General features: G+C 33.2%; 5 protein-coding genes and 1 pseudogene across 7 annotated transcripts; 1 reads left to right on the top strand and 5 right to left on the bottom strand.

The window, feature by feature from the left end:
* Positions 1-3,942: 3,942 nt before the first annotated feature.
* On the bottom strand, positions 3,943-8,614 carry LOC143565794 (protein indeterminate-domain 12-like). The gene is made up of 3 exons (XM_077052660.1): positions 8,351-8,614; positions 7,575-7,974; positions 3,943-4,672 (listed from the first exon to the last, which is right to left on the bottom strand). The coding sequence occupies exons 1-3, from the start codon at positions 8,574-8,576 to the stop codon at positions 3,943-3,945; spliced, it is 1,356 nt and encodes a 451-aa protein (XP_076908775.1). The 5' UTR covers positions 8,577-8,614.
* A 14,412-nt stretch (positions 8,615-23,026) lies between these two features.
* LOC143565778 (heat stress transcription factor A-7a-like) lies at positions 23,027-25,142 on the bottom strand. Its single transcript, XM_077052647.1, has 2 exons — positions 24,595-25,142; positions 23,027-23,755 (listed from the first exon to the last, which is right to left on the bottom strand). The coding sequence occupies exons 1-2, from the start codon at positions 24,895-24,897 to the stop codon at positions 23,027-23,029; spliced, it is 1,032 nt and encodes a 343-aa protein (XP_076908762.1). The 5' UTR covers positions 24,898-25,142.
* Positions 25,143-36,932: 11,790 nt separating this feature from the next.
* LOC143565792 (ETO1-like protein 1) lies at positions 36,933-42,357 on the bottom strand. Its single transcript, XM_077052658.1, has 5 exons — positions 42,072-42,357; positions 40,094-41,812; positions 39,282-39,573; positions 38,197-38,512; positions 36,933-37,302 (listed from the first exon to the last, which is right to left on the bottom strand). Exons 1-5 carry the CDS (start codon positions 42,194-42,196, stop codon positions 37,082-37,084), a joined length of 2,673 nt encoding a protein of 890 aa, XP_076908773.1. The 5' UTR covers positions 42,197-42,357; the 3' UTR covers positions 36,933-37,081.
* A 5,085-nt stretch (positions 42,358-47,442) lies between these two features.
* LOC143565777 (protein TIFY 4B-like) lies at positions 47,443-53,046 on the bottom strand. 2 transcript variants are annotated; one of them, XM_077052644.1, is made up of 9 exons: positions 52,917-53,046; positions 52,682-52,821; positions 52,340-52,461; positions 50,702-50,792; positions 50,480-50,618; positions 50,128-50,193; positions 48,876-48,936; positions 48,606-48,793; positions 47,443-47,746 (listed from the first exon to the last, which is right to left on the bottom strand). In XM_077052644.1, exons 1-8 carry the CDS (start codon positions 53,044-53,046, stop codon positions 48,661-48,663), a joined length of 882 nt encoding a protein of 293 aa, XP_076908759.1. In that variant the 3' UTR covers positions 47,443-47,746; positions 48,606-48,660. The 2 variants fall into 2 exon arrangements, with proteins under 2 accessions (XP_076908759.1, XP_076908760.1); XM_077052645.1 differs by lacking the exon at positions 47,443-47,746 and having other exon boundaries at positions 48,664-48,799.
* Positions 53,047-61,825: 8,779 nt separating this feature from the next.
* LOC143565776 (protein THYLAKOID ASSEMBLY 8, chloroplastic-like) lies at positions 61,826-63,406 on the top strand. The gene is made up of 3 exons (XM_077052643.1): positions 61,826-61,832; positions 62,252-62,568; positions 62,996-63,406. The coding sequence occupies exons 2-3, from the start codon at positions 62,254-62,256 to the stop codon at positions 63,395-63,397; spliced, it is 717 nt and encodes a 238-aa protein (XP_076908758.1). The 5' UTR covers positions 61,826-61,832; positions 62,252-62,253; the 3' UTR covers positions 63,398-63,406.
* Positions 63,407-67,902: 4,496 nt separating this feature from the next.
* Positions 67,903-70,536, bottom strand: LOC143565774 (chlorophyllase-1-like; annotated as a pseudogene). The gene is made up of 2 exons (XR_013141129.1): positions 70,261-70,536; positions 67,903-68,587 (listed from the first exon to the last, which is right to left on the bottom strand). The product of XR_013141129.1 is annotated as a chlorophyllase-1-like (transcript).
* Between the last annotated feature and the right edge of the window lie 1,553 nt (positions 70,537-72,089).

The following is a 72,089-nucleotide window of genomic DNA, read 5'->3' as shown; positions in this document are numbered from 1 at the left end:
TTTTTGAATTTTATATATAAGTTTGTACTGTGTGAGATATGATCAAGATATTTATATTTATCTTGAATATGCTTATATGCTGATCCTTTGTAACATTTTCTGAAAACGGGCCAGGTCGAGTTCGGATTACCAATACAATTTGTGCAAATTCTTTGATTTGTATTTATAAATTCTGTTAAGTAAGATATGATCACAAATGCTATAATATTCCACCCTCAATATGCTCAGCTCTTGCACCGTTTTCTGAAAATGGGCCGGGTCGGGCCCAAAACACTGCTTATACAAATTTTTTGATTTTATTTTCAAATTTGTATTGCGTGAGATATGATCAAGAAAGTTGTGTTTCGCTCTCAAAACGCTCGTCGTTTAGACCATTTTTTGAAAATGGGCTGGGTCGGGCTCTACAAAATTTTCGACTTTTATTTATAAATTTGTATCGGGTGAGATTTGATCAGGAAAGTTAAATTCCACCCTCAATATACTCATCTTTTACACCATTCTCTGGGCCGGGCTCGGCTCGGCTCGGCTGATCCAAAACACTGTTTGTACAACTTTGTCTAGCCATATTACAACACGTTGATGCACATGGAGAGCCGAAAACGAGAGTCTGGCGCGCTTACTCCACGTAACATGGACCGGCATTCGATTTGCGGGCCCACTGAGTGCACGGAATTTAAGAAAGAATTATCTTGGAAGAATGTTGAGTTGGCCGTTGACATTGTTGGATGGAGTGTTTTAATTAATTCATTTGTATCATTTTCCTGGTGGCACTCATGATTCATTCTCACAACCGGACGGACCACCACTTACTAGTTCCTTTACATACATGCTCATGCTCACGCTTACCTTAGTCTTTATAAAAGGAAGGGAGGCTATCTTACTTTGACATTGATTCCCTTTCTTTATTATTGTATTTTCAACTTCTAACTGCTTAATTATTCAAGGGAATATTTAGATGGGTTTTAATTAGGTCACTCATGTATATTTTTTTCAAATCGGGTCCCTAAATATTCAAATCGAGTCTCACCGATTTTTTTGTATGTCAAGAAAGAAATGAAGGATAAGATGTATGGGCCGGAATTTGCAATATATGTAGTTAAATTAAAAAAAAAACGTTAATTATATTAAAATTTCAATTAATCAATCATACCTAGTATTTCCTACAAATAGCCTAAGCTATCATAAGTAGGGCCTGAGGAGGGCGGGATGTAGGGAAACCTTACCTCTACCCCTAAGGATAGTGAGGTTGCTTCCGGTGAGACCCCTAACTCGAAAGTAAATAGATATACAGATAAAAAGGTATATAAATAATAAACTACAACTCTATGATATTAATCAGCTTAATTCAACATTTCATTATAGTTAAATTAAAAACAAAACTCGGGTAAAATTTAGCAAATAATAATAAGTAGAAAATAATTATTCTAATAGTAATAGTAATAAAGATAATAATACTAACAACAACAACAACAACAATAATAATAATAATAATAATAATAATCAAGGTTATAATAAGAAATAGCCCCTCATTCTAAAGGTATTTAACCTTAATTCTACGTATCCAGGAACTTCTATCCTCAATCATGTCCTCTGAGAGGTGCAAGTATAGCAAGTCACGCTTAATCCTCTCATCTCAAGTCAATTTTGGTATATCTCTACCCCTCCTCCTATCCTTTTAAAAATAAAAAATAAAACCCATGTCGCCGCTCAGCGTCCATTTAAAAAAAAAGACAAAAAAATTCCAAATGTGAAACAAAAAAGAAAAAAACTAAAAAAATATGTTAAAACCTTTAATTTAATAAAATATGAAAGTTGAGTGATTTAATTGGAACACTTTTTAAAGTTGGGTGACATAATTGTAACACTTTTGAAACTTGATTATTGTTATATGAAGTTGCCTCATTATTCACATTAGGGGTGATCATAATCTAGGTAAGACCCACGAGACCTGACTTAGATCAAACCGGCTTATTTACAACAGGGTCGATTCCCGGGTCCTTATAATACTATTAAATGGGTCCTGGTTAGGTCTTGTGGGTTTGACCATTTCCTCTTTACATAAACTGGGTAAGACCCGAACCAATCAGACCCGGCTTTTTACAATAGGGTTGATTCCCTTGGACTGACTTGATTGCACATCCCTAATTCAAACCGTCTTATTTTATTATTTACATGCGTTTGTGGGACCCTTGGATTGTTGGCTACATGATTTAAGGGTGTTTATGGTCCTGTTGGTACTAACTACAGTTTTGAAGGATGGCAAACCAATGACGGTGACATTATGTTTTTTTAAATCTCAATACATATGTAATTATTAAAATTTAAACTATAAGGTTTCAATCGGGACCAGACCACTAAATAGGCAAGCTAACAAAACCGAACCGAACCGTAAAACGAATCGCTTAGATCTTAAATTAGTTCACTTGGTTTGATATGGATAGTTCATTTATATCTTGAACGCTATAAGAATTAAGAAAAGTTGAAAACCCCTATCATGGAATATGGATCATGATCATGATTGTAAATCTTTTCTTCCATCAGGTCTTTTGATGTTATTGTACTAATCATATTTAAGTTTCTTACATGTAAGTATCTATCAGTTGTAAATTGTATACTCTTATTTTTTTTGACCAATTAATTTGAATCACTCACGGACCACTGGAGTATCATCGTGTCACCAGTGGTACCACACGATCATATCCACCACCAAGCCACCAATTTGGAGGAAATTCACCAGTGGTACCACGCGATCATATCCACCACCGAACACTTACTGTATGAATTTATTTGGTAGTACTGGTATAATTGAAAATATCAAAAATTACTGAAACCAAGGGTACCGATACTGAAAATTTGAAAAACGAGTATCGTTACCCATTGTGAAGAGTTACAAATCCTCAACTATTTCAACTAAATTAGTGAAGGGCATTTTCCTTTTTTTTCGGTTAACAAAAACAATTGCTCTCAGGACACCGAAAAACATAACCTTTTGTCAAAATAATTTTATGTATAACATTATTATCCTATAGCTAAAAAGCAAAATAAAAAGTTAAATTGGAGTTTAAATTCAAGAAAATTCACAAAAAAAAAAAAGATGAAAATTATGATACGATTGGGAACTCAACTGCAAACTCGGTGGCTTAAAAGGGTCTTTTCTTGGTCTGCAGGGGTACTTTCGGTATTACCAATGCTACTCATGAAAAACTTTTAACTAAAAAGGAGGCCGTTTTGCATTTACTTTTTTATGGTCTATCTAAAAATTACATAGCATAATCTCGTGAAATTTCTTTTGTTTTTTACTTTGGGTCCATGAGAAACTGAATATTTTTAATTTGTCGAAATTTGTTTGTATTTTATCAAACATATGCATAGAGAAAATACAAATACAAAAATCACTTTTGACTGGAATAGTGATGTTAATAAAATTTTAAGGTTTTAAAGTTTTTACATGCTATAATCTTCACATGAATCCGTTAATCTTTTTAATGACGACACACACATTTACTTCTATTCATAAATTACATTAATAATATATCTCATGTGAGGATTTAAATTTTGGTCTTCTCACCATGAGGCGATAGCTTCAACCACACAGACAAGGACGTGAATCTGTTAATTGGTTATACAATGATATGCCATCATCACATTTAGACATGCATATTTTTGTTTAACTGAATATAAGAATTGAAGTATTTTGAGAAACAATTCACAATATGAAAGCACAAACTAACATGATGTTTAAATTCAAGAAAATTTCCAACAAAAGAGAAAAATAATGAACATGAAAATCATATGAGAAAATTTGAAACAAGAGTTTGCACTTATAACTTGTAAGGGTTTTCCTGGTCTCCAGGGGGTAATTTCGTCATTTCATGCTTCTGTTTAATTACCATTTTACCCCTTATGACCAAAACCATGCTGTGAACGCTTGTACTTTAAGCTTCAACAGTTGCCCCATGCATCCGACGCGCTTGTACCGAACCCTCCATCGGCCGGGATCTCTATACCCCCGGTGTACGTTAGCATACCCCGCACGTTCACGTTAGCCTCGACCCCACCACCATGATGGTCAACCTCTTGATCCCCAGTCAACCCAAGAAAATCTCTGGTCAAACGGTCGGTCTTTTGCCACGTGGCAATATTCCCTGACGTCATACCCACGTGGTACGCCGGCATGGCGACTGTTGTCACGTGGGCCAACTCACCCATATCCAACCCGCCTATCGTGGACCCCACGTGGTCCGTCACTGCACCCACCGTCGCAGCCTTCTGCAGCAGCGCGGTGGCGGACAGGTGGCCGCCGCCGCCATGAAATACCGGCGGCGGCCTGGAAATGATCATCATTTCCTTATCATGTTCTTGATAATACGGTAAGGAAATGGTGGGAATTAATTGGTGGGGGTGGTGAATGGTTTCGGGTTTGATTCGGGTCGGGTTTGGGTCCTGAGTGGGGACCCAAGTAGGGTTTAGGGTGTGATTGAAATGAAAAAGTGAAGATGGAGGGTTTTGTGAAGCTAGTTGAATGTTGAAGGGGGTTTGTGTAACATTGGGGATAATAGAAGGGTGGTGATTGTTAGGCAGTGAAATTGCAGCTGCAGCTGCAGCTGAGAGCCTGGCAGTTTCTTCAGCCAAGGCATCACAGAAGGCTCTGTGAGTAATGAAGCTATCCTTCCTATAAACCATAAATGTAGTAAATAAATAAATTAGTAAAAAACTAAAATTAAGTAAAATATAATAAAAATAATAAACTAAGTTACATTTTGATGATGCGATATGTATTAATATTAATTAATTATAAAATAGAAATAAGTTATTATGAAAGTTCAATGAATAGGAATATAGGATTCAAGCTTAAAAGCAAAAGAAGGAAATATCATCATTGTAATGCAACTCATTTCTATAAATATCATGTAAATGTTTGTCCATTTCTATGATATTTAGGGACAATAATTCCATTTCCATGAGCAGAAACAGTAACACACTATTGGCTTATTTTTTTTATTAATATTTTTTAATTATTCTTTATGGATTTTATCGGGTCTTCTTTTTTATTTATTATGCTATAATTTTGTCACAAATTAATACAACTACTTGTTAAAATATGAGAAAAACCATTAAACTCTATCTATGATTATAAAATATTGAGTCATGCTACAATTTCTTATGGTATGCAACAAATTAACTATGAGATGCAGATTAATATTGCAATTGCTCATTTGCTCATGTTAACATACTTGTATAAGTTTATGGTACAATCATCATAAACCAAATATACTCGTTTTTAGTCCATGTGACTTTTAGAGTTTACTAGTAATGGTATACAATATAACCGACCCTCCGTTAACAACCCTCAGTTAACAAGAACACATCAAAATGTTAAAAAGTTCTAGGACATGACACATCAAAGAGTTAAAAATTGCTATTTAATTGAGAGGCGTATACCTCGACTCTCAGTTAAACGGACTTGTAATGTCCTAGCAATTTTTTTTAACTATATATGACTTGTTATTGTAATTAATAACTTATCTAACCATGACCTTGCAAGAGTAACATATAATTTGTACATAATCTTTACACGTCTAGCCCAAGCAGCTTCACGCATGTTACTTTCTTAAGAGTTACAATCGTCATAAGTATATAGTATTTTAAAGAGAATTCTTACAAATCATGAAAATTAAAAAATTAGTTACAAAGATCTTAAGAATTTTAATACAATATATATTTTATATATTTGTATTTCTTTATAAATATAGGTTTTAAAGATGACATAGATTTGTGATTATGTAATCTGCATGCATACAAGGGGTAAATGATGAAGTTTGCATTCAATGAATAATAATAATTCAAACATACGGAGTATAGTAGTAGGACTGGCTATATATATAAGCTTTCAGTATCAATATTATGCCATTAAAAGCAACAGAATAAACAGTGGGAGTAATAATCAACTCTGCAAATCTGTCTTTAATGCTATTTTGACACTTCTGCCCATCAATATATTCCATGCAAAACGTACACCATTTTGAGCCACATGAGCCACCCAAAATAGACTAGTATGACTATGAGTCTATGACTACCATTTTTACAACTTCGTGCACCTCATTCAATTTGAGTTGCAAAAGGTAGAAAAAATGAGTCAAATTAGAGCATTCCTGACCCATTCTCTATCCTATATCTATATATATCATATAATTACACTAAAAATTACTGTTTTTTTTCTCTCTTGTTTAATTAAATAATACTTTTTATACCATTATCATTATTTTTTTTCTTTCCTTCACTCACAACCACTTTTAGAAAATATTAAAAAATTATACGGTATGAATAGCGAATCCCCAAATTTAACTTTCCCCTATAACATTTTCTCTTTCATCTACTCACAACCACTCATAACCATACCATGTAATTTACAAATCCACAACACAAAAATATAGGGAATGGGCTGAGAATGCTCTTACCACCAAATTTAGATACATGGGTCAATCTTTAGGACAAGACTTAAAAAAATTTTAAACACTATTTTTTAAGTTGTTTTCCAAAAAGAAATTGAAAAAACAATTTTAAAAACTATTATTTTATAAGAAGAAATAATAGGACAAAATATGAGATCCGACAGTATATACCGTCTTCAAACATTATATACCGTCTTCCGATGGTTTAAAATAAGTGAGCATGACAAAGTTTGACGGAACCGGCAGTATTGTAGTGGACATTTATGGAATTACCTTGACCACCCTGGTTAAAATGGACATTTTGTGAATTTTCTCAATTTAAATACATTGGTCAATCTTTTAGACAAGACTTTTTTATAAGTTTAAAGACATTGGTCAATCTTTAGGACAAGATCTTTGAAAAATATATGAACAGTTTTTATAGAATGGAATGATACTTTGAACAAATTATGGAAATTTACAAGTGAAACCTGCATAAGTTATAGTTAAAAAACTGCTCAATTTCGCAAGATGTAGTTTAACAATCGCTAGTTTGAGAAAATAACAAATATAAGACATCACTATACGCTTAGGGCGGTTTTTGGACCATGTTGTTTCTTTGGGCGTTTTTAGGCGCTTCATCCGTGTACAAGGATGGAATCGGACGGATTTTATGTGACAATGGAGGACAGAGGAACGAGAGACGTTTTTGATAGTGAGAGGGACAACGTACACAGGAAGGTGGTGACGTGACAGAACGTTTTCACACTTCCTACTAGGTGTGCTGTATTGCTTTTAAAAAAAGACAAGAAAGTAGATTAAATATTGCATGGTGACAAAACAGGTGACAACCATAACAACTTATGAGAGAAAAGACTATGTACACACTTCAAAAGACTTGTTTTTGGAAGTTCTATAGACTTGTATACCTACTCATATTCAATTCAGCAGCTATACACTTCATGGAAACTTCAAAAAAGATATAAAATATGTAACTCACATGCAAATTAGAAGATATGAAAATTACATGAAAATCATAACTAATGAGTTAACCTTAACAATGCAGGTTTAACTGAGTTAACCATGTTTAGTTTAATAAATAAATAAATAAATGAATGTTAATGAGAAGATATGAACATTTACCTGGAGAATAGGGTTCCACAATCACATCTATACTCCCTAGTGCCACAAGTTTTAGAATGTGCTTTCCAATCAGATTGAACAGCATAGATCTTAGAACACTTGTCACACTTCCACTTCTTTTCACCATGTTTTCTGCAAAAGTGTTTCTTGATCCCAGTCAGATCCCCAAGAGCCCTAGAAGGATGGTGGTGCACACAACTTGGTTCAGGGCACACATAAGCTCTTTTCTTGATCTCATCTTTGTTGTTTCTTTGCTTCAGTTTCCATGGCAGGTTATGACCTCTTCTGTGAAGTTGCAGGTTTTGATCTCTTTGAAACCCTTTGTTGCAAATCTCACACACAAATCTGTTTGTTGCCATCAGTGTTGTTGGTGATAATGCTATCACTTCTGCATCTGGATCTTTTTAGTTTCCAAAGAAAAAGAGTTCATTAATAAAGATAAGCAAAAAGTCAATCAAGATCATAAATTTTGGTTGGAAACTGATTATAAATTTTCTATTGAAGACAAAGATTTTATATTTTATAAACTATTTGCTTACAAAAAGTTGATTGAGCACTTAAAATCACTAGGGGATGGTAGGTAAAGTCTTCAACTTTTGTAACAAGAATTTATTATGAAATCATTAATAACTTATGCAAGATATTGTAACAAGTTTGAAAATTTAGTCTTTTTCTTGTTGGCCCATGAAGCACTGTTCGGATAACGGGTTCTCATGGTTAAAAAAAATTATATACATAGATATATGTAGATCGTCAAGATTTAGCAAAATATATACCTGGATTTCCTGGGAGGTTTCTCTTTTTCTTGATCTTTTGAGGACTAGGGTAGAGGTGATCATGTTGATCTTGAGTATGATTTGAGATTGAAGAAAGTGTGATTGATGGAGTGAATTGATCTTGATGAATCTTGCTTGTAATCACAGTGCTGGTTGCAGCATCTTGATCAGATAAAGAAGTTGAGGTTTTATTGCTTGTAGAATAAACTGATGCTGAAAACATCATTTTTTCAGGGTTTTCTTGAGATTTCAAGAAAGGGAAAGAAGAAGAAGAAGAAGCCAAGGGATGAAGAATCAAACAGGAGAAATAAATAAAGTAAAGAAACAACTTCTGCTCTTTTAAATAAGTAGCTTTCTATTTACTCTCTCTACAAGAGACTAAATTTTGTAAATTTTTGTTGGAAAAAGCCAAAGGATAATGAAGAAATTATTCTTAGGTGAGAGGAGTCACTATCTATGCTCTTACTCCTTTTATTAGCTACCTCATGTGTCTTGCTTATTCTCTTTCTGTCTGTCTCTATATGCATGCAAATCTAAAGCATACATACTTCAAAACCCTAAAACTAAGATATTTGCATGTGTGTACACATACACATGTACATATATGTATGTTTATATGTAGGCTTGTGTGTAATTGTATATGTCATCAATGTACTCATGTGGGTTCATAACTTTCTATATATATCTTACCCTCATTTTGCAGCCATGAGTGTATTTACATGAATTAAGTCATTTCTTTTTAAATATATACAAAAGTTATTGACCGTATATTCTGGCGACCAACCTATACCCACGATATGTTGTCGGGATAGGCCGCCGAGTCAGATAAAAATTGTTGTTGTGAATGTTAAAATACCTTTATAAAATTTACATTAATTATACACGGGGAGAATCGATGTACAATAATCCCTTGTCGTTTTTCATAGTTATGCTCAAATCTATAGTTAGGCTCAAAAAAGTTTTTCATGAAGAACAAGTCAAAAATGATCGATTGACGATTCAAATCTGTTTCTTTGAACGAACTAATGATTAATTACATATAGATTAACGATTTCTAGATCATGTGATGTGATGTGATTTCGCTTATCAGTTTCATGAATACAGATTGTTTTATATATAATGCATGATAAGAAATTATTGTATTAATTGATCTGAACGTTACCAATCGTACACATGCATCATTTGTGGTTGGCTTTGCATTTGATCTGTTTTATAATCTGCATTTTTGATAAATGACTGTCCAAAAAGCTAGCTTAATTAATTGTTGGGAGACACTCTTTCTTTTCTATAATTATTTTTAACCACGTACCTGGATTAATTCTGTATCAAAATCCTTTTTACACTTTTTTTAGTAAAATCATTTTTGTAGACCCTATTTATATACACACAGATAAAATGTAGGACTACAAAAATTTAAGAACTAATTAATTACTTGTCGATCGTTTATCTTTAGATGCATTTAACTTGTTTTCCTCTACTTTCCTTGACCACATATATATGATTTGCTCTTTGTAATGTGTTCTTATCTTTTTATGAGTTCTCATTTTTCTTTTACTTTTTTTAATTATATATATGTATAATAATATAAATAATGAGAGAGAGAGAGGGATTGATATTGAGTGAGATACTGAGATGTGGGCAGAGAAGGTGATGATTGCATTACAGACTAAACATGTGAGGTTAGCAAAATTGTGTAGACAAACTCAAGAGAGAGAGAGAGAGAGAGTCTTTTTTAACTACTAATAAGAAAGTCCGGCTATACAAGGTAACGCTTGGTAAAATACGTCCGTGATATATCGTAGACAGTACTTAGTAGTCCTAGCCTAGCATCTTCTGTTCTAGCGAAATTCCAATGCCTTATTAATGCCCACTGCGATAAAAGTTGCAATCGGATTCGAACTTGAGATTTTGCAATCTCCGGTCCAAATCTTCACGCCCCCTTCAATGCTATTTGAGCTAAAACTCATTGGCAAGAGCGAGTTTTTCTAGGTTGCATGCTAAATATGACAAATGTTTTGTTGGTCTACAAAATTTTATGGATTTTTTAAGAGCCACATTACTTGAGAGTAAATGTTAAAATCTGACTACCACACATGAGCTCCATAAATAACTATGACAATAACTTCCAATATCATAATTAAGAAACAAAAAACAAAAATAAAAATAAAAAATAAAGAAAGATCTGTCATGTAACACTGTTCTTTTGTTGGTCTTTTAACCACATTGTGTTGTGTAGGTTTAAAGAATATTATGACTCAAGATTGAGACAAAATGAAGTCATAATATATTGGGAAGACTTTGGACACTTTTATAAAACACCCAAATTCTAAAAGTAGAGGATATTATATTTAACAAAGCAAGTAAGAATCAATGGAATGGTAGCTGAATGATGTGGTAGAAAGCGTAAAAGCTAAAGCGCCTATTCAATAGGCCCCATTCAAACCTTTCCTTTTACCCCACAAATCCAACTAAAATTTTCTTTCTCTTCATGTTAATTAAGCATTAGGGTTTTGTTTGATTACTATATTTGGAAAACTGATATAAGAAATACTGTTTTCTTTTTTAGATCAAACAATAAATAGTTTATTTTCTTAATAACACATATTATTTTTTTTATTTTCAATAAAATAAAAAAATATATAGCCTTTTTATAATAAAAATTGGACATTGTTTATAATCAAAGATGACCTAAAGTACATTGTTAATAATCAAAGATGACCTAAAGTACAATGCTATTGCTGTAGGGGTGTGTGCGATGTGGTTTTGGGTTGAAACCGAACCGAACCAAAACCAAAGTTTCAGTTTTTTGTTTTTTCAGAACTGTTCAGGTTTGGTTTTTTGGGTTCTAGATTCAGTTAGTTTTTTTTTCCAGATTTTCTAATCGGGCTATTAATTTTCGGGCCAAAGAAATTAACGAAAAGTAATTCAACAAATTGTTTTTTTTGTTCGGTTCCCTTTTTCGGTTTTTCACAAAACACAAAACCTATATTTCGCATTTCACTAAAAATTTAAACTGAAAAATCGGTTCGGGTTTTTGTTTTTGTTTCTTTTTAAGTTGATTTTCGTTTTCGTGCACATCCCTAATTGCTGGTGCCTTTTACTTCTTAGTTTACATTAAAGAATGCAAAAATAAAAAAAATGATAAATAAGGAAACACCCTTTTCATATTTTATAAATTAAGTTTAACCAAGCTAAGCCGGAGCTCAAGACTCGTGTAATACACACGTTAAGTGAAGAAAATTCTTAACAATGAAGATTGATTTGTTTGAGATTGGATATGATTGAAATTAACTGTAAATTAATAACTAACAGTTTAATATATTTAAAGTTAATTATCTCATGTAAGTTACTATATTTAATTTAAGGAATATTGGTTTTAAATAATCCCAACTATGCTCTTTGGTAAATATCAGTCTCAACTTTACACTTGTCTGTTGACAGTCTCAACTATTGATGCATTTGTTTCTGACGGTTCGTGACTAACGAAATGCTAACTCCGTTAGTTTGATGTTTACGTGGCATGCTTAGTTGTCAAAAAATGCTTATGTGGCGGCTTACATGGCATGTCTTTCTCCCACTCTCTCTTCTACAATTAACCCACCACCACCACCACCATCACCCACCACCACCGGCCGCCACCAGCCCCTTAGCATCGCCACCGTCAGACATGTTGCCGCATCCATAAATATTGTTGGTTTCCTAAATTTCAGTCACAAATATCGCCGGAACCATAGTTGGTTGTTGAAGCTCCATAACTTCAAATAGTTGAAGCCCAAAAAATTGAAGCCTAACTCCAATTGAAGCTCTGTAACTTCAAATAATCAAACCATAACATTGGAATAGCAACCTTCATCTCCGCCATCTTGCCATTTATGCGCACCAGCAATTCAACGATTCCTTCATGTTTACCAACACCGGTACTCGTCATTTCGGATGAATCATGCGTTTAATCAATGTTTTAGAGAGAGAAAGAGATAGACCCTACCATACTGGATGATATTATTAATCGGCCTTTTGAATTCCAGCAAGTGAGGACCGTACGACAGCTTTAGCTTTCAGAGGCGAAGATCCGGCTGTTTAAGGTTCCGAAGCTCTTTAGATAAAGTGGTGGTGGTCGTAGGTGCAATCAAAAGAAGAATAATTTTTGAGTGTGACGGCAGCAGTGTCCGGTTGCCAATGGTGGTGGTGGTCGGAAAAAATGGAGGTTATGTGGTGTGTGTTATTGTTATACGGGAGAGAGATAGAAAGAGATAGGAAGAGTGAGAGTGTGTGAGGATGGTGGGGCCCCTTATATTAATTTTTTTAAACTCTAATAATTATTTTTTAATAATAATGATAATATAATAATTAATTGGTTGAAAAATCTAGTCAATGCCACATAATAAGACAGATGCCACATAGTGCTGCCACATAAGCAAGTTTTTGACAACAAAGCGCGCCACGTAAGCATCAGACTAACGGAGTTACCATTTCGTTAGTCACGGATCGTCATAAACAAATACACCAATAGTTGGGACTGTCAGCAGGTAAGTGTAAAGTTGGGACTGATATTTACTAATAGGGCTTAGTTGGAATTATTTAAAACCTATATTCCTTAATTTAACTAGATTTAAAACATGTGTGATGCACATGATGTTTAAAGAGATACAATTAATCTATAAAAATTAAATGATTAAAATAACAAAACCTATATTTATCAAATTAAATGGTTTAATAAATTTAAATTATATTTTTTAATTTTTTCTTAATCACGAAAAAAATGCACCTAGTGATTTTATAAGTTGTAATTATATATATATTTTTTTAATAAAATAGCGAATTCTAAGAAAAGATGATAAGATGGTTCTATTAGGAATGGTATAAAAAAGACATCATATATAAACTTAGCATTAACAAAACACAATTTTGTACATATTATAGTTTCCACTGAGATGGAAGAAACTCTATGAATTCATGGAGGCTGAATGAATATGTGAAAATAAAATTGTTATTCATTCATAATTTTTTTTTGTCTTTATCATCTTAAATATATAAATATCGTTCATTGAATTTTACCACATTCATCTTCTACACTAAAAAATGTATATACATTGATTTAATAAAAAAGTAGATCTGATTTCATTAAAGATATAAATGTTTTGATTATATTGACATAAATACCTGCATTTTTGTAATCATATGAATTAGGTAATTATTTATTTAATTAAATGATGGATTGATATGTTTTGATTACACTGACATAAAAATCTTTTAATTAAAAATAGAAAATTATTTTGAGTAGGAAAGTTAGGCCAGGAATAAATCTTGAAACGATACGTGTCCCGGCTTTTTTTTTTTTAAGAATATGTAGATACATGCAATATACATGCAATATATCATGTTTTATTACTATAAATACAAAGAAATTACATATGAGAAGCGACAAAAAAGAATATTAAGCTCACAGAATTATAACATGTACCGCAACCAGTTACATAAGAATTGTAGAGGCAGACTCTGATAATGATAGTTTTTTAATGTGTTATATAATGTAAATTGTAGGTTTTGATTTTATATTTTATGGATAACCGCTGAATCGTGTAATGAGTTCATTTTCAAACTAAAGTATTTCGCGTAAACGAATTCAGTAACCGGATAAGACCGAAAGTAAACATTCAAAGAAGTTGACGTTCTTCTATGCGAGAATTCAAACCAATTAACTGTTTAAAAAAGACCAAATATTTCTTCTTTTTTAGGAGTCAAACTATCACAACGATTCTATTTAAGCGTACAACCCTACATGATTGGGGTATGATATGTGGGTATTATAGATCGATGGTGGCAAATGCTTTGCAATTATCATTTGTTTAAGTGAGAAATATCGATAGGAATACCATAGGTAGTAGCTCTGTTGTTGATGGCTTGTCCATTAACATCAACTTCACCGGTCACATTTGCTATCAGGTAGTTGTTGCAAAACACCATGTTCGCTAGTTTGCTACCAAATAGCAAGGTTGCTACAATCTTTGGCTACCTCATAAGCTATGTAGTCGATATCGTTAATATATCACCTATATATCATCGATATATTGGTCCATTGGTGAAATACCAGTCAAAATATCGGTCAGAATATCGGTACCAATAATATCAACGATATTGACCGATAGTTGAGCGATATTAGACTGATATTTGACCGATATATCACCGATATTCCCAATATCAAAGTTAAGTCTTAATTATCAACTTTTGGTGTTAAATGTTAGTGTTTTAGGTTTTATTCAATTCTTACTTGCTACAATTGTTAGTACTTTGCAAATTGCAAAAAGGTTAATTTGCTGATGGCAGGAGATTATACTGAATTATTAGTGTTAAATTGCTATATACATGGCCGGCCCTTGGGGAGGACAAACCGGGCGGCCGACTGAGGCACATAAATTTTGGGGGCCAACTTTTTTTATATATATACTATGTGTATATATTTAAAAAAATTATAAAATAAGTATGGATGTTAATCATATTAAATATTTTGGACCCAGACCTTTTTTTATCCATAATCCATCTAATTTATTTGGCCCAAGCCAAATTTAAAAACTAAATATATAATGGCAAATTGGAAACTAATAATCCCACATTTTGTCTATTGGCTGATAATAATCTCAAATTTAAAGTCACTACCAATAGTCCAACATTCCAATTATTTTTGTCTCAATGGACACCATTAAAAAGCACTTAACATCGTTAAGTTTTGTTTCCGCGTTTCAAACCAACGTTTTAGGACTTTTAATTTGAAGAAGGATACGAGTCGACTGATGTAAAAACTTATCTCGAAACAGTGATCTGAACGACGAAATAGTGTTTCAATTCGGGTGTTTAAATTTCCAATTAACAAAAATCAAATCATATGAATCACTGTTTCAAAATAAGTTTTACATCAGTTGACTCGTATCTTTCTTCCGATTAAAAGCCCTAAAACATTGGTTTGAAACTTAGAAAAAAATTGACGTTAAGTGTTTTTTTTAACAAAGGTCCATTGAGACAAAAATAGATGAAAAGTTGGACCGTTGGTAATGATTTTTAAAGGTGAGATTATTGGCCAATACACAAATGTTTGGATTATCTATTTCCAATTTTCCATAAATAGTTAACGTTAATCGTTGTTTGAAAAAAACTAGCTTGTATATTTCGTTACTTATTAGGGCCTGCGGGCCTTTTTATTTTGATTCGGTCGAGGTATTTAAATTCTCGGAGACGGCCCTGGCTATCTATATGAATTTTACATGATATTAAAATTACCGATATCTCACTGCGATAACTGATATCTCAGATATCAGTCATTAACCGATATCCGATATTTTTCCGCATTAACTAGTTAGCTCATAAGATCATTTAACTTTTAGCCACCACAGTCACAAAGGACCAATCCTCAGACCTCGTCAAAAGCCCTGGAAACCCCAAGGTCTAGGGGTTTCGTCCCTCAAACTTTAAAGGTTCCTTTGTGCTCAAAATCTTAATATTGGAACGAGTAAATCTCGATTACCCAAAATAATTTGAAGACACTAAAATCACCTAAAGTATAATATCAATACTTGTCAATATATGTTAGCAATTTAGCGATCAAGTGATGCAGATCAATCAAACATTTCTGAAAAATGATACATGTAAAAAAATTAGGGGATCAGTCACAAAGGAAGGCATGTAGTCATAGTCATGTGAGTAATATAATATGTATGTGTGAACAATAATCATTATTTGAAACAGAGAAAAACATTGATTGATAGGTTATAATAAGGAATCTGAACTGCTTTCTTGTTTACAATAATTTTCATCAAGATTTGTTTCATCTCTCTTGTTATTCTTTTGCAATAATTCCCATGCATGATATCCCCATTAAACAGTAAAAGTTGATCTTATACCTATCTCCCATTCCCCACCACACCAGAATTATATTTTGGAAGCTGTCTTCCTTGCCTCAGCTTTTCCTTATATTCCAAACAAAAACCAAAAGGCAAATATATAGCAACCGAAAAGCCTTAATTGCCTTTTGGTATCCAAACTCAACACATTATGTGCTCATATTGACATGATGCCGTTGAAATTTTCTTTTAACCTATAGAATGATACACAATTGTAACATGAGTATAGATGTGGATAAATGGATCTAAATTGTTAGTATCAATAATAATGAAATGGGTAAACTATATTAAGTGTATTAGGAAATCAATTTTAGAATGGTGTATATGGGGGTGAGCATAAATCTGGTAAGATCCGCGAGACCTGTCACACCCGAACTCGTGAAACCCGCTTATAGTTTAATAGGGTCGGCTCCTGGTATATAGCATATGGAGTTAATCGGGTCCCGGGTCTGGTCCCGTCTAGCAACGGGTTTGAAGGAAGATCTGTGAATCTGTTTGTATTTCGACTCAACTGTACACCCTAGTTGATTTATTGTTTCATTTTGTTATCTTCTTTATGACTTGATTTGTTTTAATAGTTGGATGTGAGACTGGTCGGTGAGGGACGCCCAATGATGATGTACACCATTTTTGTAGTTGAAGATACACTAATATTTACGGTCATTTTGTAACTTTAGATGTGTTAAAAGCCTTTAAATTATGAGTACTTTTGTTACTTTGGTTTTAAAAAAAATGAAATGGATCTTTTGACGGCGGAAATTGATAAGAATATGTTTTAAAAGTTTGTTGATTGGATCTTTAGGCATGATTATCTAACAATTTTCTTTTCGTATAAAGTAAGCAGTTGTAGAATTATTAAACCACCTAAAAACAAAAGCTAATAATCAATTGATATATTCGGTGTCTTGTATATTTTCAGACCCGTTACTATCTATGAGATATTTAGGCCTACATGCGTATTTAGGATATTCACATTTGATCTCTCGTTTACAAATAAGAATCCAATGTCCTTTCTTTCTTTTTCTTTTTTTTTTAATTTTATTTTCTACTCATTTTTTGAAGGTAGCTTTAGTAATATTCATTTATCCTTTTTAACTTTTTGTGGATAAGGTTGGTTTTATGCTTGAGTGATTCAACTTTAGGTACAAAATAAAAAGCATAGTTCTTGCCACTTGATAGATACTCTTCCTAAATACACCCTTTCTATTAAATGCTATTTATGTATCCAAACAAAATAATTTTAATTTGCTTTTAGTGCTTCTTATTTATCTCATAAGTTGTAATTATGAATGCTAATGCTTGTCACAAGCTTTAACGATTAATTGACGTCCGTCGATAAATAAAACATGCACGATAAGATTTCAGAAGAAAGTAGCTAGGATGTAGTCTAAGCTCCTAGTATACGTGTAGTATACAAAGTTACAAACACCATATAGAGTTTGAAGTTTGTGGTCTTGAGAATCACACTCAGACAATCAACTTAATATAAAATTAGATGAAGAATATGTGTATGCATATCTAGAGCCTAGAAAAAATAAATACGGATTTTGAGAGTTGTTATATGATTATTATCCGAGTATTGGATTTGCCAACAAAGTCAATAGCTGGGTCGGGTAGGAACTGGTTTTAACCAGTTTTTACGGGTTTTAGCCGGGTACGATCTGAAACTTGGTTTGTATCCATGGGACGGGTATACTAGAACCGGTTCAGGCCGGGTCTAGAACCGGGTTTGTGCCCACCTCTTTCATTGTCCTCCCTTGTATACGAAGGGATATGTTCAAGCCCAACAGACCAAATATGTTCTAAAATGATCACTTTTTGTAAGCCCAAACCAAAAACCCAACAAAACCCATATGCTTTATACCTTAATAGTTATCATGATTCAAACATAATTCACTGAATAGTTAGAAGAAGACAATAACAGTTGATAATGATGTCAAATCTAACATGCAAAGACTTGACAGTAACACCTAAAAATCAAAGCCATACCAACTTATATATAATTGCTTAATAAATCTAATGGACATCCATTTACCAAATATAACGAATTTCTTGTAATGATGTATGTTTAGATCATAAGGATTTGTCGTTCGAATACAGTAAGACGACAGCTGGCAAATTATATAATGATCCACCAAACATATCATTCGTCATAGGAATATGTTAACTGCAGTAGAAACTCTATAAAATAATACACTTTGGACCATCAAAATTTATTAATTAAAAGAGTTATTAATTAATCGATAAATTAATAATTATTAATTTATATATTAATTAATATTTTATTAATTTATAGTAGAATGTTCTGACTCACCCAGAAGAAAATGTAGTTGCACAGTTGTTGACTGATGAAGAAATTATTGAAAGCGTTATTGGAATTAATAAAGATGATATCGATGAAGAAGATTATGAAAGTTCTACAATGGAGCCCCCTTCGCGAAACGAAGCTATTAAAGAGGCAATCACATTGAACAATTTCTTGTTGAGCTATGAGAAAACAACACCAGAAGTTTTTACCATGGTAAGGAAAATTAGAGACGAGATTCAAGGGGAAATTGATTTCAACAAAAAACAAAAGACAATTGAGTCATTTTTCAAGAAACCTTCATAAATCATTCATGTAATATGCTATATATAAGGAATTATTAATTTATATTTTATATGGGGTCTAAAGAAATTATCAAAAATGTATTATCTTATAATTTTAGCGAATTATTAATTTAGCACCCTATCCCCTAGTCAGGACCGGCAAAAAATATTATTTTAGAGAGTTTATTAAATAATCGAGTATTAATTTATCGAGTTTCTACTGTATTAGACGAGATCGTTGTCCAACCACAACCTCAACCTCAACCACAAATAAAACATATTACTTTCTAATTTAAGTTTAGTCTACTAGATTTACCAAATATGTACATAAATCTTGGCCACCACGTAACATGATGCAGACTATAGCAATTTCTTATTTATGCAAATATACTTCTCCAAAAGGAAAAGATGAATCAAGAGGAGTGTACAACTGTTGTTAAATAAAGTACAAGTTGTTAAAGCTTGATAGAAACAAGTACTTGTTTATATTGTTGTAATCATTTCATTTGTCTCCAAACTCTAAAGAGAGACATAAGAGGTCCACACGCATAGTTAATTAGATTTATTATTGGATGCAAACGTTTTCAATTATGTGTTTACACCCAATTTTATACATATTTTTTAAAAATTATTTCATAGAGATTTTTTCTAGAATATGTACTTTTAATTTTATCTTATACAAAACAATTTATTTTTTATGTAACGAGAACATTTTAAAATGAGTATGTATAGGGCTAGCTATAGACGAATCAAACATTAAATATAATGTTCATAAACCGACAGGAAAAAAAAAGCTGGATTTTTGTATGTTTGTTATCAAATGAATGAGCACAAACATATGTAACTTTCATTCATATACATTTGTGTTCAATAATCTATTCACTAAGGTTTGTTTTATGCCCAAAAGCTATATACATACAAATATACAAATTATAATATTTCACAGATAAAATAGTTATGCATGTATGGAACTGAATATTATGTTTATTTTGAATTAGATATTTTTAGCAAGTTATATTTTAGATATCTTATGATAACATACAATTTTAATGAATGAATGTATATAAAAAAGGAAAGATAGTTTTTTAACAAAAGAAACACAGATAAGAAAATTTATTTGCTTACATTTTGTGTCTACTAATCTATTCGGTTAAACTTAAACAAACGAATATTAACAAACCATGTTTAATTGTTTATGTATTCTGTTTGAATCATGCAGGCAAATCAGAATGAGGAGGGGACATGATGATCACCATTTTCAAGGTTATATGATGTCCCAAAGGGGACCAATGATTTATCATTTAGTGACTGTGTGATAAATGTTACAGCAAAGTAAGCAAACCCTTGGATTTAAGAGAATGGTAAAAAGTAACGAATAAGAAGACGCATTTAAAGTTTCATCCAGATTTGAAAACACATATTTCGACCACTCCACGTGTTGTTACATTTTCTATGTTTGTTATTGTCTGTATTTGTCATTAGATAGCTCATAGGTCATTGTAATAGTTGTTTTAATGTATTTGTGATGTTTTTATCCTCATACGCATGGGTTGTATGTGTATAGGAGTTCATGCGCATGATCCATACGCATGAGCCTGTTCATGTGTATAAAAGCCTATAAATAGTCATAGTCATGTGTATGGGACAGAACTTATGTCAATTTGATATAATCACAAGCCTTATAATTGAATTCCATCCGTTTGATCAATATAAGCTTTAAACGAATTATTTACATTTGATTACCAATCCTATTACTGTTATGATGCCAATTACACACTCGATTTTGGATTCCACACTTAATCGATGTTTGAATCAACGAGATAGATCCCATTTGTGTCTTCTCACCATGAAAACTTGATAGTTATTTTACTTTTATTTTATTTTTTTCAAGTCGAAGTGATATATTTTCTTAATCTCTAATTACTAATATTAATTTTGTTTGTTTTATAGTTTTTATTTATTGCATATTTTGTGTTTAAAATAGCAAATATTATTTGCATTTTAAAAAATGAATGGTAGGCATTTCCTTGATTTAAAGGTGAAATGAAAGATGATGGGTGATGACGACACGGAATGGCGAGAGTCGAAGGATGAGTATGGCATAGCTATTTTGTATAATGTTTTCATATCTCACCATGCTGATTATGTTTGATATGAAAGCATGCACTTTTACATTACATTACGATACTTGGTCGTAAGAAAATATGTCTCACAATAGGTTATACTGACAAGAAGAAAGGGTTCATGTTGATTACTAACAAACTCATGGTGTGATGCTCAGTGGATTGAACAATATCACATAACATGATTTGTTAAACACAGCCCATATAACTAGCATAACATGATTTGTTTGCGAGCTCTAGAATATGAAAAATAGATTGTAAAATTAAAATGATGAATATCTATTCCACTTCATATTAAGATGTGGGCCTTAACATGCTTTTGGGGCTTTAAGACAACTAAGTAAATGGGACTTTCAGTACTTGGGCCCTACGCTCAAATGACAAATCTACCGAACACAAATACTATTGGGCCACATGGCCCAACCCGTATCAAAGCAAACGATTATATAAAAATAAACTAATAAATATACAAAAGATAAGGGCTACCCACGTTCCAAACCCGCAACAATAGACCCTGGTGCAAGCAGTACAATATCTTCAGGGAGTTCTGCATTGTAAGCCAAAAATTAGTGACCATGATGTGACTGAATCGAGCCGAACGCGAGCTTAGGTTTATGATAAGAACTTAGCTTTTTTTGAGCTTTATATTTTAAGCTAGAGTTTCAACAGTCTTCCAAGCTCAAGCTCAGCATGAGCCGCCCCCCCTGTTTGTTGACAAACCCAATTTTTTTTAGTTATTTTACCATAATTCTATCTACAATAATACTATATAATTAAATATTTGCTATATATAAAAAAAATTTAAGGGAAAATCCCCAAAATAGTCCATCTAAACTTAATATTTCCAAAAATGGCCCTCTCTAACTCATCTTTGACCATGTATTAGGAAATCTAACGCGTCTTTGACGACATGTTAGCATAACACGTCGTCCAAGACGCGTTGTATTTCCTAACACATAGTTAAAGACGGCAACACGTCGTCAAAGACGCGTTAGATTTCCTAACACGTAGTCAAAGATATGTTAGCATCAAATGTGTAGTCGAAGATATGTTAGCTTTTTTGTTTGTTTTTTTAATATTATATTTTTATAACTCTACGCGTTTGATGCTAACATATATTTGACTACGTGTTTGGAGGCCTAACTCATCTTTAACCATGTGTTAGGAAATCTAACGCGTCTTTGACGACGTGTTAGTGTCTTTAACCATGTGTTAGGAAATCCAACGCGTCTTTGACGACGTGTTATGCTAACATGTCGTCAAAGACGCATTAGATTTCCTAATACATGGTCAAAGATGAGTTAGAGAGGGCCATTTTTGAAGATATTAAGTTTAGGGGACAAAGTTGGAATCTCATTTTGTAGATGGGCTATTTTGGGGATTTTCCCAAAATTTAATACATACGTAAATATTGTTCGTTTAGGTTCGCGAGAATTCAGGCTCAAGCTCATTTGTTATTTCGTTAAATAAGCTTCAACCAGGCGCACACTTGTTTATTAAATAAGTTTCAATTAAGCTTGAGCTCGTTTATTAACTTTCAACTTAGGCTCAAGTTTGTTTACAAGTTTGTATAAAAAACAAGCTCCAGTTTAGGTTCGGGCTTGCTTAAGTCGACTCAAATCTAGCGTTAAGCGAGCCAATTTCATTTACAAACTTAACGTCGATTTCATTTACAAATTGTCAAACGAACCTTTGAGATATAATGAGAACAGGGAACTTGATTTCAGTCCAAGAAGATGCTTCCTTCCAATCTGATATAATCAAGAAAAAATTATATAAGAGAATCAATGAAAAAAAAAATCATTTCTTGATTAGACTTCTGATGACATCATATCCTGAGAATAACAACAAATCTTGAATTAAGGTCTTGTAAACACTATCTGTTTAAGACATAATTATGGTTCAAATGAAGTTAACCAACCGAAAAGAGCACCCTAAATCTGTCAAAGATCATCATCAACATAATCTTCAATCATCATCTCATGTGTTCATAACTACAAAGATAAGATAAAATAACAATGCAAGATCAAGATTCAAGAAACAGTTAAAAAGATCCAATTTTTCAAACGGGCCTACTTCAGGCTCGAGCCTAAGAAATCCAACTTATCAGCCAAGAAATCCACATCATCAACAGATTGTTCATCAGATCTTTCACTAAACAACTCATCCCAAAATTCATCATCCAATTCTTTCTCCCTGCCACGAAATTCAAGATTATTACTTTCTTGTTCATGTTCGTGTTCGTGTTCGTGTTCGTGTTCTTGATTTCTTTTCAATCTGCCAAACCCTTGAATCTCTAAAGCAAGTGCTTCAAGTTCAGACACTTGAAAATATGAACTTTCCATGAATTCTTCAGGTTCTGATTTTATCAGCTTTGACCCGCCACCCGTTTGACTTGACTCGCCAAACTGACTCTTGATAGCTTCTTGAAACTCCTTTCTTTTACCATGCTGGACCAGTTTCTGAACAAATTCAGGATTTTGCATTGCTTTTGCCAAGAAATTCATCATCTTTTGTTGTTTTTTCTCAGTTCCTTGTAATCTTAGCTCCATGGCTTGCAGTTGGGCCCGGGTAGTTTGTTGTTGCTGTTTGAGTTTAACTAATTCCATCATTAAAACCTGTTTTTCATGTTTTAGATGACCGACTTCATCCAAGTTCGACTTTCCAGTTTCGTTGACTGGAGATAAAGCTTGAGAGTTTGGTGTTCTTCTTCTCTTGATGTTCTTCAAAACATGCCTTTGACCTCTTGTGAATGTTTCGTTTGCGAATTCCCATGTGTCCGGATCGATCTTTCTAAAACCCTGCATTCAGAAACCGAAGCCCTCAAGCTAAGAATTTCCCGAAAAAGAAGAAAATATGAAAAGGGTGAAACATTTGATCAGAAACTGAGACAGATTTCTACGGTTCGGTTCGGTATTGAAAATTCTGGGTCAGGTGGTTTTACTGGTTTGGCGATTTTGAGGGTTTGACAATAAGTTTGTATTAAAAAAAACTTTAGAAGATAAAATTCATCATTGAAATACCTATACATAACCACACATTCCAAAAATAGAAAAATATGTATACAATAATAATGGTTAAAATGCTGGTCTGGTTTACATGGACAGTTCCAAGTTTGAAAAAACCCGACCGAACCGAGCCGTTGACCCGCAAAACTGGATCATTTGTATCTCAAACTGGCCAAACAGGTTAACTTGCTTCGGTTTGGACGGTTAAGTCGGTTACAAACATTTTTTTTGTTTTGAACATTTTGACAACTTGTAAATCTTTTCATCTCACCAAACCAATACCAGAAATAGCTTTCTTCTCCATACCTACTAATTAATGTAAGATTAGGAAAGATAGGAGACATGAGGTTGGTAAGCCATACACATAATTAAGAACAAACCTCACAATAACTAAATAAAAATAAAAACAAAATAAAATAAAATAAAACATAAATAAATAAAAATGTTCTTTCAAACAAGAATGGATTATGAAATCATGATCATTCTAACATATGTTAATCAAAATCTTTGAAACATATGCATCTTCAACAACTTCCATCTATTTAAGCTGCAAATTTGACCAAATTTCAATTTTTTTTTGTTCAACATAATCACAAGAAATCTGAGATTTAGAGAAAAAAATAACAACTTACATAAGTATTGAGCTGCCTGACAAAGCTAGAGAAATTATTGTGCTTAAAGTATCTTGGAAGGAGATTAGTTGAAAAGGCTTGTGGATCCAACACCACAAAGCTTTGACCTCCTCTGCTCCAACAAATTATATGGTCAATAGTTTGGTCATCCACCATATCATAAACCTTTGTCAAAAAAGGTGGGGGCCCATCATCATGTAGCCCCTCCATTGGCTGTGGAGCTTGCACCATCATTGGCTGCTGTCCACCACCACCACCACTTGATGGGTACTCTTCCTTAACAACTGAGAAAAAAGGGTTCATTTTCACTATCTTTAAATCACCAAAATCACAAATTAACAATCTTTATTCAAAACCTCAGATGGGTGTATCCAAGAAAACAAAATCAAACAAATTACAGCAAGATGATCACAAAGATTCAAACTTTTCACCAAGAAAACACAACCCAACAGATCAGTTAAGTGTTGACTAAACTTTAAAGCAAAACCCAGGAAAAAAAATTGAAAAAAGTTCATTGAGGCAAAAGATCGAACAGTTGGTGTGCAGAAAGAAAAACCCAAATTACAGTTGGAAACAAACAGATGATGTAAATGGAATCTAAAGAAGGATAGTATGGTATTTGGTGAAAGTAAGATTTGACAGCTTCCAGATTCATGGGTGGTGGTGAGCTGCTTTGAGAATTAAGGTTTCTATTTTTGTTGAATGGAATGCTGATTTGTAATGGAAATTGCTAGAAGATTAAGAAGGAAGGAAGAGGAAAGTTCTAGACACTACTTGACTTATGAGAACCTTCTCTTCCTTAAGATATTTTATTATTATTATTTCAATAGATTCTATTATTATTATTGAATATAAACAAATGGTGGGGCTTTGTTGGTGTCATATGACGAAGATGTGACATTATTTTATATTTATTTATTTATTTGTTTACTTTTTAATTAATATTAGATTTTAATTTTGTGTATATGAGAATATAACTCTCACTTATCTAGGAAGAAGCACAAATTATATACAAACATTAAAATCTTTGAACATCAAGTCATTTTGTACTGTTATTGGTGCCATAAGATATGAGTTGTCACGTAGGCAACAAGACTTCTACATTTTAAAGACTTCTACAATTTATATTAAATTGGATGTGTTATGATGAAATGAAATATAATTTTGGGATGAGATGTAAATAATAATTAGTTTAAAATTAAAAAAAAACTTATTCATGGTCGTAATTAAAAGTCGTTTAATACAACCTGAGACGTCGCTGTGCAGATTTTTATCTATGGTTTGATATAATTCATTTTTGCAAGTTGTTTTCGTTTTTCTTTTTTTTTGCGCGCATGGGTTCCTATAACAACTGCTGGTATTGTAAAGAACCAATTTGATGCCGATCAATATTTCAGAGCGTCTCCGTCGCAAGCTTGGTTGTTGGTAAATAATATCTATTTAGAGTAAAAAAAAGGAAAAAAAAAAAGAAAGCATGTGCTTCGTTGCTTCCGACAGAGAAGTATGATAGAATTTGGGATTTTGGAGTTAAGCCAACCCATAATATACAGTGAGCGAGCTTTAGAATGGAAGGAAGAAAGTTCTAGACGCTACTCTCGGGAACCTTCTCTTCCTCAAAATATTTCTATTTCCTTCAAAAAATATCTTAATAGATTCTACCTAAATTATTGAATAAAAACAAATAATGGGCCTTTATTATTGTCGTACGATGAAGATGTGACATTGTTTTTAGTTTTTTACTTTTGCTCAAATAAATACAACTCATAAACGGTTGGGCGGGTGCTATATGTGTGTCTTATTATTAAGCTCTCTTTTTATTTGTTGTATCTCATTAGGGTAAAATTTGTAAATATTAATCAAATTTTAAAAATGTTTCAATTAGGTTATTAAGTTTAAAAAATGTTTCAATCAGGTCATCCAACGTTTATATTTTATTACTTTTTTAACATGTTTTTTTTAGCATGTTTGGTTTTTGTTACAATAAAGAAATCTTTTTTATCTTTTTTTTAGTGTTGATGTGGATTTTATTTTTGATTTTAATATAATTAATGTTTTACTTAAATTTAGTGGTGATGTGGATTTTATTTTTTATTTTTGATTTTAATATAATTAACGTTTTATTTGATTTTTTAAATATAACTGTATATATATTGCAAATTAGACCTCACATCCTCTCCTCCATTGCTTTCTTGACGCACAAAAGTTCGATAAGACTCGATTTGAAGGTTTAGTAACCTGATTTAAAAAAAAACATAATTAACCTAATTGGTACACTTATAAAACTTGGTTACTATTTTGTAGCATATTTTCTTCTATAAACCAGACTAAAAAAGAGGAATTCTAGTGCTACCGCCCAATTTTCCTAAAGAACCCGTCAGTACGCCCCGTATAGTCCCATACGGTACGCATAAGGCCCCATATAACCTTCGTATAGCTATATACGAAACGAAATGTACATGGGGTACCCTAGTAAGGAAAATAAAAAAAAGCTGAAAATGAGGGTAGTTGTTTGAATAATGTAAATCTATCTATCAGATCTCGTCAACCGGTAGATCCAATCAAGTTGTGATGCCCACTTCAATCCACGGGCCCACCACCCGCATATACGTCCACCCAACAAGTTTCTCTGCTCTACCCAATCACCACAAAACAACGATGAATAAATTACAATTTACATATTATTTTATATTTTATGTTTATTTGCAAAAGCTAGGGAGCATATTACGGGTATTCATTATTCGAATTGGATTAAATAACCTGAAGTTCATATTGGACTAAGTTATTTATAAATGTATTCGAGCTTAAATTTTTAATTACTCAAATCGAATTCTAATTCATGAATCAAATTCAATTTAAATATCTCGAACCGATTGATTCGAATGTCTCATATTTCGGATTTTGTATACACATATATAGAGAGAGATTAGTTTAGGTAATTGTTTTTGTAAGTAATTTTCTTTTTGAGATTTTGTTTTATTTTTTATTTTAATTTGTTTGAATAAATTTGAATTCAAGTGATTTTATCTGAAAAAGTTGTGTGAATTTATTTTAAATTCGGATTTAATTTTGAAGTTCAATTATGCAATCATGCAAAGTTTTATATTGGACACAAAATGGTTTTCATAAAGTTTATATGAAAAAAAAAACCGTAGATAAAATAAACGAATCACAACATTATAAACTTAAAGTTTTTCCTTTTATTATGAAACTCCGAATATTACATATAAACCACTTGTGGGTTGTATTCACTTGAGTTATAAAATAAAATAATGTGAGACGTTCATCATTTAACAACAATAAAGCCCCACCATGTGTTTTTATTCTATACTTTACAGAAAACCTATTAAATATTTAAAGAAACTAAAATATATTGAAGAGTAGAAGGATCGGATAAGTAGTGTCTAGAACTTTCGTCTATCTACTATGCAAGTTCATTCTATGGGTAATCGATAAGGGGAGGGATGTCCAAACAACTCGTCGTTTGTTTGGAAAATGTTTGTTCAATTTTGGCTTCGTTAGCTCGGTTCGGTTCAATTTACTTGAATTACACATACATATAAAAAACTATTTTGGTTCGGTTCAATTTACTTGAATTACACATACATATAAAAAACCATTTCCTTGCTTTAAATTGTTAGAATTTATAAATTTTATTTTCATGGATATCATATCCAATTTTAAGTTTATTTCTTAAAGAAATTTGCAAGCTATTGCAAGTTTCTCTAAAAGCTACTAATTTATTTTTATTTACATCATATTAAACTTCAAACTTATTTATTACAGGAATTTTAAAGAGAAAAATAATTAAGTAATGCTTGAAACTCGCTTAATGCTGATCGTTAAACGCTCGAAAAATGCCACTTAATTTTGGCTCGGTTTGTAAATGAACCGCTCGGCTCGGCTTAGTTTATAAATAGGCCAAGCACTAGCAAGACCTCGCTCGATTTGATTCGACTCGTGAGCAACCCTCGATGAAGGGTTTGAGTAAATATGCATCACCCTTTTATTCTTACTGTGCCTTTTCTATTGTGATCATTGAACCAAATGCTTTTCTTTATCTTTTGATATAAAAAGAATATTATTACCAATATAATAAAGGGAGGAAATATGTTATAGAATAGTAACAAAGTTTCAAAGTGTTTTAATTAAGTTATTCATGTTGTTTATTTCCATACCTGGTCACTAATTAAACCTTCAAATCGAGTCTCATCAGATTTTTTGTGCGTCAAGAAAGAATGGAGGAGAGGATGTGAGGGTCGAGATAAAATTAAAAGTTAGTAACGAACAACTGAAAAGTGAAAACTTAAACGATAATTGATAATAATTATTTAAGCTTTTAGTTTCTGTACTAAGTTATAAAGGCAGTATTTTTTTTAATATTTATAATTTCTCACTCATGTATATATGGTAAATATAAAATAAAACTAGTTACAGATATATGGTTAATAATAAAATAATGAAAAAAAGAAATACAAATAAAAATGTAAATAGTATACTTGTGAAAAGTTATAAAAAAATATTTCGTGCACAATATGATTTTTATGAGACGCTTAGGTGGACTAAAAGATTTATTAGGGTCGAGTTTGTCGTTCCTAGCATCACTAACATCATGCACCGTCTCTCTCTCTCTCTCTCACACACACACACACATCAATGCTGCATCGCTAAAGCAATGGTGTCGTGTAACACCCTAGGTGTTAAGAGATTTATTTATATAGATATGGATGTTTATGTTGTTAAGAATCCGTTTGATCATTAAGTTGAGGGGTTTGATCAGTCAAATAACACAAAGATGAAGTCCGGAAGCGATATGGTCGTTGTTGTATGGCCATAAGTGGCCAGGAACTGCCAAAGATAGATCACAAAGCCTCCTTAATTAAACACAGGTGTGTCTAAGCAAAAGCACAGCTGTGCCTTTGTTGTATTTATTTTCCAAAAACCCGGCCTTCCATGTGTGGAGCTACGATTGGATCAAGACATGCATCTATATATAAAGATGCAAGCTTATGTTTTTTGGGCTCATTTGCATGTCTCAAAATTCTCTCTCTTTGGTGCGTTGTGTAAAGAGAGGCACTAGTGTGGGAACCCGCTTTAAGGATTTGTGTGCTTTGAGTTTGAACGCTCCTTTAAGTGTTGAAACTTGAAACTCAAATATACTCTTTTTTCATTATGTTGCTTATGATAAAAATGGACACATTTGACACTATTTTTTGGCGGGGTCGTCCCTAACTTCCCTAAACCTTTTTCTTCTTGATAAACAATATTCATAAATATATTTAATACTTAAATTAGTTTTATTTAATAAAATCTTTGTTCAATGGGGATTGCATATTTTACCTATTCATCACTAACGTTAACGGTTTGATTGCGGTAGGCGTGAAATAGGTATTGATAATATTGTTGACATTGAGCTATTTGTTGTGGTGTATAGACCGACATTGGTTGGAAAGCATCAAAATTTTCGAATGCTTCAATATTTTGAAAGTTGGTGTACATTAGCATTTCCAAGGCCCTTTTCCTTTTTTATTTTTTTTTTTGTATCGTTGGATGATTGATTATTTTTTTAAGTCGTGTATATAGAGAAAAGAGTGTGAGACGAGGGTGTGTAATAGTTGAGGGGTGAAAGAGTGCTCCCAAAGTATTCAAACTCAAAGAGCCAATCAATGAGTTACACCTTACTTTTACCTGAACGAATTGCGGCGATGCTCTCAAACTTCCACATTTCATTTTTCCACACTAAGCAATACTATTCCAACTTTCATATTTGGGTACTTTACCCAATTTGTTTCCCCGAATCAATTTGGTGAACCAAAGGGCGCAGTGTTCTTGGTTCACCCGAAATAGTGCGACCCCTTCACCTTAACCATTCAAAATAATGAATCAAGATACATAGATGAAATTTCCTTCAAATAAGCAGTGTCGGGTCTTAAGGGGGTGGCGGGTTTGATCAAATTTCCCCCCTCATTAGTTATATAAAGAAAATGTAATCTTCATTTATAAAATAATCACAATATGAGATTCCAGAGCTGGCGAAACTATCTCCATGTCAAAGACGAGTTTGTGGGTTCGACATTACTAGCTATGCTTTCCTTTTTCTTACTTCTTCCCTTATGTTTATTTGTGATTTACATATCCATATTTCTAGATGAAAAAGTTCCCCCTTCTACTCTATATTTATACTTGTGTGAAGAAAAACTCAAAGGTATCTCTAAAATGTTTTTAGACATAGGGGTATTCTAATATTTGCTAATGGGTATCCAAACATATAAACGGTGAAGAAAAAATTTGCATTATTTTTGCAATTCGTCGTGAAAGTTGAGGGGTATCTCGCACCCTTGTATCCTTATATTAGTGGCACCACCTTTTTAAAAGAATATTTTGCATGGTTCAAAACTTTACACATGACAATAACGAGCATCTATAATCTTAATCAACCAATTAGATTATTAAATACCGTAATTCTAAAATTATATTATCTTCTCTTTAACAAAATAAAATTCACACCGTTGATTTTAAATCAAAGAATATATATATATATATATATATATATATATATATATATATATATATATATATTTCTAACTTAAGATATACTTATTATTTTATCGCAAGTTGGTGAAGTGGCCATGTCATGCTAACATATTCAAATTACCAATTATTTTATAAAGTATTTTTAAATGCCGTGGACTATATATATATATATATATATATATATATATATTTCTAACTTAAGATATACTTATTATTTTATCGCAAGTTGGTGAAGTGGCCATGTCATGCTAACATACTCAAATTACCAATTATTTTATAAAGTATTTTTAAATGCCGTGGACTTTTAAGGTGATATAAATGTGTGTTCAGTTGAATGTCGAAATATGCAATTCCATTCCATCATCTTCCTTTCTATATATTTTTTTTTAAAACCGGCTAAATTACAGTAATTATATTCATATTCAGCAGGGCTCAAACTCTTGATCTCAAGGGAAACAAAACCATAATTGGACGAGTATAAAGGGTGGTTTAGCACCCACTCAAATTTACGTAAAGAATTATAAAACTCGTATATATACGATCTAGCATCATAATCAACTTTCTTTAACTTTTTATTGCATCATAGTATCTAACCAGTACTATATATGCACAAATACATTTATACAATTCTATAAGGCTAGTTGTTGTATGCTCACATGGGGTGCCAAACAAGTTCCACATAAGCCTTTTGAAACCCTTAGTTAAAAGGGTTTTTTTTTAATACGTTGATATAAGAAGTGGATAGTGGTGATGAGTCACTTTTGCATGCCATACGCTTATCACTAATATCTATATATATACTAGAGTGCCCGCGCGATGCGGCGGCGAATAATATTTAAAGGTTATTAACGAACTAATCTGATCCAAACCAAAGCTAGCTCGAATTGGACTCGAACTTCATTCAAAGCTGGCTTGGGTAAGCTCCAAATTAAACTTGAGATTGTTTGCTTGCACAATTTGTCTCAACTTTACAATTTATTATCATAAATATCAAACATATAACTTAATCGTGTCGATGGATTAATTCTAAAACTTTATTCAACCAAAGAGTTAAGTAAGTCAATTGCTTGTTATAAAGACTTAACTTGTATTTATAGAGTATATAGTTTCTCTCATATTGTTTCTCCATTCAGATGTGACATATATAGAAACAATAATAAATGTTTAACGCTAAACAAAAATATAATTATTTATAAGATTTTTAATGTGTTTTAACATTTGTAATTACTTAAACCATTGAATTTTATGTGCATTTTCCCTCCTTATACGAGAACCTAAATTAAACACAATTCTTCTACTTTTAAAGCATTGATAACCTTTCTAAACGGAATTATCATATAAAAAACATCACCATAAAATCAAGCATTTTTTTTTTTAAAAAACTATATAAGTATTTTTTTTTCTAAAAAAGCAAACTACGCTTTTTTGTTATACTATTTTTTTCAAAGAAATAAAAATAAATTTCTTTAAACCTAGATGTGTTGTGCGTATATTATGTTTGAATATAGTCATGCTTAATTATGAAAATATGTTGCGTAATTATTATATAAGGTGTGTAATTATTTTTGTTTATGCGTAATTATGTATGTGTAATTAGAGGTGCACAAATCGGTTTTCCAAATACCCGGGTTCAGGTATGGAACCGGGTTTGGGTTTGATCGATAATTGAAAAATCGGGTATTGGTAATACCCGATCGGGTTCGGGTATTGTCTCTAAAAACCATACCCTATCATCGGGTTCGGGTTGGGAATAGAACCGGGTATTCTGAAACCCGGTATTTGAATACCCTGTTTTCGGGCATTGAAAAAACCCTATTTTTGGTTTTTTTTTTGGGTTTTTTCCGGGGTTTTTTCGGGTATAGATTGGATTTTTTAAGGGGTTACAATTTTCAGGGGTATTTTCGGGTATTTTTAAGGTATTTTTCGGGTAATTTCCGGTATAGGTCAGGTATTTGAAAAACCCGGTTTCAGGTATTGGAAAAACCCAGTTCCGGGTATAGAACCGGTTCCGGTTTTCAAGTATTACCGGGTATAAATCGGACCCGGTTCCGGGTACGTGTTTTGGTACTAAAATGCATACCCTATACGTACCTTACGGGCAGGATCGGGCACGGGTTCGGGTATTAAAAACCCGGGTATAAAAAACACCGGTTCCGGGTATTTTTTTCGGGTCCGGTTCCAGGTTTGAGTTTTTTGTGCACCCCTACGTGCAATATTACAAACATATATTGCGTTATTATGTACGTGTCAAAATGGGTTGGTGCTATTTTTCAAACGGGTTAGAATTAGGTGGTGTTATTTTCTGAATGATCAGAATATGTTGATATAGCACGCATAACCCGACATTAGTAGGCACGTAACGCGACATGGAACACTTAATCGATCCGCTATGACGCTATCGTTCGGTTCGGATAAGTCAAGTCCCTTCGGTCAGTTCGCTCAGGTGATCCTCCCTTATCTTCCCTAACGTTCAGAGTTGTTCTGGTTTGAGAAAGGAGCACCGGCCGAGCGCCCTGATAGAACAAATGCGACAGAAAGCGTCAGAGCTTCGAAAGCCTGAAATTGAGTGTCCTTGAAATGAACCTGTCGTATCCTTCCCAATCCAACTTCGCGTGGTGGGAAGGCCTTCCCCCGATTCGCATCTTCTCGTCCAGCAAAGAAAGTGAAGGGGAGCGTTCAACGAGTTGGAGGACGCTGCAGAACCGCGTGATTGATCCATCTCGAGTGGTCTCAGTTGGAGATGGGATTGCACGTGTTTATGGGTTGAACGAGATTCAAGCTGGGGAAATGGTTGAATTTGCCAGCGGTGTGAAAGGAATAGCCTTGAATCTTGAGAGCGCAGTACAAGCGAATGGAGTGGAATCTACCATTGAAGAAACGCTATGCGCGTAAGCCAACAATGGAACGCACACAACCCCACATTGGTCTCATAAAGCGATATCAAACTTGTAACCAATGTCGACACATGTAACTCAACATCAGCCACATAGCCGGTACCGGTACGAGCGTAACGACGATAAACGCATAACGCATCATCGGATGCGTAACCGGATTCGGTACACGGATAACCCGTGCTTGACCGCATGAAATCTAGCGTCGGTACATGTGTAACACGGCATCCGACTCGTAACATATGTCGGTACGCATGTAACCCGACATCAAACGCTTAACCAGTGTCGGTGTAATCCTATGATGTTAAATGCCTAGCCAGAACCCGGTTGTCGGTCCTAACTCGTATTTACGTAACATGTGATTTTTTTAAAATTACAAAGTATAGCAATACTATACTCAAATTAAAGAGAATAAAATTCTCGTTTTTATGGTGTAGTTTATTTGTTTAAATATTAACATATGCAATAGTTATGATCATTTTAAAAATCCTGAGGGATAGTTGGTTTAACTTAAGGGGTCAAAAATATAATTATTGTTTATATAGTTAAAGTTGAATAAAATTAAGGGGCCAAAAATGTAAGTACTGTTAGAAAGACATCTATACTCATAAAAAGAAGTTAAAACATGCATTAACACTTGTAAAGTTTGCAATGTTTGTTGGACCTTTTAAAAATTAAGATTTTCTTGACTCCTCCTTTATATTATTTTATTTTTGTTTAAAACAAGATAATGTTGATTTTATACTTTTAATTTGATTATAAACCTATTGCTACTTTAATTAAACCAATTTGGTTGGAAATGTGAGAAAAAATTGTTGGTGCAACTCTAAATCTATTTAAAGAGGAAAACTTTAATACCCTTAGGCTATAAGCTCTTCGGTTGTTAATGTATGCAAGGAAAAGTCGTTAGGCGGTCCTAGACGGTCGACTGGGGAGTTGCGAGTACTCGGGAGTAGTCGGGGATTACTCGGAAAATACCTAAGGAGTACTCGGCCGAGGCGCGGAGTACTCCATCTAGGCGGGGAGTAATCGGGGAGTACTCGGCCGCCTACTCGGGAGTTTTACAACATACTATGCATACACCCATAGTTGTCACAATATTACGTTAAACATTTTTTTTTTTGAAAAGATTAAGGATTCTTCATTCAATTTCTCTCAATTATAAATTGTTTATTGGATTACATCGAAACAGAAGGCAAGCGGGCAACGAGCTGCGCCGCTACCCCCCGTTTTGAATCGCAAAACCCAATCTTTTAAACATGTTATAAATCGTTAAACATGTTATTGAAACAATCTCGAATTATCATAGGTTAACAATATCTACATGAAATTATGATTTTAGTCATTTAGTGACATGTTAAGAACTAATGCAATTTGGGTAATTCAACTGACAACATGGTCGAAGGTAGCGCATTTTTTTTATCGAAAGATGCGCTTGTATGGAAGTACTCAAATTAAACACTTTTCAAGGTGTTTATACTACTAACCTATTTTGACAAGGTACAAACTCATACGAAAGTGATTATTTCCGGACTTTCTTTCCCCTTGTGCTTCTCTCTATTGAGAAAACACGTAGCACAACCACTCCGCTATTAAGGTTACATTATGTCAGTGACGTCGTACGCTAAACTATTAAGGTAAGAACATGTTGTAGACGTTCTTAACTTACCATATACGAGACTATATGAACACCGACAACGCGTTCAGTGTAAATGACAATTTCCATATCATATTTTATAAAATGACAAAATACAAAATTTATATTTAATATTCTTTTTAGTTCACATCCTGTAAAGTGTAGCTCCAAAAATAGGACACAAATACATACATAGACGTGCACAAAAAAACCGGTTCCGGAACCTAACTGGTGGAACCGAACCGGAACCGGAACCGGTTCCAGTTCCAACCCGGTTGGAACAATACCCGGTTTGGGTATTTTTGTACCCGAAAATCGTACCCGGTTCTCCTATTTGTATGTCAGTACCAGTTCCAACCCGGTTCCTACCCGGTTCTTAATTGGAACCGGTTCGGTTCGTACCCGGAAAAACCGGTTCCGACGGGTTTTTTTCGAAGGGTCAAACAAAAGTCAAACTAGCCGTTGGAACCGGTTCCAACGGTAATATAGCCGTTGGAACCGGTTTTTTAGACACCAATTAGCCGTTGGAACCGGTTCCAACGGTAATATAGCCGTTGGAACCGGTTTTTGAGACAATAGATCCGTTGGAACCGGTTCCAACGGTAATATAGCCGTTGGAACCGGTTTTTGATGCCCAAACCTATATATAACTTGTTTCCATTACTTGTTTCACCACCAAACTCAAAAACAAACTAAAATACTACTCCTTTAGCAAACCCGTTCCTTTACCCGACTCATGTGAGTCGGTCATGAGACACAAATCATAATGAACCCAAACATCGGGGCATCTTGTTGTTTCGATCACCATAACAACGTCATCATTGGTTGCCATTTGTTGTCGGTTTAAGGTTAATTGTGGTTTGGAGTGTGTTTTATAGTTTTGGAAGTGGTTTAACAAGTAAACAAACAAACCTTGCTATTCATAGTAAGAAAATAACCTATTTATAGTTAAAAAACCGGTTCCAACGGTCAAAAACGGCTATATAGCCGTTGGAACCGGTTCCTAACGGCTCTAATTTTTAAATTTAAAAAAAAACCGGTGGAACCGGTTTTTACGTAAAAACCGGTTCCGGTTCATACCCTACCCGGTTCTTAAAAGTTCGCATATCTGGGCATCGGTTCGGGTCGGGAACCGAACCGGTTCTTGATTGGAACCGGTGCCATTTTACAACCCGGTGTAAAAAAACCGGTTTGGAATCGGTTCGGGTTTTCCATTTGAACCCGATTTGTGCACCTCTATACATACATACATATGCAAGGAGAAAACAAATAGAGGGAAAGAAATACAAAACACCACATGTTAATGCACAAACTTGAGTGTCTTTACAATATCCATCAAGTGGTACATTTGCAACATACACAAACTCAAAAAACCTTTCATCACCATTTGTGTAAACATTGCATCTAAAGTTACTAAATTCTTGGATAATTAAGGTTCTTGACTGTTTACACGGCTTCGCAGTTCAAGCATTTCTTGATGATTCGGGTCAAAAGACAGGGCAGCCCGACAGTCCCGCATGGCACCCGCTACATCCCCAATATGTTCATGAAACGCTGCTCGTAAATGCAATAAGTGCAGGTCCGCTTTGAACGCTATCGCCCTTGAAAGCTCCGCGATCGCTTCTTTCTCCTTGTGGTTGTCCATCAAGACTGGATTTTGACCACAACCCAAATGAGATGAGATGAGATGTAGGGCCCACATGTATATAAAGAAAATCTTTAAGCAGTTTCAAAGACTTATTATATGCTCTTGAAGTGGCAATTTCTAGATGAATTGGTGGTTTATCTCTAACGGGTCAAATGGGTAAAAAGATAACTTACAAAGAAAAAGGGCCAACTTATTTTTGTTTTTTGTTTTTTCAGTAATTAGGGCATATATGATTACAAACACTATTTTCTTTCAATAGAAAGCTATTTTTCTTTATTAAAATGGATTGTGAGGTTTAAGTGTGAATTTTTGACACGACACGAGCCTTACACAATATTCGCGGGTTTAGGTTAGCCTAACCAGATTCATGTCGAGCCCCTGAACACATTTAGCTAAACAGGTCGTGTTTGTGGGTTGCCCCGCTTAAACCCATTTTTTGTTTCTTTTAAAAATGTGTTTTATGTAATAACTACTATCTAAGCATCTTTTATAGCAAAATTTAAAATATGAATTGGCATAGTTTAAACATAAATGCTTCAAAAAATAAAAATAATATTCAAATTTAGAAATTTAACGTATTAAAAGTAAAAATAATTAAATAACCTTTTCCAGGTTAAACGGGCTGTGTCATATTCATGGATGCACATAAAGCTTGTTCATGTCGGGGTTCAACCCACCACCCCGTGAACACGGCCCGTTTAGAATCTCTACGTTTAGCAACTTTCATTCCGCTTCACATAAACAACCTTTTCCAGGTTAAACGGGCTGTGTCATATAAAGAAAAATCTTTTAAGTTTTCTCACTTAACCCATTACAACCCCGGATCATATGTGCCACCTCTAAAATATATTAGATGAAAATCATAACATAACTATATACATATCGAGCTAACTAACCTGCCGCACGGTATCTGTAAGGGTAAACCCGAAGAGGATCTAATCGAGTAACCATTTCAAGATCTATTTTTGTCTGTTCACGTTCACGTTCACAGTATTCTGATCTTTTCTCATAAGCAGATGCATTGTTGCGTGCCTTTTCAATCAATTTTGTCATTTCATCATAGGCAGCTGGTTTGTCGTTTTTTAAATAATGGACACGCGCAAGCCCCTGGTGGGCCCGCGTGTGTCGAATCTTAAGGGCGTTAATGTAGCAATCGGCTGCAAGGTCTATTTTACCAGAATCTACATACACACTTCCAAGATTGTTCAATGCCTGCCACAAGTTTTAGGTGTCAACAAACGATTTAACTTTTAGATGTTTTATGTGTATATAATAATATATAAATATATAAATGAGGAAAAAGAGCAAAAAGGCACAAAAAAATTAACGAAATGTTTTTTGAATATTTTTAAAAATTGAAATAAATAAAGAATATTACGAACTTGACATTGATTGACTAACTGGATATGGGTATGTTAAATAAAGAGGTTGATATATATTTAAACACATGCCCCAAGTTCATCTCTAGGAATGAATAAAAATATATATTTAAATACATATTGGGCGCCTTTAAAAATGTTTGACAGAGTTGACCCGTTTCCTTTTCACTTAATCTTTAAGTTGACCTAGGTCAAAATTACCACCTCCACTAGCTCATCCAGTGAGTAGGTTTTCAAGCTTCAGCTCGGTTCGTTATTATTTATTGATAATTTTATTATTATATTTATATACATTTATAATTACTTAAATATATATACATTTATACTTACAATTTTAATATATAACATTATATACTTTTTAATTATTCGTATTATAACTTTATGCGTGGTATTTATTATTATGTAAACATATATTTAATAAACTAAATAAAAGTTGTATAAACAAGCCTCTCGAGCAGAGTCAAGCCCGATATGTGAAGCCTGGGCTTGAGCTCGTTTAAGCTTGAGCACAGGCTCGTTTAAGCTCAACTCGATTTGAGTTTTTAAGGAGGACAGGCTCGGCTCATTTACACCGCTATTAAGGTATCAAGATTGTTCATAACCTGGCCTTTACGAAGCCGGTCAGAAGGGCATTTAAGGGCATCTTGAAGAAGAGCCACAACGGTTGAAGAGCAGGCAGGATCTTGACTAGAATCTGCTAAAGCATAAGCTTTTAGAAAAAAAGCCTCAAATGATCTATTCAAACTTATAGATTCTTCAGCTTTTTTTAACCCTTCATCACAATGGCCCGTATCATATAATATCCAACCCTCGTAAACTAAACGTTCATGTCCGCTTGATGCATGTTGGCGGGCTAACTGTAAGCTTCGCATTGCCGCTTCCGGGCAATTTAACCTGAAATAAGCACCGGTTAGTAATGACATTATGGTAATTATAATTCCCTTGTCTTAAATCCCTTTGTTTCACAAGATGATGTATAGTTTTGACATCTTATAACAAAAGGGTCGATTTTAAAAATATAATAGAAATATAGCGAGCCTGAGCTCGGCTCATGAGCAGTTTTTCAAGCTTGAGCTCGGCTTGCTATGAGCGCTATTTCTAAAGCTCAAGCTCGGCTCGCGAGTAGTTTTTCAAGCTTGAGCTTGGCTTGGACAGGGCTCTATTTCTAAAGCGTGTGACTTTGTGAGTAGTTTTTCAAGCTCGAGCTCGACTTGGACTGAGCTCTATATATTTATAACTATTTTTTATGTAATTATAATATTAATATATGCAAGACATAAGTATATAAATAATAGACTTGTTAGACTCGCGAGTAAGCTCGATAACTGAAGCTCGGTCTCGGGCTCTTGTATGGTACTTATAAAGCGCATTCAGTTTGTAAATATCAAAAACAAAAAGATTACCAATATAGTACCTGAGGAGAAGCAAAGACTGTCTAAAATACAAAACTCCTTTAGCTGTTTCCGACTCGAGCATTTGATATATTACAGAAAGTGACCCAATATCATCAACAGCCGACCACCGATCATACAACTGTAACCAATAATCGGCAGTCGTCCAATTTGGCACATGCTCACGAACCAAAGTTTGAAATTGTGTTGCGGGTACCCGCCCCTCAAACATCCGATAATCGGGAGAAATCGTAAGAATAGCTTGAACATCACAAATAGCCGATTGATAATCTTCAAGAACCAAATAAAAACAAAACCTCAACTCCAAACATTCAACCGCGAGTTTAAAACCAAGAATCTTGTTGATCTCTGCCAGTGAATCTTGAACATTTTGCTTTTTCATTAACGAAGCCGCACGGTACATATACGGGTACGTTAAAGTTGGATCCAAGTTGGTTGCCTTTTCAAGATCTTCCCATCTTTTTTCATCATTTTCACAATATAAAGATCTTTCTTGATGCATCCACCCTAAAGGAGTGTGATTTGAAATAACTGAGCTAAGTTTCTTGAACGATTCAAGCTTTTTGCCCTTGATTTGACCAATTCTAGTCAAACCAATAACCGAATAAACATGCCCTTCTTTCAATGCAACCTCAAAGACTCGTTCGGCTTCATCATATTCTTTCTTGACTAATTTCACACATCCTAACATATGATATGCCACCATCTTTTGTCGACTATTTTCCGCACAATCCACTAACTGTTCCAAGAAAAGAGCGGATTTATCGGATCCCAGATCAAGATCCATAGCAACTTGGCTTAATAAACAATAGAGTGAAAACGAAGCAGACCCCACCATAATCGCTCTATGCAAAGTGTTAACACTGGTCAACAAGTCAACAACGCGTTCATCGTTAAGAGAATCCGGGAGTTCTTGGAGGAAAACCTGCAAACATGAGGCGGCAAGAACTGGGCAATTCTCTTCTAGAGCATATTCCATAAGCTCAATTGCATCATTTCTTGATGACACGAGTTTTGCAAGTTTCCTGTCGCAAGAATCTTTAAGATTCTCACAACAAAACTTACTAGAAAACACCATGATTTCTAGTAAAAGATCGGTAGGTAAATCAGGTAAAACACCAGTTGAGCTAAATTCACTTATTACCTTCATATCCTTCGCTGAAATATCATTTTTTGACAAATCGATGTCTTCGGAAACCGATTCAAGAAAACACCCGTTAAGCATAGAACGAAAAGGGGGCGAAAGGTTCGCCATTTTTTGTCTGTCACACGTTATTTTTTCATCACCGACTTTAAACGAGACCGTTCCTGATACATTATTCTTTTGATCAACCATTGGACCATCAGTTAAACTAGGGTTTACTACAGACGGGAGCTCAGAGCCGATATCTATCAATCCAAACTCTTTTGAGCATTTACCACACGAAGAGAGTAAATCAGATATAAGTTCTTCGCCTCGCTTTTCATATTTTAGCCACGCCCCAAAAACAAGCCGTTCGTGGACCGTACTTGCTTTGAGCCAAGCTAATCTAAGGCTTCTTCTCATTAACTTAATGTCACCAAGGCCTTTAAAGATTTGAAATTGTAATAAATAGAGGTTTGTGCGCTCATGTGAAGGACATGTTTCGAGTTCTTTGTGGATTTGGGCTAATACTTCTACATAATCAACAGGTTTAAAGAATGGAAGAATCGGTGGATCGGGCACTTTGATTAGAGATTCTCTACAAACAACACAAGTAAACACAATTAAAGGAATGAACTTATGTACCTATAAACAAGAGGTGTTTGGATGTGTGTTTTAAAGATAAGCATTTAACTAAATGATAGATAGAACCAGGGTATATTTTTTGTGGATGATATTAATATGAGATAATTGGATGCAAAAATAGTTAATCTGAATACTCATACGGGTTATCTTGAATAATCACTCACAAAACACACATCGAAACGCCCCTAAAGAAAAGAAAACGAAAAACTTACAATGATGAAGGAGAGTGAGGTGATACTTTTGAAAGCTTTCCTCTTTCAACTTGCAGCCAAGATTGTGGATTGAGAGCATTAAGATGTGTTTCTTTACAAGATTCAGATGGAAAGAATGTCCTCATTGGGCATAACAGATGAACAATATCCCAGTTCCCCACAATACCAAAATTAGGGTCTTTTGAACCAAAGATTGCAACTTGAACAAATTAACAACATTCAAGACCTCAAAAATCCCCATTTTGAAATGGGTTTTTCTTATCTTGACAAAATTAGGGTTTTTTAGGCCAAATTTTGCAACTTGAACAAATTAACAACATTCAAACCCTCAAAAACCCCCAATTTGAAATGGGCTTTCTTATCTTGAAGATAAAAAAACAACCCAGATCTCCAAAATACAAAGTTGAATAAATTAGCATGGATCAAGAACAATCAGACCCTCAAAAACCTTTAATTTCAAAAGGGCTCTTATAATTTGATGATGATCTGAACCTTATCTTTTAAGGGTTCTTTTTCTTGAGTTAAAAAGACCCACAAAATCACCAAAACCCTTGAATAATCACACAAGATCTCTGCCAAAAAACCAACCAAAACCACATTAAACCCACCAAATCTTGATCCAAAACACCCAAAAACAAATACAAAAAATGAACAAATTACTAACCTTGATTGGAAAAAACAAAGATCCAAACCAAACCCACTAATCCCAGCAGCTGAATCTGAATGAAAATTTAATCTTTAACTTTCTTGATTTGTTTGTTTGGTAAAACTCAAAAGAAAAAGTTTACCCTTTTTCTTTCTTTTTTGCAAACATAAAGATTGTAGCTTCATGCGATGCTGTTCGTTGTTAACATAAAAGAGAACAAGAATTTATTAATGCCAGCACAGAGTACAAGTGTTGATGCAGAGTGTACAAGTGTCAAGATTGCAAGATTGGGGTGGTTGATGACAAATTGACTTTACTGCTTTTTATTTCAAAGATATCAAGAAGAATGTACAGTTGAAAGTGAGTAACTCAGGAGTGACTGGTGGGGTTGAGTGCGATAGTTGTAGGGTTTTGTATTGATTTACCAAATTCAAAAATTAATACAAATGTTCTTTAGTGGTTTAAACTTATAATCCTTAACACTTTGTGTATTATTTAAGCTTATATAAAATTAGTTTGGTAAGAAAAAAACAAAATAAGAACTTGATTGGTAGATAAGTTTATATATTGAGATTTGAGGATAAAACAACAATAATTATTGGCTTAGGTCATGGCATCATAGAAATAGGAAAAATGTGTCGTATTAGTAGCGTGCAAAACTGTTTTAAGAAACTATGTCAAACGCGTATTTTGGCCAAATTTGAGCTCTTATTTCTTGTTCATTTTGATGCTTGCTGACCCTCGATTTGAATTCTTTACTTTTATTCACATTTGTTGTAATATGTATTGCAACGGTGTTGATATATACTGTAGCTTGTTTATTACATAAAAAAAAGGTAGGCATATTTAAGAATAAGTTTTGTTGTACAAACTTGAAATCGATGTTTTCATAAGACTTTTGTTAAATCCTAATAACGTGTCACAAAACAAAATTAAAGTTGTTTTTAAATGTTTCACATTAACGTTTGTTTTTTTCTAAGAAGGATGTTAGATAGGGTATTTGGAGTTTGTATGTTTTGACCATACTTGTTAGATAAAAACATATAAACTATATTTGTTTGATTAAAAATAGTTTCATAACCGCTTATAAATTTAAAATCATTTAGTACTAAAGTGATATGTAGCTTGTGATGAAACATGCTTTTATAGTAGTTTTAGAGAAAAACCAGTTTGTTATATAAAGTTGGAACAAATTATACCACTCATGACATAAAATAGTTGTTATAAAACAATATTGTTAGTTTCGAACAACTTTTAATTATTCAAATTTTACTACTCAAGGCATAAGTAGGTTGCTATATAATAAAGGTCGTTATTTTTGAACAAATTTGAAGGTATAAATTTGACAACTCAAGAGGGAAGTAATAGACAAAATTACAAATTTAAAATTTGTTCTTTAAACAATACGGATAAGCTCATTTAAAAAGTTTTATAGACGGTGCTCTTTACATGACATGTTTATTTGATTTTCGTCCTTTTCACTAACTGTCATCCAAAAACTCTGTTAAATATTAGCATGTGCCAAAAATTTGGGGGCATTAAATGTAATTTCTACCTATTTTTATAATTAATATATAAATATAATATAAAAAATGGGATGGTGGTATTCGTATTTCCGGCAACCCTAAGCAGCGGTTGCGGGTGGTGGTTGTTGTGGTGGGTAGGTCTTGGTGGTGGTAGAAGAGAGTTGATGGGGATGAAGGTGTGTGGCCCATATTAATTTAATTGTGCCTTTTTATATTATATCATGTATATATTAAATAGCAATATATCTTTTGTAAGTATAAAACACTATTCAACTATAGTATGTTGGGACTTTTTATACACGTAGTAGTCCGTAGTACAAGTGCCAAATGCATGGGGTTATCTTGTTTAACCACATTTGATATCCTTCTTTAATATGGTGAAGAAATGGTTAAATGGACAAGTTAGTATTTTCATTTGCTTAGATTTTTAGTCTTTCCTTTTAAAATGTAAATATCTTACTAATTATTAAAGTAAATGATTCTCTTCACATGTCCTTATTCTAACATATTTACATAGGATTTCATGTAATCACATTTCCATATTAATAATTTCCACATATTCAAAATTTTTTTTAATCCACTAAATTAAAATCAAATTGAAATCAGGATTCCAATTTAATCCAATTAAATCTATTTATTCAAATTAATGCAATTAACTCAATGATTAAGTCTATTTATTCCAATTAATAACCACATTGTCAAAGGTATGTCTTTCTTTTTAAGTTTTTGTTTCATTTAAATCTATTTATTCAAATTAATGCAATTAACTCCATGATTAAGTCTATTTATTCAAATTAATAACCACCTTGTCAATGATTTAATTTACTCTTGATGAAAGAAGAAGAGCCGGTAAATGGTGATCAAACCGAATGTTCTTTAAGTTTTATTTATTTATAAAAAAATGACATGAAAAATGCTATAAAAATATAGATATCTCTGAAAATTATTTATAAAAAACACTCTAAAAGAAAAAAGAAAAAAACGTTCTTTAGAACAATTAGGAACATTTAAAAAAAATTAAATAAAGTTGTTTACAAAGAGATTTTCGAAAACTTAATGTGATACAGTTTAAAGTTGGTATGTATTTGTAAACTTAGTTTTCAATTAATATTACAAAATCTTTTACTAATATGAGATTTTTTTTCAGGTCTAATGGTTCATTTATGTTATATTATTTCTTATTCATTGCATTGTTTATTTATAAAGTATTTTCCTTTTGTGTTATAGACATAGTTTAACATCTTTTGTAACATCTGAGAGTAAAAAACTTATGTCAAATATTTGTGTTGACTGAATGCTCCTAGTTTATTAATAAAGAAAAAAAATGGGTTAATAAATTCCCCGTGACACATGGTTTACCTAAATTACATATACGATTATGACAATGTTTTACGTCTCGATCTAAATTTCATGAGTTAACATGAGTGCGTAGTTTAACGTTTTTACGTATGTTTTTTAGTTCAGTTCAACGGTCCCGTCGCAACAAATACTTGTTATATTTAAAGTGCATTTGTACAAGGATCTTTTGGTTTTATAAAACTAGTTTATTAGACATGTTTAGTTTTGCATTTTTAGGACTCAATTCTCATTGTGAAGACTTTTTCTATAAATTGAGTCATATTTTGTGGTTTTAGTTTTAAAGCGTATTAGTATTATGTTATGAACTTTGTAATTATCTCTAGATGATCTTAAACTCCTGTATGATATCATCATGCCTTTCATATTTTGATTTCGCTGTATACGAAAAAGTGTGTGAACCTGAATAATTAACCAAGGTATGTATGGGTCCGTTGTAAACCTTCATTTAAGTTTTCCTTGAGTTGGAATGTTTTGCAAGAACATATTAGGCATATTGAAACAGTTAAAGATCAAGGCCGGTTAGGCAGGCTACCTTGGATGTCATGACACAAAGGACGGTTTGTAATTTGTTCCTTGAAAGTTTAAGTCAATAATTACATGATCATGCGACTTTATACTGGTTCATCCAAAACTTGCTACCAATGACCGAGAATAGCTTTCCACCCTTTTATGCTTCGCCGATTATCTCGTATTGTTGATATGATGCTAAATCACATTCACGATGAATCACTGGTTTTATAAAATTAAAAAAAAAAAACCATCATTTACATATCTTGTTCTCTTTTTCTTTTACATGTGCCACGAGTATAGTTTGAATCATTATGAGTCATCATTTGCAAAAGTGACGACATCTTCACCAAACTTGCCATGAATCAATACAGATCTGGATGTGAAAAGAGAACTCATTGACTCTCATGAGTCATGACTGAAGATAAACGACATACGTTAGTTATTGATTAAGTGGGTATATATATTGCTTACATAAAATCCTAACATGTTATAAGTTTATTTGATTTAAAATTTCATTAAGTAAAATGATAATTTGAATTTAGTTGGCTAATTTTCTTGCAATCTAAACATTTTAAATGGTTTCTTAAGGGTAGTGGGAGTGCTTCTCCCACCTCTAACCATCTTTGCTCCACATCAGCGTCACATCGTTCTGTTCATATCATCTTTCAATCATAGAAATGCCTATCTTTCACCAATTTCATCAATTTTTCTTTTATTTTTTTTAATAAAATTGATTAATGAGAAACAGTTGAAACTCTGAGAGAATCCGCTTAGGGTGTTTTTCCTTCAGTCCCGAGGCACCCGGGCATTAGGGAATTACACACCCTACTATGCAATTCCTTTTATTCAAAAAGAAAAAAGAAAATATAATTCCAACAAAACAATTATGGCTTATTTAAGTGGAATGGACGGATAGCCACACACTTTTAAAAGTCATTACAAAATTGAAAATTGTATCATTGAGGTGTTAGCTAGTTTACTAAACTACCCCTACGGAAAACCTCTGATTTGTGGATACAGAAAAAGAGCATCAAATCAGACAAAATTTTCAATCCTTTTTGGTTTTCATTACTTTATAGTTTATACTCAAAGAGGCGACAATCTTGTTGGGACAAACCGGGTCCAGTTGAAACCGTTTTTTAGGAGGAAAGGATCGAGTTTGGCCAGTTTCAATGTAGGGGCCTATGGGTTGGGTACAGACTGGTTTCAATACCGGTTCCAACTTCCAAGTCACAAATAGGTTCCGGTTCCTGTACCAGTTTTTTTGTGCCCCTCGATTTCAAACCTATGAAAACAGTCTCTTGAAGACCGAATACAAGTGTGGAAAATAAAATATTAATAAGCTAAAACATAAACTAAAGATGGTCAAAGTCAAATACAAGTATTGAAGATATTTACCCTTCTGATAACTCTCGTTACTCTCAAACGCCTTAAAACAAACACAAGCATTGTACAAAACTATTGCCGATGACAAAACTATGAAAGCAAGCAGCAACTCAAAAACATCAAACTAGGAAACCAAAGTGCTAAACTAGGAAACTGGATTCATGCCTACGTATTAGCCATTGATGAATGCTTAAAGTTTCCCGCATCCTTCGTCATCTTCACAGGAACGGGCCTCCATTAGTCCATACCTACACAAACTCAAAAGTATAGATATGCTCATAAGTGGTGAATGGGTCCATGTCGCCAAACTACGACGAGAGTTTCGCCTTTTGAAGCGCCAGCCGCGTAGGGCGACCGGGCCAGGCCGAGTCAGAAAGGCTTTGTGATTATGCTTTGCGGGGGCCAAAGTTTCAACCAAGATCACATGTAATTGAAATGCATGAAAAGTCCAAAAGCTTTATTTCTCAACCTTGAGCTTGGCTTGTGAGTGGTTTCTTAACTCGAGCTTGGCTTGGCTTGGCTCGGCTCATTTATTATATTATTAATTTATACAAATTTATAATTATGTTTTTGTGTATATTAGATTATAATTTTTACATACAACATAACATATATTGTTTAGTTGTTTATATCAAAATTTATATGTAATAATAATTCATATAAGAAAAATACATGTAAAATAAAACTTATATAAATAGTAGGCTTGTTTAGGCTTGCAAAACAACTCAGCTCGATAAGTGAAGCTTGGGCCCAGGCTCACTGATTAAACAAGCTTATTTTTAGGCTCAAGCCCATTTAAGCTCAACTCGATTCTCGATTCGAGCTTTTAGCGAGCCAATATCGAGTAGCTCATGAGCACCTTGGCTCGTTTACACTCCTAAGTCCTAGACTCCTAGCAGTGCTCGATTGACATACAACACTTTTTGTCCGGATTTTTAAACTTTTTTCATAAATAATTAGTGTGTTAAATATGATTAAAAAAACCATATTATTACAAAGCTAATCTAACTGTTTGAACAAATGGTGAGTTCAACCAACTTGACCTGTTTTCTTTTAGCTAAAATTCTAAATTTATTAACGAGATGCCATAAATAAAAGCCACACTACCTTTAGTCAGCAAGGGTGCGAGAGAGACTGAAACTCTTGAATACATGACTTAAATTCAATTAAAGCGGTTAGGGGTGTTAGGCGGTCTAACTGGAGGCGGGGAGCAAGTGGCACTCCTACTAAACTGCTCATGTAGGTTATTCTGATGGTTAGCATAAACATCTCCTACTTTCCTCTTGCTCTTAAACCTTCACCTAACAACAACGTGAGAACCGAAAAAGAAAATAAAATAATGAATTAAACGATTGTTGCACGTAGAGTCGAAGATACCTGTCTTTTCGTTTCTCTAGGTATCTTTGGACGGATGCTTTTCTGCTTGCTGAACCTTCAGCTTATAAAATCAATTGCAAAACAAGAGAAAAATGTTAAAAAAAGAACGGGCTCTGGGCTCATAATCAAATCATGCAAAGTAAAATCCTTGATTTTCAGCAGCTTAGGTGGCAAAATGGGCAAGCCAGGTGGACTAGTAATGGGTCATTCTGTTTCAGGTCAAAATTTAGGTTGACCCAAAACACTTTTAAAAAGAAAATTAGCTTTTTCTAAAAATTGGGTGTATCATAAATGGTTAAGACTTAAGGGCTATTTAAATAATGATATAAGTTCTATAATAAAATGATTGGAATTTAAGCACAGTTAATACACTATGTGATTTTGAGATATTTTCTTTATTTTGCCTTTTTGAGCACTTAGAGATTGAAAAAAAAAAAGCATTAAACCAGATCATAAATAGGCCAGAAATGCCACATTTACTAAAGAACATATTGCTCAAGTTTCTTTTAGTCACAAGATCATCTACAATCATAACAAAAATACCTACCTAATGACTTCCCTTTTATCAAGGGCGCCTATTTTTAATGAAAATATAAAGATAAAATTCTCTTAACATTAAAATTTTTCATTTGGCTCGTCTAAAAGTATAGGCTAAATTTTAATATATATATATATATATATATATATACTGAATTATATAATTTAGAAAGCATTTTGTGTATGGTACAAATATTATTTTTAGTATATATATATGTGCGTGTGTGTGAACGCATAACGCATAAAAAATTACAATAAACAAGCCACGAACTAGCTCGAGCTCAACATTCCATCTGGATTTGTAAACTAGCCAAGCCCGAGCCCACCCTAGCTTCTCAGCTCGCTTAGCTCGTTAACACCCCTATTTGCATAGATTATAGAAACATAAGGAAATGTCTAGAACATTTTCTTATTTATTTCTATATATAAAGTAGAGACATGAAAGACTGCTAATTAGAATAGGGAATTTCAATCCATCTATGTGAAAATGGATCAAAACTGCGTTATACGGTATTTATAACTGGTCAAACAAGAAACATCAAAGAATTTTGCTAAAAAGGAAATGGGTCATTTGAGTCTAAACAAGTAAATCAAAATCAATGTGACAAGGATAGAGTCATGAAGACTCCCCAAAATATTACAATTTAGTAATGATTCCGATGCATAAGCAGCAAAAGGGAAATTTGATAAAAGATTTGCGATTTTGCATAGTTACCAGAGTTATCTTCACGTGATATAAGGTTTTCTTCCCTGGGCAGCCGATAGTTATCCGTCATTCTCACTGTTGAGAATACATAAAAGGTCAGAAACAATGCATGAACTACACCCATAAACACTTCTATCTAATCACCTAATAGCATTTCAAAACTCTGACCACTTTTTAAATAAGAACTAAACAACGTAATGGGGCTAAGATCAACCAACAATTCAAACTTTAAGTACACTGTTAAACCCACGGACATAATTGTCTCTGAACTGATCATATTTTTTCAAGTATTTTATTAAAATAATTACAAGTTCTTAAATTCTTTGATCTATTGCATATTGTTGGTTATAAATTGACAAACCTGTCTGCAGGACTGGCGAGGGTACATGCGGGAAATCTCGGACCACATTGATGTTTGGAGATTGCAACGTCTTTCCATCAAATGGATTTTCTTGAGAATACTGAAGCGGGCTTGCAGCAAGCTGGAATAGTGCATGTGCCTGAAATTGTTCAGTTAGTGAGCTCACTGTTTAAAAAAACAAACAGCTAAATAACTTAAGTTCGTATAGGATATATCATATACCTTATCAGCTGGGACATCATCATAGACATTCACCTTGCCACTATAAAATATTGTCATTTGTCCTTTTGTCTCTTCTATCCCACCAACAATCCTGGAAGATTCAAGTAAAAAGTTGGTAATCTAGAATCCACATAATAATGAAATCTTAATCTGATATCGTTTGCCCCTTGGATTTAAGTAATAATTAACTTATAGCAAATATATCTAGCATTTGAGTGATGAAAAATATATGTTGCAATTCATAACTATAAGATTCTTTCTATTGATGTATTCTTCACAATCCCGCATATCAGGTATACATGTTATCCTTTCTATAAGCATCATACATGTGATAACCATGTTTGTATGCTTTTAAAGTGTTAGCTTGTTCATAAAACGTGAATGACAATTGGGTGTACACCTTAAAAATACATATAGAAGTTGACGTAAATCTGAAAGAATATGAATTACATTATCTAACACCCATTTCAGATAATTATTTGATGCAAATCTGAAAGAATAAGTAAAGAACCTTAACTCCTACAAATCTCAACCAAATAGTACTTAATGTTCTACTGAGTGAGTTACCAGCCACCAAAACGTTCAGAACGAAAATGACTAGAGGAGTAAGATCCAAGTATAAACTTGATGTAAACTAATTTCTCAATTTTCTATGGCTTTGTAGATTGCATTAATTGAAAGGAACCTGAAATCATTAGCCTTCACAAGACTAAAATATCAAAACAGAGTGGAAACATGAAGAGCAGTTTTAATTTTCTAGATCAGATGGGATTTAATAACTCAAGTCTCATGCTTGCTTTGTAAGCAAGACGCATATACACACACACAGAGATATATTAATATGGTTTGTAAAGCTTATAGTACAGGCTAAGATACAATTTTGTTCGAACATGCCCTGTTTACCTTAAAATTCAGCATTAAGTGAAAATTACTAAAGCCAAGTTTGAGCAGCTGCTTATTTAGGATTCGAGAAGGTGGAAGCTAGCATTGACAACTAGACATAACTTCCAGAAATGCAGACGTCTAAGGACTCGCATACAGTGACAAAACTTGCATTATTTATAGTGTTATGTATTCTTCTTTATCATTTCTTGATTGTTAATTAGTCTTATGAATGCTAACCAATGATGAGAATTAGAAAGGGAAACTTTTAAGTTCAATTGGATTCGTATTTTCTATTATTGTCTTTTAATAATGCATGAATGCGATGTTAATCTTCTTTCCTATGATATCATATCATAGCATTAAGTTTAGCTTCCTATACATGATGAATATGTTTATTTTCATCACAAATAAGAAACTAAAGTAAAGGCAGGGTATAGTATATCCTAGGCAAGTTTAATATCACGTTCTCGCACTATTGAAAAGACAATAATACAATTATGAATCCAGTTGAATTTAACTGGTCCCTTCTAACTATTGTCATTAATTAGTGTTCATAATACTAACTAAAAATCAAGAAAAGATTAAGAAAAAAATGCATAGCACTAGAAACAATACAAGTCTCATCATTGTATGTATAACCCCCGACCTCAATAATCTAACAGGTTGGACCCACATTAATCATGCACCATCAACCACAACACAATACAAATTATACAATTAGGGTTTCGTTCATGAAACATCTGTAATCATTACCTCGCAGGAGCAGAATCATTATCCCCCAAAACATCTGACTTCTCCGCATCATTACGGTGACCGGGAACTGATTCCTCTGCAGAAAGAGAGATCTCCGTATCGGCACTTGTTCCTTTCTGGACCTACATTCCATAATATCATATTATTATTATTGTTATTATTATTATTCAAAGTTAGCAGGTAACACAGTAGTAACCTAACCTAATCAAGGATCAACTAGTAATACAATATAATATAATACACAAAAGCATAAAGCATAAGCGTGTCGTTGTAACTTTGGTAACCATATAATATTAGCATTAACTATTTCCTAATAAATAATTAAAGATAATAATAAATTACACGAGTGGCTAGGGTTTGCTGCTGCCGAATGTACACTTTCCGGCCACCGTCTTCTGACTCCGGCGGCGGTTCCAGCAACGCCTTGAGCATAATCACCTGTTGGATCGCCTGTGACTTGTTCCACGACGGCCGCCGCATACCTAACAAATTTAGTTACAATCCACAACAAAATTCAGTTACAATCCACAACAACACTAACAGATTCGGTTTCAAATTAGTTACAAGTTTCACCAACCTTTTTGTTTAAGAAAGCGGCGGCAGTCTTCGCGCGTGAGCTGCGAAATGTCGTCTTCGGTGAGCTGGTGGAGTGGCTTGTCGATTGCTGACGTGGCGGTGGTGGAGAACGGTGGATCGTCGGTTGACATGGTGGAGGAATTGGAGGTTTAATTGGATGGATTTTTGCCTAATTTCATGATTATTATTATTATAGTTGAAGGGATTTGGGGGAGTTGGAAGAGTGAGTGAGTGAGTGAGGTGAGTTTTGTCGTGTGAGTTTGGGACAGTAAGGGTTTTATTGGTTGACCAATGGGAAGCCTGCAAGTTGTCACCCCATACTGCCACGTACTCACTCCGTCTATATTTCTATTCTTAGAAATTATGTACCTAATAAATACACGTATCATACTTGGCGGTTATAATTATAATTGTATCAACTATATTAGAGAGTTACTAGTGTTACTGCAAGAAAGATTAGAGCATTTCCACCAATGTGTTTGTGTAGGTTTTTGTTGACATGAAATGGTGCAAACAAAGTTTACGAGTGGATACAAACGTTTGCGGAGGTTTTTGTTTGTAATCTCAAACGTTTGAAAGGTGGGTTTGTAGTAGCTCCACCACAAACACTACTCACAAATCATATATGCATATTATATAGTAGTAAAAGTAGGTAATGATGTGGAATATAAGGTGGAGGTTTTTATTGGTTTATGGGTGGAGTAAAAAGTGAGTTTTTTTTAATAAATTGTTAGAGTATGATATGGCGATGAGGTGGAGGTTTGAATTGGTTTATGGGTGTGGATGCTCTTAGTACCGACTACTAAGCATGGTTAGTATTCCTCATTAAGGCTCTTTCGTAGTTACTTAGAGGATGTTTGGGATTGATTATTTAACTCTAAAAGTGCTTTTTGTCAAAAGTGCTTATTGGCTTCTGTCTTTTTGAAAATGAGTTTTTAAAAAAGTGTTTTGATTAGCTTATGTGGTTGGAAAAGCCATAAGCACTTTTAAAAAAATGTTTGGCTTAGCCTATATACATAAAATGACCAAAAAGGGTAAATGGTGGGTAGATTAGTAAAAATTCAATCAAAAAGCCAAAAGCATTTTTGAAAAACCCTACATTGGGGCTTTTGGAAAAGTGCTTTTTCAAGCCAATCAAAAAGCCAAAACCAAAGGGGTTTTTACATTTGCCAAACATCTTTTTTGCTTATTGGCTTATTGAAAAAGCCAATAAACATTTTTCAAACTCAATCCCAAACACCCTCTTAATAGTTTATACTGAAGATTAAGTAACTACAAAGTATGGTTACTGTTGAGCACGGTTACTGCTATCGGTTAATAGTTTGCGACTTAATGATAATGTGGATTTTCGCCTCGATATGGCAACGTTAGATCAACTTACTATTAAGGAAACTAAAACAATTATAACTTAGCAAATAAAATCTTTTAATATCATACAAGTGTTAAAACAAAAACAAAAGAAAAAAAATGTAAATATCTCGAAAGAGTAGGGGGCATGTGAAAGTTTAAAATAAAACCCAAAAGTATCCATTCTTAAGGAATTTGTATATTGATGCACTAACTTTTGAACCTGTGTATTACACGGGTTTTGTCAAATGATAGAGATAAATAAGGTCTATTATTTCAGTTGTGATTCTCAAAATACTTGTGAATTAATTTAATGTAGACTTAATGGAAAAAACAAACAGGGTTAATGAAAAGTACTAAAATAGCATGATTTTAGAAACACCATGTGTTGATTTGCAAGAAATTTCAAAAAAGGTACTAAAGTTGTGTAGTTGGTCAAACCTTAGATATGAAAATGACACTTGATTCAATAATGAATATAATCCACACTATGTTATAACCCATTTGACAAAATGGTTTTGACCCATGAATAGCTAGAATGAATGAGATGAGAGATTAGAAATTAGGTGAAATGTGGGTTTGACACATACGCTTTAACATTTTTTTTATTAGAATTGTGTAAGATGAATAACTTGTAAATTATAATCCATGACTTAATTTTGGATAGTATTCATATAAAAAAAATAAGCATGTCGTAATAGTATGTTCATATTGTTTTTAAACGTTATTAGTGAACACAAAAGATGTTGTTTATCGGGTGCCATGTGCCATCATTTTATTGATTCATGAATAAATTAGAAAATATATATATATAGGAACTATAGAGTTTTTGTTTTATATATATGACTAAAGATTATGAAACAAATAATTTAAAATCACGTAGATGAGGGCACATATCTATACATTAGTTTACTGTTATAAACCAAATGCAAGTAATATAATATTGAAGGGCCATGGAGAAAAAGTCACATAGTTGGAGATAGAATAGTCAATTGTGTTTAGTATCATCTCCATTAAGAGTTGTGGGTCCAAATAATAATTAGTATTAATTTATATAAAATATATGTGGTTCATAGTTTTACGCCCTGCTTGCGGTGCGCACATATAATGTATATATGTGTGAACCCTTGGGTGGGCAAAAGTAAAATTGCACTAATTTTGACGTTATTTTACTAATCACGTGAAAATAACGTTAAAAGTGGCGGAAGGTTAATCAGGCATCATGTGGTGGCGTTAATAGCCGAAAGACAAGGGCACATGCACCAATCAGCCGGTGTCCCGATGATTGAGTGTTATGTGTCTTATGTCCAAGGCTTGATTCAAAACTACTATCGAGCCGGGGGTCTCACCGGAAGCAGCCTTACATCTTACCCTCCTCAGACCCTACCATAGCATTGCTATTGGTGGGATATACTAAGTACGATGATGATGATGATGATGATGATGATACGTGGTTCATAGTTTTGTAGCAGGGAGAAAATGTAACGGGCTAATGGCTATGATGTGATGCAATATTTGAGTTGTAGTGTAGATTTTAAGTAGATATATACTTATTTAGAATAGATTTAGTAGACGCGTCGTGTAATTTTAATGTCATTTCTAAATTTGTTTTTACTTTTAAGTTTATGTTTATTTATTTTTATAATCTTTCAATACAAAATTTGAAAAAACAGAAATTACCGGACATTTTAGAACTTATTACAATAATTTTAGTTGAAAGAATCAGTCATTGTGTTTAGAGAACTAAACGGAAGCTCCAACGTTAGAAAGGCGGTTGGTTCGTGTTCTTCACTAGTCTTTGTAATATTTGGAAGGGGAATAATGCTGAGTTGTTTCGTGATCGTAAATCTTCAATCTTCAGGGTGATAGATGACATTAATGACGACTCCCGGTTGCGGTTATCTTCCCGTTCTGATTTCTCTTTTACCAATGTTACAATGTATTTTTGTAATTCTAGTTTATGTTCTTTGTAAAGTTTGTTGGCTTGCTGGTCTTCTAGTGTGGCTTGGTTGGGCCTTGGTTGGCTGGCTGTTTTATAAAATTTACAGTTCCAATTTTTTTTTATTTTTTATTGTTTCAAAATTCACCAAACAAAAAGTTATATAATATGGGATTCCATTATATTGGCCAATGGTCTATGAATGGTACAACACATCATTGGTTTTATTTCATATAATAGTCCAAGTATTCTAGTGCGACACTTGGCAATATTAAGGTTCTTGGACCATGTTAAAATGACAATATATGTCATCTAGGTTTCATCACATGGCACCCTCATTCATTCGATTCTAAATCTAAGATATCTACTAACAAGTTATGTGATAAAACTTAGTCATGTCCCTTCTATTCATGTTTTGGGCCAATTAGTCAATAAATGACAATTAGCCATCCTGTCAAGGCAAGTATTAAAGCATTCACACCACAAGTTTGCAACAAAGAATGTTAAGGTTGTTGTGACTTAACATACATGTCATTTTTGTGATAACCAGAATGTCACATGTGGAAGAGAAGGATGGGTGTTGTACTCATGATGAATATAGATTTTTATGCATGATGTTTCTGGATGATAGTTATGTCTACTAGAGACTTTTTAGAAGACATGTGGTTCTATAATTGGTAATACCTAAGCATGTCTAATTGTGAAATTCTCCTCAGTTCTCTTATCACATCAAATGCGCTCAAAAGGCGTAAGTGGTAATTAGGTAGAGCATTCCTTGTAAGTCTAATATTTCTCATGTCTATGGTCGATGTGAATTTTACCAAATGTATTACAATCTTGATGAAACATTTTAACTTGAAGCATGTGTAGGTGTGGGGCTTAAATCTTAAAAAAAAAAAGAGGGGGGGGGGTATCTAGACACATCATATATGTACGTCAACTAGCTAGGTATCGCATGTTAGGGTTATCAATTCTCACCTACCAAAAGATTTGCAAAAGCCACTCATGTATATTTGGATAGACAACATAGCATACCTTCTAAGACACATCATTTTTTTTTATCATATGTTATGTTTAACAATATTTTTTTCTCTAATTAAACCACTTAAGTAATTAGGTACTTAGTGTTTTATGCTTTTTCTTGAACTCCTAACATCTTCCTTTGACTTCAAATATGTTAATTTGATTTCCAAAATTTGATAGGTAAAAGCGTAATCCAAGTATTGATGCAAGTATTGATGGACTATATACACGGTACACAACAAATTACTTTATTGCTACGCTATAGGATATTAAAGGATCAAACAAACAAGTGTCTTGATTTGTTATTTGCTAGACAAATCGTAATAGGATTTTTATTTCTTTACAAATATTAAAATAATTTACATATACCTGGTATTATTTCAAAGTATATATGAATAATTTACATTTATATAAGGCGATTGGGAAGGCTGGAGGCTTGGAACATAAAGGAAATTATCGTATTCCAGCATCTACACATGTTCAGATGACACTTTAGTCTACTCCTCGATCTTAACGACGACACGACCGCCGAAAAGATCGACACAAAAAGGAAAGATATGGCTGAGTCATCAAGCACAAGTAGTTTGGCTGACCGTGTTGCAAACTACTGGAATCGAATATAACCAGATCGCATAATTATATATATTATTGTTCCCGATGCAAGTAACCATATTTTGTTTGAATCTCAGCTCTTGGATGAAGCTGAGAAGCAATCTCAGCCGTTATAAGTCATGAAATACTTCAACTCCCGTTCACGTCTCTCCGCATAACACTCCTCTCAAACCCTGATATATACACAAATGAGAGGGCGGTTCCTCGCTCTCTCATATGCACATCTTCACTTCATCTTTCGATTGTGAATTGACGAATAGTACAAAACCAGATTGCAGGTTTAATAATCAAATTGCAGAATCAGCAGTAGCCAAAATTGCAGATTCGGTTACCAGAAATAAAGGAATTTGAACAAGTTTTCATTGCGGCATCGTCATTAATTCTATGGCTTACAATTTTGGTTGTGATTGGTATAGCATCAAGTAACATTTGCATTTTCAGAAATTATTAGATTGCTCCATTTAATTTGATTATGATTATTTTACTCTCTGATCCTTTGGTGACATTTTTTTAATTTAATTGCAGTATTTGCTCATGCTATGCTTGGTTTTGGTGGGGATTATTATCTATAGAAATGGTAATTTCATGTTAAAAATCCTAATCTGCATTTAATTTCTTTGCTTAAACATAAATTTGACTTGAAGGTAAACCAATATTCGATTGAGCTTACACGGTTAAACCTAATGTTCTTTATGATTTACAATTTTATTTGAAAATAATTATATAATTACCATGATAAAAAAAACCTTCATGCATGTGACTTTATCATTATATTTAGATGTTTGTTTCTTCATGCTTTTTAGGTCGAACATGACACCAACGAAGTTATTACTCAAATCACTTTACTCCGAAAGAAAAATGTAAGAACTTTGGTGATAGTTTACATTAAAATAACAAGTTATTGTTTTTCCTAATTACAAATTATAATGCAAAAATATGCTGTAAGGTGATCTGAGGAGTCTAGACGAATGCCTACCGTTACAAAGTGTTATCTTTAGATACCCACTCATGGTGGGATCTCGGTGCTTCGATAACACACAAATGAGTTCATACCTGCTTTGGTAAATTAGCTATTAATTTTTCTTCCTTTTACTTACAAGTAATGGATTAGCTTTTAATAAAAATAAAAATAAAAACTAAATATATGGTCACAGATAGTTTATAGTCCTTATTAGCTTTTGACTTACATCCATTAGTTTTTAGAATATTTTTGATTGGATCTTCTTATTTACTTCCAAATGTTATTTCTATATCAGGATGTATCACCAAAATTAATATTCTTTTAGTTTCAGGTTTATGCCAGTAAAAACCGAGAGATGACTGGCCAAGCTGCTTACATGCTCTATAAATGGGTGGTCCTAAAGGGTAGGTTTTATTACATACTGAGTGTATAACAGGATGCTCTGATCTTAATAAAATGATGCGTAAAACATATTTTTTCAGGGTTGCCCTTTCATAGATTTTGCTGACTGTGATGCATTGAACAAGGCTATTGAACTATATGGAACTGAATTTAATAGAGGAAACATAAGTGTGAAGGAAGCAAAGCAAGAGGTGATGGAGACGGTTCTAGACGTGGTGGAGTTTGTGGTGGCTTTAATCGTGGCAGGAGTGGGGGAAGAGGTAGGTTTGGTGGCAGAGATAGTGGTTGTGGTGGTGACAGAGGATGTGGACCTAGCGCGGCTCGCATGACAACACCCGTTACAGGTATATGCTCTTTATATTCCCTTTTTAGTTTAACCAAGTCATTAAACAAAAGCATATTCTTACAAACAAATAGTTTTCTTTTTCAAGAAAGAAGACAACTTTTGGTGACGATTAAATCTTAAACAAGTGATCATGTAGCCTCTGATGCCTGTTTGGTTAAATATAATAAACATGTGCAAGCTACATGCTGTGAAATTAACCGTATACCATTTCAATACAAGGTTATCTATCCATTTGCATCTTCTCGGGACGATGAAGCCGATGGCTACGTGATAGAAGAAAGAGGCTTACATGCCAGCTATTGCAATGGGTGGAAAAGGTTTGTTTTCCGTCTTCATCCATTATATGATTTTAATTTTAATTTTAATTTTGAAATGCTAAACTGATAATTGTTACCTCAAGAAAAAAAAGGAAAAAATAAAAAAAACAAGAAAAGAAACATGTCAATCATCAACTGGCAAGATCCAACTTGATGCAATGCTGAACGAATTGGAGGTACAACTATATCTTTTTTTGTTGTTGTTAGCTTTGTAATTGCACACTTCTAATTCAATTTATATTTTTGTTTGAAAGACGCAAAGCCCGGTCTTGGATACTAGAAGTGATTGAATTGTTGAAGAAGTTTCATGAAAAACAAGGTAATAGTTGGAAGAATATAGCCAGAGAGCTCGGTAAGCATATGTTTCAAGTATAGGACAAATGGCGGCAAATGATTAAACTTACAAATTTAGAAAGAGGAAAATGGAGTTTGTTTCTGGTGTTGCTGTTAATTTTCTTTTGTTATGTACATACGTTTTTGATATGAAGTGAATACTTTGCAGTTTACATAATGTTTCTATAGCAAGGGTGTTATTAATGTTAATTTTGTAAAGCTTTTTTGGGTGAATATATTGGTTAAGTTTTAATTTTGTTAATACAAAGAAGATAAAATACATCTACTAGAAACTTGGTTAGTTGGTTATGTATTATACAAATAATTGAATAAAATATACTTGTATCATAATAACGTTAAAATGCCCGTCCACCGGACGGGTATAAAACTAGTTAATCTAGTTCGCAAAATATAACTAGTTCGCAAACTTAATCTGAAACGAGTCTTATGGTAGGTGGAGAATTATCATTCTTATGCTACATGGGTCTAGTGGTGTAAACGAGCCGAGCCCGAGCTTCACTAGGCACAAGCTCGGCTTGTGGGTTGTTATTTCGAGCTCGGATTGGCTCGACTCGTTTATTATTTATTAATTAATTTGTATACATACTAAATTCTTTAATATATTTTAAGAAAAAACCTTACATGAGCCTATAAGCTGTGAAGTGGTAAATTAATAGAGAGAAGTCTGAAAAAGTTAACACTAAACAATAAGGCTTAACAACTAAAAAAGCTTTATTTAAGGCTTGGTCTTCCTTCTGAATCTAAAAGAGTCGACTCGTTTTGAGCTTTTTATCGATTCACGTAAATTGGATATGAATTTTTTAAGAGTTGCGAGGCCATTAATGACATCACTAACGAGTGACAAACAGGTCTAGATAACCCGACCCGACCCATCTGAGAAATAGTGAGTTTGGGGGATTAGCACCATCATCCTGTCGATTATGGTCTGAAATCAGTTAGCAGACAAACAGACATTTGGAAGTCTGATAGGTAAATAAATGATGAATAAATCTTCATCGTTTTTTCTTCGCTGATTGGTGCTTAATTCATCAATATATGTTGGCTGCTTATTTTATTGGTTGATTGAATATGCACTCCAAGTGTTTGATGAAATGTCTCAATGAAATGACCAAATTTTATTTTAATTTATTATTATGGAGACTGCTGCAATTTTACTTATTTCAATTACTTTACTTGAATCTCAAGTATTAATATTAATAACAACTTCATTTTAATAATTATTAGCATGAATTTTTCATAATTCGAGACCTGTAAAACCAACGGGTTCGTGAGGTTTTTTTAATTAGTTGAGCCCTGTTAACAAACTGGGTTCTTAAGATTTGGCTCAAGAATGATTGGCGAGATTTGGAGCAAGTTCACAGAAAAAAAAAACTTTATTACAACTGCAAAACTGTTTTAATATACTAGTAAGCCCTTAGTTGATTACAAGCCCATATCACTTATCAATCGCAGACTGCAACGTCCAAGTTTGGAACAACCGAGACTGACAACCGATTCTCCGAACGATTTCAGTCATTTGTAGGTTTCTTGTTTCTCCTACTTCCGAACAAACCGAATCATCCACCGACTGAACGACTGCAGAAACTTAAACCCCGTTGTCGTTTTCTCACAACCCCGTAAGTTACTCGTTTCTAAGCTTCTTTTTCTAGTTAGGCTGGAAAACCTTATGGCATTGTGTTGTTTACGTAGAACTGTTCAATTTGTTACTACAATTTGGTGTTTTCAGTTATGATTATGTAGTTACTATGTTATGAAAATGATGAATTAAGGATATTAATCGGGCCCATATTGAATGTTTACCCAACCCGTTTTGGCTCGTTTATGTTTTTCATTTTGCTGCCGTTTACCATAATAATCTAGGTTTAATTGTATCTAGTTGTTGAGTTTTTCTGTTTACAAGAACCTATAATTAGTAATTTAGTATGCATATCTACATATTAATCTTTATAATTGTGTACAGTATGCTATCAGTTAAAGAATATAAACACGAGACAAAAAAAGATAGTTAACGTGTCAACCCGAACCCATTTTACAGGCATGGCAATCAGGAGTATGAGTTGTGGTGGTTTAATGGGATTTCCGTCATTAGAAGTTGGGAAGAAAGATAAAGTAAGGATGCGGGTCACAATGAGAGACAGAAGCAAGAACAGGAAACCGTTGCAGAAAGGACGAAATTTAAGCATCGAAGCGATCCAAACGGTTCAATATCTTAAGCGCGCATATAAATCTTTCACAGATGAACGACAGCAACGACAAGTTATTGAGTCAAAGTTTAGTAGATTACTTAAGTTTGATATGATGGCTATACTATGTGAACTCCTTCGCCAAGACCATTGCCAGCTGGCCCTTATGGTGAGTTTGTTTATTTGGTTTATATATATATATTATATTTATATGAAGGGGTGTTCATTTAATAACTAAGATAATATGTTAAGAACTGCATAATGCATTTCTGCCTGTTGCTTTACACGTGACACACAAGGCGGTTATATATATTATAATGATTGTTGTTTAGTACACTACCAGTTTTAGGTAAAGAACCGGAATAAACACATGTATCTATTGCTTAAACTGTGATACATAATAACAATTCTCGAACCGCATAACCACCGTCTCGTTTCTTCTCACACTGGCCAACACATGGTTTCGCTGCTCTCGTGGCTCTTTTCTTAAAATTTGATTATGTATTGAACGTGCCCGTATTTATAATATTACTTTTAAGTTTTATATACAAGCTTAAGTTGAAACCATGGTCTAATACTCACTATTCTTGATGTAGGTATTTGCAGAGATTCAAAAGGAACATTGGTACAAACCTGAGGTATCATTATACGGTGAAATAATCTCGGTTTTAGCAAAGAGTGCATTGTATGATAAGGTTGATCTCATTGTTCATGATATGAAAGCAGAAAAAGGTAGATTGGAGGCTAAGACAGAAGGGTTTAATTTGCTATTGGAATCTTTGATGAGTTACAACCTCATTGAGTTTGCCATGGATTGCTTTGAGCTGATGAAAGAGGTAAATTGTGAGCCCGATAGGTCAACGTTTAAGTTATTAGTCGGGCAGTTAGAATCGAAAGGAGAAACCAAACTTTTAGAAATGATCAAGAAAGAAGCTTATAAATGTTATGGTGATACGATCACATTTGTAAATGAGCCAGAAGAGATTACAATGAAGTAAATTGTTTTTGTAATAATCTTTAGTTTGATCGAATATATATGAGTTTGTCACTTTGTTGATATTAGTTTGGTTGCAATTTGAGGTTAATAAAGAGTTGTTTATGGTCTTCTTAACTCCTTTGTTATAACTTATATTTACAGCCTGCCAACCCTTTTATGGCCCATTTAACAACTTTATAAAACCAATTTATGGCCCTCTTAACTCGTCAAATAAATATATGGGCCTTATCAAAGGTTCATTAATCAACCACAAAACCAACCCATTGCCACTCCTATGCAACTTGATGAAAGTTGTAATAATTGGCGTATCAACCAATATTGTTAGTTTTTGATACTACATGGACTCTCGAGAGGGAAGTTTCACAGCCCCGGCCACTTTTATTTATATTATTAGGGAGAAACCAAACACAATTCTTAAATATGTAATAGAGTAATAGGCGATCTTTGTATACTCGGGATTGATCCTCCGCTCATGGCTAGTCGCTTTCGCTAAAGCTTTAATGAGATTATATACTCTAACACATACACACCGTCGTGACAGTCACCAGACATCATTTGTTTGATTATAGGCTCATGAAATTATATATTAACTCGCATACCTAGCTAGTTTACGAGGGATCATGCATTACATACTTATTTCCACATGTTTCATGGGTTTAAAACATCGCACGCTTACACAATTATATATTGCTTTGTTAGGTCATAGTTTGCAATCTTTTTAAACACTGATTGTAGAAATAAAATGATTCATTACATGGGAATAAAAAAAGTGGTGTTTGGTTGCTCAAGGGAATGGAATCATCCATTACACATGGAATCTCATTCCATCAAAACTATTCCTTCCCACCCCCTTCTTTTTTCTCATTCCATTCCTCCTTCACCCTACTTTCTCAACAACACTACCACCTAACAGCCACCACCACCACTACCATTGGCACCACCACCAACTCCGCCGACACCGCCGCCGCCGCTGACACCATCGCCACCGCCACCACCATTTTCGTCGCCGGAGCTACCCCGTCGCCATTGTAGTTTTTTTTTTGGGTTAAAAAGTATTTTGAGATATGAGTGTTTATTATTTCTATTTTATTTCTACAATTTTTTTGGATACCAAACAATAAAAATTAATAATTGATTTCATTCCTATAGATTAACCAAACAAGACAAAGGAATGATCCATTTCATTCCTTCTCCCATTCCATTCCCTCTTCATTCTATTACCTCCAATCAAACATACCCTAAATGCTTTTAGAGCATTCACATCAGCTTCGCTATCCTCATCTCTATAAGAACATTCACAGTTGATTCTCCATATTTATCTGAGTGAGTTCTCCATATTGTATGGAGTGGTTATACTTAAGTCGAGGATAGAGAAAATGCTACTATTCATCAGTAAATTTAGTAAGGGATAATTCACTCTCTTTAATTTTTTAATATTTATTAAAGTAGTTGTAAGTAACGGAGAGAGAAAATGTAATGATAAATGTATAAAAAATATTATTTGATTGAAAAGGAGAAAGAAAATGTACTAATTTTTAATATAATTATAGAGATGAAGATGGAGTATAAATCTTGCACGCTCTAATTTAACTTATCACATTTCTCTAAATTTTATTTGGTTATGTATCTCAATTTTCATTTCACTCATAAACACTTATTTTATTATATACTCTCTTTCTTATACACTCACAAATATTTATATAGGTGATGTATAATATATATCTATAGTTAAAGTATTACTATTCGTTAAACTCTAAATTATATAGATAGAGACGGAGATAGAGAAGTTGATGGAGATGCAATATGTAGAAATTTTTTATATTTTAGAGATAAATAAAAATATAGATAAGCGGATGTAAATGCTCTTATAATCTCTTTTTACAGACATAAGAATACCATAAATGTATAACTAAGTGAAAAAATATCTTTAATTCTCCGTCAAGGTTTATACATTTTAACGACCATCTAATTAAAATTGTCTTTATTGTTGAACACACAACAGTCGTTAGATGCTCCAACAACTGAACATGGTCGAATGAAAGGAGCAAATTAAGTTATATGATCGATTTTCGCCTCTACGCGTCAACATATTTGACAGATGAGAAATGAAAAAATTTTCAACAACAAAACATCGGTTACAAGGTGAATTTTTTCTTACAGATCAAGCATTGGGCTAAGCTCCCGACTTTAGAATGGAAACCGTGGTGTGGTTTAATTTTGTAAGCTTTTCTGTGTGATTGTATATTTTTCCGTTTTTTTTGTCTTATAATCCTCCTCTAGCTTCTAACTTCTTATTAGCGTTTTTAGTTATTTATAAAGGCGTCGTTCAAAAAAATAATATTGTGTCTCCATTCAGATAGTAGTTAAAAGCATAAGAAGAAAATATTAACTTTTATAAATAAACGAATTTCATAACAATTTCTTACTTCCACAACTGAATGACTAAAGAATAAAACTTAAAAACAATCACGGTCTCAAGAAATCCTTACACATTCGATTACTTGATCATCTCAAGTACGTATTATTTTTTTGCCCGCTTGCCTTCTGTTTCGATGTAATCCATTAGATGAATTGACCCACTTGACTTTGTATTTAGAAATATACTCTCTTCAGTACGTGTTATTTTGGAAAATATCTAAATTCTCAATTTAAAGACGTTTAAATTCATTTGTTTAAGCCTTTTCTGATTTACTTTTCAAAAAAGTTTTTTAAATGATCTAAAAAACAATGAGGGTATCATGTCTGGCACAAGTATTAGATCTAAAACACTTATACCTCAGACGTATTTAACTATAAGTATAATATTATTAACATACTTCAGGTTAATATCAATAGGTAACTTCAGGGCCTTGAAAATAAACCGATACTATTAGATCAATTATGCCGCCTAATTAAAAATCTTAGTAAGAAAACTAAGCGAAAATATAAAGTACACGAAAAGACGTTTTTAATTTTTTTTAAAAAGTAATCACTGGATTGAAAAATGTGGGTACACAAAGAATTAAGAGAAGTGGCTAACTTAAACAAAGTCAAAATATAGTTAATGCATACCATTGATTTAACACAACTATGTAAATTAAAGGTTTAGGATAAAGTTACAAACTATAATAGTTGATTTAACAAAGTCAAGGTATTATTAGGGGAAAATTCCAAAATATCCCCTTTTAGAGATAAATCCCATTTTAGCCCTTTTTTTATCAAAATCTTTTATAATTTTGATTTGGAAGACGCTTTAGGAAAAGATAAAAATAACGACGAGATTTCGAAAGAAAATCAGGTAAAAGACGAAATTTGGGGAAATAATGTCGTGCAAGTCCAAATTATTTTGTAATCTTGGAGCAAAAGTCCATATTTTTCCAAATCTTTTTTATTCAAAAAACCGTATTAAGATACTGTTTTTTTATGTTTCCTATCTTTCCCATCCATATTTTCAAATTCTTAGAAAAATATATTTTTTACAATTATACCCCTTAAAGTCTTGCAAGTCCAAATTATAAAAGATTTTGAGGAAAAAATGACTAAAATGAGACTTCTCTCTCTAAAAGAGGCTATTTCGGGAATTTTCCCTATTATTAATACATAGTTACATACCTTCTAACCCCCCCCCCCCCCACCCCCCCCACACACACACTACCTTTTGGTGTGGCGGCAATGGTGGATTAATTTAAATTTGGAGGTATGGGGTTTGATCCTCTTGCTGTGTATACAATAGTTTGATTGTTTAAACACAAGAAGCTATCCATTTTTTCCTGACTTCAGAAGTTAATAATCACAATTATATTCATGACGAACGTGACGTTGTGGTTGCGTACCTACATTGTTAGCGTATTTGACTTTATTCTATGAAGTTAATAATCATAATTATATTCATGACGAACATGACATTGTGGTTGCGTGCTACTTTTGTTAGCGTATTTGACTTTATTCTCTGAAGTTAATAATCACAATTATATTCATGACGAGCGTGAAATTGTGGTTGCGTGCCTACTTTTGTTAGCGTATTTGACTTTATTTCTTCGACAATGGCTAAAAATCGTGTCATAGGGAATAACCCCTCAAATATTCGTGTATCATCAACAAACCGTACGTTTTGCTGAAGAAATTCGGTGCATACACGACAATAACTCAAGTTGTTCTTGTTTATGTATGTGTATTTGTCTATTAGTATTTACATTCACTGCAAGAATTTTAAACACATCTAAATACCGATTTAAAACGTGTCTAAGCAAATATAAAGAAATATTGTTATGCACAAATGGTATATGTAGTGTCCGTGTATTTGGCTATTAGCATTTACATTTAGTGCAAAAAGCTCATCTATATACCAACTCAAAACCGTCTAAACAAATATAGAGAAATAAATATAGTGCAAAAACATAATATGCTTTACATATTCATGTAGCACCAAATATTTTACATTACATCCATAGATAGGTACCACGAGACACTTGTTTTACGTATGATATACTGACAGTCACATTATTGCAAAAACGCAAGCTGAAGTTCTCATGATTGAAGCCATAAAACCGGATCGAGCTTTATCGGAGCAACCGACTTCGGTGAATCAATGATGGTGGTGAGATCTTCGGGTTCATTAAACATGTAAGTCTTAAGAAAGGCAACAAAAATATAACCACAAGCTCTTCTCATATCCGCATACTTACCCTTCCCAGTCTTGCACACAAAGATACCCGCCAACTTAGCCAACCAATCGTCAAGCATGTCCATGTGACCAAAGTCCTTGGCTACAAAATAACAAGTGGGGGGTTTGCATTCGTTGAAGAAAAACGGATGGTTACATCCCCAAGGGGCTGCAGGGGGGAAACACCCGCAGCACCCATCATCACCCAAGCCTGTCCCAATTAGGGCGATAGGCAGGGATATGTTGAAGTTTTTGGGGATGTAGTTTAAGATTTTTGGTTCGAGCCTATCGGCATTATCTCGTCCTGCAACAGGATCTAAACCAATAAGAGCCTTGAACTTAAGGCTGGTATTAGCATGACCCAATGCTAGTGCAAATGCTGCTTTTCCTCCTTTGCTATGACCGGCTAGTGCTACATTCTCAAGATCCTGGTGATACATCATTTGGAAGTACCCTTTGAAGGTTTTTTTCTATCCAATTGGCTGTTTCGGCCGCACTTTCCACATCACCAACCGCGGAAAAAACACATAAACCCTTTAAGAGCTCAATCTATAATAAACAAAAGAATAAAGAAATCAACATGTAGCATATGAGTGTGTCACTACTTTTTCCTCGACAACATTTATTTGATAATCTGCCTGATTTATAAACAGGATAGATCCTATTCAAGTAACATGAGATTAAACATATGATGCCTTTGGTTAGACCACACTAAAATTAACTAAGGGGGTTAAATCAACCACGTCAAATACGTGAACCTTAACACGCATGCATCAAATACATAATTACCCAGCTATTTTTTAATAAGTACTTACAAATTTTCAGCAAAACACACACACACATACTTTTTTGGATTTTAAGTTTATTTGTTGTAAGTAAGTTAATAATATACTTATGATTTGATGATAAAAGAGTTTCACAAATAAATGAGATGTTATAACTCAATTTCAAAACTATCTGAGTTTGGTAAGACCTATGACCCGCTTATTATTATTATTTTTTGCTATAAATTTTTTTTCTTAATTATGAATAATATCTTTTTTTTAAAACCATATATTAATTTTTAGTATGCCTCTATTTTATAAGATTTTCATATCAAATATATGGTGAGATTAAATATTAATTTAGTGACATGTTATAACCCGTTTAAGAGCTATATCGATTTAATGGCACCCATACGCGTGAATTCGGATCAAATGCATGATAAGTCTCCATTTACAAATAAAGCAATCTAGTTGCTTGAAAGAATGTAAGAAGCAACCAGAGAACTTTTAAATGTCTCGTTTATATATACTTAATATATATATATATAGGATCAGGATCATGTAAGAACTTTTTGGTAATTTAGAAATATGAGAACCATTTTAGACCACAAAAAATCCCCAAATAAAAAAAAATCATTAAAAAAAAGTAAAAAACCAAATTTCTTATTTATCATCCCGGTTTCTAAAAAACCGAAAAAAAAATCTCGGTTTAGCTAAATTTTACATATATGTATATATATGCAAACATATGCTTTTTTTATACATATATGTATAATTTAAGGTAAATGATAATGTAAATATGTGTACATTACGTAACTAGAGATTAAATGAAATTATACACATGTGTATAGGTAAAATACGAATTAATTTTTTTTATATTTTTTATTAAACCGAAATGAAATATAAGAATTTTGATTTTTTTACCTTTTTAAAATTTTCGTTTTTTTTTGTTTTATAAATTTTTAAATATTTTTTTAGATGTTTATTTTAGTGGTCTAAAATGGTTCTCAATTTGCTAAGGATTTTCTTAGGATCCTTACCATATATATATATGTATATATGTATATATGTATGTATAAAACAATTACATTTAAACTAGAAAACCCCGTACTAATGTATCTTTTATCTTTTAAATTTTGGATAAAATAGCCAACAAATTTAAGGTTATGTCGTAAAGCGCATTTTTTAAACTTATATAACTAAACAGATTAACGGGTTAACATGTGAACTTGTTAGGTTTACCCGAACACGAATCATTTAGCTAGATGTGGAGCGGGCTCGCAAGAAACTGATTTGACCCATTTAGACTAAACACAAAGCAAAATTCACACAGCTATGTGAAAGTAGCATCACATGTCTAGTTTACAAGTCTGCAGTTTTACCATCATAAACCTTATCATGTGATGGTTTATATGGCTCAAATTCATCATAATTTAACATATATATAGAAAGAAATACCAAAGTTTGACCAGGAGCGACAATAATGTAACCATGAGAGGCAATAAACTCAAACAGATCGGTATAAGAAATATTAGGGATGGAAAAGCCATGGAGAAAGAGTATAACGGGATAAGTTCCATTTTCGTTAGGATAAACAATGTACAAAGGCGGGTTTGGTGTATCAGAACTTGAGGATTTCGGTATGCTTCTCTTTGCCACCGTGTAGCTTCCATCATCAAAACAAGTAGTCGATGTTGGTGTCGCTAAAGATTCGGTAGACAACACCATTTTTATAAATTTAAATTTTGAGGAACGAATTAATTGGTTGGAATTATGCAAGGATATATAACTTATGAAAATATCAACATATTTATAGTCCAATTTGCATGGCCACGTAATAATAATAAACGAGGATATGCATAAGGGTTGTCGTCTTCTTGCAAGATTTTGTTTTAGGTATTTTGTGGCTGCCATTGTTCATAGATTATCCGTTATCCATATTTTGTACCCATGTTAGTTTCTATAAAACACATTTTTTATGTGTATATACTTTTAGGTGTGCTTATTTTTCCACAAATGCGTAAGCAATAACTGAACCGTTAACTAAACCGAACCAAAAACTGATGAAACCGTAAACCAAATTAACCAAAAATCGGTTATCGGTTACTTATTACACCCTCAGTTAACCGAACCGAACTATTATATTTTCATATATTTCTAGTTTTTATGCCTCCATTTTATGTATTTATACCTCCATTTTATGCATCTATTTCATGTATTTCTAAGAAAACACTTTAACCCAAATTTGATTTTGTCCTAAAACCTGGTTAATTCGGTTGAGACTAATAACTAAACCGAACTATACACACCCATATACAGTATTGATTTTATACAGTATTGATTTTTTTATAAAGAAAATAATGATGCTAAAAGGTTGATTGAGATTGATTCCTTCATATTATCATTATCATTTTGATATTTGTTGAATATAGCGAGGTAGGTGGAGAAGTATAAGTCATATGGTATACGGGACCATCAAACACGTGAATTCTTTATAAAATGAGTTGCGTTGCTTTTAATGATATCACTTAACGAGTCACAAATCTTTTCTTCTATAACCATTAGATTCATACTTTTCACACACTTGTAATCAATTATTTTTTTTATTTGTTTATTTTTTATGTAACTAGATAGTTTTATACTGACATTAATCAGTTAATAGTTACTTGTTTATAGATGCTTAAAAGAATATATTCACAGGCAGTGTTAGAATATCTTTTGAGGTTTTTCTTAATGCAAATTTTGTGTACCTCTAGAATTCGTAGGGTCTGAATATCTCTAATGAGCTATCATCATCAGATTGAAATATTTCGATAGTACTTATTGAAAGATAATTTAATAATTCACAAGGAATATAAGAACAAATATGCAAAATGTGTTATGCAACAAACTTAGAAGAACTAGACCAAAGAGCTTCTTTAGCTGGTCATAAATATCAACAATTATTTTTATACAAGTGGAAAACATCAGTAGAGTTACTATTTATGACGAAGTTATCATTGACAATTGCTTCAAATTACTACCCATCATTAGTAACTTACCATTGGCTACATTAACTACTACCAATCTTGTCACTAATACATCAAGTGTTGTTGACCATAGTTACCACTAATGACCAGTATCAACTTACAACTGATATCGAGTAACTTACCACTGTCGACCGATTTGTTACTGATTAATTACTACCGATCTTCTTTGTCACTAATGCATCAAGATATTTTTTACCATAGTTACCACCGATGATCAATATCAACTTACATCACTCCCACTAATGGCTTGCAACTTCT

This window comes from Bidens hawaiensis, unplaced genomic scaffold (genome assembly GCF_021521415.1).
Source record: "Bidens hawaiensis isolate Kalapana, Puna unplaced genomic scaffold, B.hawaiensis_p1.1 tig00022524_1, whole genome shotgun sequence".
NCBI lineage: Eukaryota > Viridiplantae > Streptophyta > Magnoliopsida > Asterales > Asteraceae > Bidens > Bidens hawaiensis.
Note: the sequence above shows the minus strand (reverse complement) of the source record. Positions and strands in the feature narration are given on the sequence as shown.

Excerpts from the sequence above, each read along its gene's own strand:
- LOC143565794 (XM_077052660.1), bottom strand. The coding sequence starts at position 8,576 with ATGATGTTTTCAGCATCAGTTTATTCTACAAGCAATAAAACCTCAACT. Across the intron at positions 7,975-8,350 it reads AAACCTCCCAGGAAATCCAG|ATCCAGATGCAGAAGTGATA; the intron begins GTATATATTTTG and ends GAAACTAAAAAG. Across the intron at positions 4,673-7,574 it reads TGTGGAACCCTATTCTCCAG|GAAGGATAGCTTCATTACTC; the intron begins GTAAATGTTCAT and ends TATGGTTTATAG.
- LOC143565778 (XM_077052647.1), bottom strand. The coding sequence starts at position 24,897 with ATGAACCCTTTTTTCTCAGTTGTTAAGGAAGAGTACCCATCAAGTGGT. Across the intron at positions 23,756-24,594 it reads TCAGGCAGCTCAATACTTAT|GGTTTTAGAAAGATCGATCC; the intron begins GTAAGTTGTTAT and ends TTCTGAATGCAG.
- LOC143565792 (XM_077052658.1), bottom strand. The coding sequence starts at position 42,196 with ATGAGGACATTCTTTCCATCTGAATCTTGTAAAGAAACACATCTTAAT. Across the intron at positions 39,574-40,093 it reads CAGTCTTTGCTTCTCCTCAG|GTTAAATTGCCCGGAAGCGG; the intron begins GTACTATATTGG and ends TGCTTATTTCAG. Across the intron at positions 37,303-38,196 it reads TTACAGATACCGTGCGGCAG|TCTTGATGGACAACCACAAG; the intron begins GTTAGTTAGCTC and ends GTCAAAATCCAG.
- LOC143565777 (XM_077052644.1), bottom strand. The coding sequence starts at position 53,046 with ATGTCAACCGACGATCCACCGTTCTCCACCACCGCCACGTCAGCAATC. Across the intron at positions 52,822-52,916 it reads CCGCTTTCTTAAACAAAAAG|GTATGCGGCGGCCGTCGTGG; the intron begins GTTGGTGAAACT and ends TAAATTTGTTAG. Across the intron at positions 50,793-52,339 it reads AATGATTCTGCTCCTGCGAG|GATTGTTGGTGGGATAGAAG; the intron begins GTAATGATTACA and ends TGAATCTTCCAG.
- LOC143565776 (XM_077052643.1), top strand. The coding sequence starts at position 62,254 with ATGGCAATCAGGAGTATGAGTTGTGGTGGTTTAATGGGATTTCCGTCA. Across the intron at positions 62,569-62,995 it reads ATTGCCAGCTGGCCCTTATG|GTATTTGCAGAGATTCAAAA; the intron begins GTGAGTTTGTTT and ends TTCTTGATGTAG.